The 72,089-nt window shown below is 33.2% G+C and overlaps 3 protein-coding genes across 4 annotated transcripts; 1 reads left to right on the forward strand and 2 right to left on the reverse strand.

Moving 5' to 3' along the window:
• The first annotated feature begins 15,777 nt into the window (after positions 1–15,777).
• On the forward strand, positions 15,778–19,662 carry LOC112802049 (glutathione hydrolase 3). Of its 2 annotated transcripts, none has more exons than XM_025845043.3 (7): positions 15,778–16,231; positions 16,907–17,244; positions 17,420–17,938; positions 18,175–18,410; positions 18,531–18,795; positions 19,037–19,174; positions 19,267–19,662. In XM_025845043.3, the coding sequence occupies exons 1-7, from the start codon at positions 16,123–16,125 to the stop codon at positions 19,513–19,515; spliced, it is 1,854 nt and encodes a 617-aa protein (XP_025700828.1). In that variant the 5' UTR covers positions 15,778–16,122; the 3' UTR covers positions 19,516–19,662. The 2 variants fall into 2 exon arrangements, with proteins under 2 accessions (XP_025700828.1, XP_025700829.1); XM_025845044.2 differs by having other exon boundaries at positions 15,963–16,231; positions 17,397–17,938.
• A 551-nt stretch (positions 19,663–20,213) lies between these two features.
• LOC112802050 (AP-4 complex subunit sigma) lies at positions 20,214–23,030 on the reverse strand. Its single transcript, XM_025845045.2, has 4 exons — positions 22,644–23,030; positions 21,042–21,128; positions 20,683–20,751; positions 20,214–20,524 (listed from the first exon to the last, which is right to left on the reverse strand). The coding sequence occupies exons 1-4, from the start codon at positions 22,782–22,784 to the stop codon at positions 20,390–20,392; spliced, it is 432 nt and encodes a 143-aa protein (XP_025700830.1). The 5' UTR covers positions 22,785–23,030; the 3' UTR covers positions 20,214–20,389.
• A 1,564-nt stretch (positions 23,031–24,594) lies between these two features.
• LOC112802051 (ATP-dependent 6-phosphofructokinase 3) lies at positions 24,595–29,822 on the reverse strand. Its single transcript, XM_025845048.3, has 13 exons — positions 29,110–29,822; positions 28,615–28,661; positions 28,458–28,497; positions 27,789–27,851; positions 27,555–27,692; positions 27,126–27,284; positions 26,990–27,043; positions 26,768–26,836; positions 26,521–26,650; positions 26,158–26,423; positions 25,685–25,733; positions 25,442–25,596; positions 24,595–25,190 (listed from the first exon to the last, which is right to left on the reverse strand). Exons 1-13 carry the CDS (start codon positions 29,362–29,364, stop codon positions 24,987–24,989), a joined length of 1,629 nt encoding a protein of 542 aa, XP_025700833.1. The 5' UTR covers positions 29,365–29,822; the 3' UTR covers positions 24,595–24,986.
• Between the last annotated feature and the right edge of the window lie 42,267 nt (positions 29,823–72,089).

Raw genomic sequence — 72,089 nt, forward strand, 5'->3', positions numbered from 1 at the left:
CTAGCAACAGTGTCTATAAGCTCTTGAGCCTCTTCAATTGTCTTCCTCATGTGTATAGATCCACCAGCTGAGTGGTCTAAAGACATCTGAGCTTTTTCTGTAAGCCCATAGTAAAAGATGTCTAACTGTACCCATTCTGAAAACATTTCAGAGGGGCATTTTCTCAGCATACCTCTATACCTCTCCCAGGCATTATAAAGGGATTCATTATCCTCTTGTTTAAAGCCTTGGATGTCCAGCCTTAGCTGTGTCATCCTCTTTGGAGGGTAAAAGTGATTCAGGAATTTGTCTGATAACTGTTTCCATGTCTTTATGCTTGCTGTAGGTTGGTTATTCAACCACTTCTTAGCTTGATCTTTTACAGCAAACGGAAACAGTAATAGTCTGTAGACATCCTGATCCACCTCTTTATCATGTACTGTGTCAGCAATTTGTAAGAACTGTGCCAGAAACTCAGTAGGCTCTTCCTGTGGAAGACCGGAATACTGGCAATTTTGCTGCACTATGATAATGAGTTGAGGATTTAGCTCAAAGCTGCTTGCTTTGATGGGAGGTGTACAGATGCTACTCCCATATGCAGCTGTAATGGGGTTAGCATATGACCCCAGAGTCCTTCTGGACTGCTCAATTCCACTTAGGTCCATGATGGATAAAGGGAAATGATATGAATTGCAAGTAGATAAAAATATATTATATATTTTTTTTGAATTAATCAAAAAATAAAATAAAAACAAAGGGAAAATAAAAAAAATTCGAAAATTAAAAGAAAGTAGGATCAAATCAAATTGAAAACTGAATCAATTAGTTAATTAAAAAGATTTTGAGATTAGCAATTAGAAAGATATGATTGACAAATTTTTATGAAAAAGATTTGATTTTTGAAATGAGGAAAGAGAAAGACAACAAAATGACACCAAACTTAAAATTTTTAGAAAATCAAACACTAATTTTTCGAAAATTTTAAAGGAAAAACACAAAGAGGACACCAAACTTAGAATTTTTACGGATCAAAAAGGGACTAAAGACATGCAAACTCGAAAATTAGAAGAAAAACAAAAGCATGCAATTGACACCAAACTTAAAATATGAAACTAGACTCAACTAAAAGACTCTAAACCAACAAAATTAAAACAGTCCTAATCTAAGCAACAAGATAAGCCGTCAGTTGTCCAAACTCGAACAATCCCCGGCAACGGCGCCAAAACATTGGTGCACGAAATTGCAATCACACTTTTGCAACCCCGCACAACTAACCAGCAAGTGCACTGGGTCGTCCAAGTAATACCTTACGTGAGTAAGGGTCGATCCCACGGAGATTGTCGGCTTGAAGCAAGCTATGGTTATCTTGTAAATCTTAGTCAGGATATCAATAATTATCAAGGTTAATTGTGAAAAGTAAAAGAACATGAAATAAGTACTTGTTTTGCAGTAATGGGGAACATGTTGAGGTTTTGGAGATGCTCCATCTTCTGAATCTCTGCTTTCCTACTGTCTTCTTCTTCAAGCACGCAAGGCTCCTTCCATGGCAAGCTGTATGCAAGGGTTTCACTGTTGTCAGTGGCTACCTCCCATCCTCTCAGTGGAAATGTTCAACGCACCCTGTCACGGCACGGCTATCCATCTGTCGGTTCTCAATCAGGCCGGAATAGAATCCAGTGATTCTTTTGCGTCTGTCACTAACGCCCCGCCTTCAGGAGTTTGAAGCTCATCACAGTCATTCAATCATTGAATCCTACTCAGAATACCACAGACAAGGATTAGACCTTCCAGATTCTCTTGAATGCCGCCATCAGTTCTAGCTTATACCACGAAGATTCTGATTAAAGAATCCAAGAGATATCTACTTAATCTAAGGTAGAACGGAGGTGGTTGTCAGGCACACGTTCATAGTTGAGAATGATGATGAATGTCACGGATCATCACATTCATCCGGTTTAAGAACAAGTAATATCTTAGAATGGAAGCAAGCATGATTGAATGAAAAATAGTAGTAATTGCATTAATCCATCAAGACACAGCAGAGCTCCTCACCCCCAACCATGGGGTTTAGAGACTCATGCCGTGGAAGGTACACAAAGAAACGTGTAAAGTGTCATGAGGTTTAGATACAATGTCAAAAGATCCTATTAATAGTAAACTAGTAACCTAGGGTATACAGAAATGAGTAAATGACGTAAAAATCCACTTCTGGGTCCATTTAGTGTGTGCTTGGGCTGAGCATTGAAGCTTTCATGTGTAGAGACTTTTTCTGGAGTTAAACGCCAGCTTTCATGCCAGTTTGGGCGTTTAACTCCAAGTTTTATGCCAGTTCCAGCGTTAAACGTTGGAAATTCTGAGGCTGATTTGCCACGCCGGTTTGGGCCATCAAATCTCGGGAAAAGTATGGACTATTATACATTGCTGGAAAGCCCAGGATGTCTACTTTCCAACGCCATTGAGAGCGCGCCAATTGGGCTTCTGTAGCTCCAGAAAATCCACTTCGAGTGCAGGGAGGTCAGAATCCAACAGCATCTGCAGTCCTTTTCAGTCTCTGAATCAGATTTTTGCTCAGGACCCTCAATTTCAGTCAGAAAATACCTGAAATCACAGAAAAACACACAAACTCATAGTAAAGTCTAGAAAAGTGAATTTTAACTAAAAACTAATAAAAATATACTAAAAACTAACTAGATCATACTAAAAACATAATAAAAATAATGCCAAAAAGTGTATAAATTATCCGCTCATCAGCGGACAGATCCCACGAAGAAGGCCATGTGGAGACAGACTCTAAGCAAGAGAATCTGGACACAGGCAATACGATGCGGACCTCACCCTCCACCAGGAAATTGACAATCAGCACAGAGAAGGCACCTCCGGAGTAAAAAACCCGAAGGTAAACTCCTCAGAAGGGCGCGAGTCAGAAAAAGAAGGACCATCCCATGTAAGTGAACTCATGGGATTAGTCCACAGCCGCCTGGAACAGTTAGAACAGGAGCGAGAGCGGCAAAAGGAAACTGAAAAGAACCTAAAAGAGGAGATGAAATGACGAAAAGAGTTAGAAAGAAAACTCTTAAAGTTGGAATCCTCCCTCAAAAGTCGCAACTCCCGTGACGAACAAGAAGAGCCGCCCTTGGGTGAAAAGGATCCTTTCAGCGAGGACATAATGAGGGCAAAAGTTCCGAGGAACTTTAAAAGCCCTGATATGGACCTCTACGATGGAACCACGGATCCAAAGCATCATCTGAGCAACTTCAAAAGTCGGATGTACCTAGCTGATGCTTCCGACGCTACGCGATGTAAAGCCTTCCCGACCACTCTATCGAAAGCAGCGATGAAGTGGTTCGATAGCCTCCCCCCGAGGTCGGTTACTAGTTTTGAAGACCTCTCAAGGAAGTTTTTGATGAGGTTCTCAATCCAGAAAGACAAAGTGAAACATGCACCGAGCCTCCTGGGAATAAAATATGAGGCCGGAGAATCTTTATGAGCCTATATGGAAAGATTCAACAAAGCATGTTTGGAGATTCAAGACCTGCCCACAGAGGCAGTCATAATGGGATTAGTCAATGGACTCAGAGAAGGTCCCTTCTCGCAGTCTATATCTAAAAGACATCCCGTTTCTCTAAGTGATGTACAGGAAAGAGCTGAAAAGTACATCAATATGGAGGAAAATGCCAAATTAAGAGACCTGAGTTGGCGACCTGGGCTCCCTTCCTCAACAAAAGAGAGAGAAAGGGAAACCAAGAAAAAGGAAGAACTCGGTCTTGAAAGGCCAAGAAAATATCACTCTTATACTCCTCTGAAAGTTTCTATAGTGGACGTATACAGAGAGATTTGTAACACCGAGAGATTGCCACCCCCTAGACCCATTAAAAATAAAAAAGGGGGGAGCCGCAGCGATTACTGCGAGTACCATAAAATATATGGTCACTCCACAAACGACTGTTACGACCTTAAAAATGTGATAGAAAAGCTGGCCAGAGAAGGCCGGCTTGATAGATATCTCATAGAAAGGTCGGACGGTCATAGAAAGAGAAAATTAGACGACATGGATAGAAGAGATCCACCACCGCAGACACCAGAGAGACATATCTATATGATCTCAGGAGGGTTCGCGGGAGGAGGACTTACCAAATCCTCTCGCAAAAGACATCTCAAAAGAGTCTACCAGGTCGGGGAAGAATCACCCGACCTCCCTACCATTTCATTCACAAAAGAAGATGGGCAAGGAATAATCCCTGAACACGACGATCCAGTAGTAATAACTATGAACCTAGCAAATGCCCATCTCCACAGAACCCTAGTAGGCCAAGGAAGCTCGACGGACATCCTTTTTAAGCCCGCTTTCGACAAGCTAGGGTTAGATGAGAAAGAATTAAGAGCCTACCCCGACACCCTATATGGATTAGGGGACACGCCAATAAAACCACTAGGATTTTTGCCCCTTTACACCACTTTTGGAAAAGGGGAAAAATCAAAGACTCTGAATATAGACTTCATAGTCATTGATGTGGGGTCAGCATATAATGCTTTAATCGGCAGAGCTACTCTTAATCGGCTCGGAGCAGTGGTATCCACTCCCCACCTCTGCATGAAATTCCTGACCTCAGCAGGAATAGCAACGGTAAGGGGAGACCAAAAATTGGCAAGGAAATGCTATAATGAAAGCCTAAATCTGAGAGGTAAGGGCAGAGAAGTTCACACAATAGAGCTTGGTGGCGCAAGGGCCAGAGAGGAGCTGCGACCACAACCGGGCGGAAAAACCGAGGAGATACAGGTCGGCAAAGAGGAAGGAAAAAATACTCATATAGGAGCTAACCTAGGGGAAACCCTAAAACAAGAATTGACCAAGCTCCTAAGAGATAATTCCGACCTCTTCGCCTGGAAGGCCTCTGACATGCCTGGGATAAACCCGGAGCTCATGTCCCACAAGCTCTCGGTTTATCCAGGATCCCGACCTGTACAACAAAGAAGATGCAAGCTCGGCCCAGAACGAGCCCTAATAGTAGAAGAGCAAGTACAGGCGCTCCTGGAAGCCGGCTTTATCAGAGAAGTCAAGTACCCAACATGGCTAGCCAATGTAGTGCTAGTCAAAAAATAGAATGGCAAATGGAGAATGTGTGTCGACTATACCGACTTAAATAAGGCATGTCCCAAGGACCCTTATCCCCTACCAAGTATTGATACCCTAGTGGATTCCAGCTCGGGGTACCAATACTTATCGTTCATGGACGCCTACTCGGGATATAATCAAATCCCGATGTATGAGCCAGACCAGGAGAAAACATCATTCATCACACCCAGAGCTAATTTCTGCTACGTGGTCATGCCATTCGGATTGAAGAATGCAAGAGCCACATATCAAAGGTTGATGAATAAAGTGTTTTCCCCTCACCTAGGGACCCTAATGGAAGTATACGTCGACGACATGCTGGTAAAAACCAAGAAGGAAGTCGACCTCCTGTCAGACCTCTCGCAAGTCTTTGATACCATAAGGCTACACGAGATGAGATTAAATCCCGCAAAATGTGCCTTCGCGGTAGAGGCAGGGAAGTTTCTAGGGTTTATGCTAACACAAAGAGGGATTGAAGCCAATCCCGATAAGTGTAGAGCCATCCTAGAAATGAAAAGTCCGACTTATTTGAGAGAAGTCCAGCAGCTCAATGGCCGACTTGCAGCCCTCTCCAGATTTTTGGCAGGATCGGCACTAAAGTCCATTCCTCTGTTCTCCTTATTGAGAAAGGGATGCCAGTTTGAATGGACTCCGGAATGCGAGGAGGCGTTCCAAGAGTTCAAAAAGTTTCTAAGCCAACCTCCTATTCTGACTCGACTAGTATCTGGAAAAGACCTCGTCATGTACTTATCCGTAGCGGACAAAGCTGTTTCATCAGCCCTAATCAAAGAAGACGAGGTCGGGCAACATCCAGTATACTTCATCAGTAAAGTCCTACAGGGCCCTGAGTTAAGGTACCACAAACTAGAGAAGTTTGCATACTCTTTAGTAATAGCCTCACGAAGGCTACGACCTTACTTTCAGGCTCACACAATAAGAGTCCGTACGAACCAACCCATGAAGCAAATCCTCCAAAAAATGGATGTTGCAGGGAGAATGGTTCAATGGGCAATAGAGCTCTCTGAGTTCGACTTAAGATATGAAACTCGGACAGCAATCAAAGCCCAGTGCCTCGCCGACTTCGTTGCAGAATACGCAGGGGATCAGGAGGAAAAACCGACTACATGGGAACTCTATGTAGACGGATCCTCCAATAAAACAGGAAGCGGCGCAGGCATAATATTGGTAGATGAAAGAGGAACCCAGATAGAGGTTTCCCTAAAATTTGAATTCCCAGCTTCAAATAATCAGGCAGAATATGAAGCCTTAATTGCCGGATTGAAATTGGCAGAAGAAGTCGGTGCTACAAAGGTGATGATATACAGCGACTCACAGGTGGTGACCTCCCAGATAAGCGGAGAGTACCAGGCAAAAGATCCAAACATGAAGAAATACTTGGATAAAACTCTGGAGCACCTTGGGCACTTTGCAGAAACCGAGGTTAAACACATAACTCGGGATTTAAACAGCAGAGCAGATGCCCTGTCCAAGTTAGCAAGTACCAAACCGGGAGGGAACAACAGAAGCCTGATTCAAGAGACCCTCCAGGAACCCTCAGTAGCAAAAATAGAAGACAAACAAGAAGTACTTGAGGTAATCGGTCTAAACCTCGGATGGATGAATCCCTTAGTCGAATACATGAAATTCGACATCCTCCCTAAGGAGGAGAAAGAAGCTAAAAAGATCCGAAGGGAAGCACAACACTACACCTTGGTGAGAAATGTCCTCTACAGAAGACGGATATCGACACCATTGTTGAAGTGCGTACCGACCTCAAGGACCCCCGAAGTATTGGAAGAAGTACATAGTGGGATCTGCGGAAACCATCTCGGAGCAAGGTCACTAGCCAGAAAAATAATCTGAGCTGGATTCTACTGGCCGATCTTGTAGAAAGATGCTACAGAATTTGTAAAAAAGTGTCAACCATGTCAGATGCATGCAAATTTCCACGTGGCTCCACCAGAAGAGCTCATCAGTATCACTTCTCCATGGCCTTTTGCAAAATGGGGAATGGATTTGTTAGGTCCTTTTCTCCAAGCGTCAGGACAAGTCAAATACCTGATTGTGGGAATAGATTACTTCACAAAATGGATAGAAGCAGAACCATTGGCCACCATCACCGCTCAAATAAGTCACAGGTTCCTCTACAAGAATATCATCACAAGATATGGGATACCTTACTCCATTACTACAGATAATGGAACCTAATTCACCGACGCTACTTTCAGAAGCTTAGTAGCCAGTATGAAAATCAAACATCAGTTCACCTCGGTGGAGCACCCACAAGCCAATGGACAAGCCGAGGCAGCCAACAAAGTCATACTGGCAGGGCTAAAGAAGAGATTGCAGGAAGCAAAAGGAGCTTGGGCTGAAGAGCTCCCTCAGGTGCTATGGGCTTATAGGACAACCCCCCAATCCGCCACGGGAGAAACACCTTTCCGACTAGTCTATGGCGTAGAAACCATGATACCAATAGAAATCAATGAGCAAAGCCCAAGGGTAATTCTCCATGACAAGGTCGGAAACGTACGGGGACACAAAGAGGAGCTCGACTTGCTCCCTGAAGTCCGAGAAGATGCCCAGATAAGAGAAGCAGCATTGAAACAAAGGATGACTACAAGGTACAACAAAAAAGTCATTCGAAGAACATTTGCCCCGGATGACTTGGTCTTAATCAGAAACGACATTGGAGTCAACAGATCAGGAGAAGGAAAGCTCGCCGCAAATTGGAAGGGACCATACAAAGTCAATGAAGTTTTAGGAAAAGGTTATTATAAAGTAACAGACCTGAACGGCACTGAGTTACCAAGGTCGTGGCATGCTTGTAATATGAAAAGGTACTACAGTTAAAAGCGAACTCTACTCTCTGATGTACTCTTTTCCCAACTTCATGATTTTTTTCCCAAAATTAAAGGGTTTTTTCTGAAGAAGGGTTTTTAACGAGGCATCATAGTAGAGGCTAAGGGAAATAGACTGTTAAAACCCTTAGTAGCAAGAAGGTACCTCCCCAATTAATAAAGATCTTTTTTCATCTATAACATCTCTTATAAACTCCTTTTTATTTTTCTAAGTCTTTCTACGAAACGCGATGACTTAAGCTCGACAAAACGTGAAAATCTCATGAACCGACCTAGATGGTCGTCAGGATAAAACGACGAGGTACAATTCGGCGTAAAGAGGTTATATAAGCCGATCATAAACAACTCGGAAACAACTCGACTCGAAAAGTCGAAACATGACTCCGAGTAGAAAAGCTTGAAAACACTTCGACTCAGAAGTCGGAGTGAAAAACCGAGCAGAATAAAAACGCATCGCAAAAATAACCTAAGTCATGAGAACCCAATAAAACATGGTTGGGCGTAAGGAATAACAAAAAAGAGAGATTGAAAAACCTAGGGAAAAGTTTAAAGGCTCCCTAAAAGTCCCTAAACAAAAAGGCTCGGAAAAGCAGACGAGCCAATGGGAAAGGTTTTCGAAAAAGATCAAGGGGACTTTGAAAAATCAGAAAAGCATACACATAAGGTAACTTAAACCCTTATCCAAAAAAGGGTATTTATTATGTTAATTTAAAAACCCTTATTCAAAAAAGGGCACTTGCTAAAATATTTTGTTTGCGGCCTTAAAAGGCCGAAAGAAATTGTTCAAACGTCACCAAACAGCATATAAAGAGTTTAAAAAAGGGGGGACTCACAGGCCGAGCCCCCATATAGCCATAAAAAATCATTTCTGCAGAGGAGTAGACGGATCACCACTACCAGAATCAGGAGGAGCGCCACCGGGACAGGGAAGAGAAGCACCCACAGGAGATGAAGAGGAAGTCGGAGGAATAACTGAAGAACTCAGAGCGTCTTTAGAACGAGGAGGGGACTCAATGATCCTCTGCCCCCGAGTCTTCAATTCTGACTCGGAAACAATTACGGGGACAGGAGGATCCACGATAGCACCATCAATGACAACTTTATCAGGATGTAAAGGAGAAAGATCCAAGTCGGGAGCGATAACTCTGACTTGCTCCAGGAAAATCCTCCAAGACTCCTCGGCACCATCAGCGATAGAGTCCTCCAACTCGGCGTACGCATTCCGAGAATTCAGCAAATCCTTCTTCACAGACACAAGATCTTGAAATAAACTCTGATAACTCTCCTGTGCTGTTTTCCTCAAACTCGCCTCCATATTGCATTGGGCCCGCAGCTTGCTCTCCTTCTCCCGAAGGCTATCTCTCTCCGCCCTCAGCTTAGCTACCTCCTCCTTCAACTCCCTCTCATGGTCCTGGTAAGAAAGAAGCCTCCCCTCCAACTTCTCAACCTTCGAGGTTACCCCCAAAGAGCTGAGAGGAGTCTTCTCAAAGATATCCAAAAGTTTGCCGCAAACACCCGCCGCCCTAAAACTCTCCTCAGCCAGAATGGTGAGGTGGTTTCGAACAGAAACATCATCCATACTTATATGAGGATACATGTTCTTTTGGACGAATGCAAGAGCATCTGCCTTAACCCCACCATCAAAAGAAGAGCCAGACTCTAAAGTCTTGCGCTTCTTCTTCTCTGGCTCAGGAAGAAGTCGGGCGGAAGGGAGTGGCCGAGACAAGGTTGAAGAAGAAATCACAATGGGCTAAGAGAGAGTCCCCATGTTCTGAGGAGGAGGAGGAGGATGAGGAGGAGGAGAGATGATCGCCCTGGCACCGCCAGCCCTGGCCCGGGATTTTGCTTTAGCCTCCTGAACTCTCTGGTAAGATTCCTGAGCATTCTTCCTTGCCATGTCTGCAAAAGAAACAAATAGAAAAAATTATAAGTCGACAAACCTTAAAGTCGGCAAATGCAAGTCGGAAATAAGAAATGCATATACTACCTAGTTGCGACTGAACAAAGGTCGGCGATCCCTGGAGGAATTTCCTAGTGTCCAAGTATGGGGCCCTCCCCCACACTTCTCGGAAAAACCCCACAATGGCCGCCTCCACCTCGTCCAGGTCGTCTAGACCGTACTTTTCACAAGGGGAGGCCTCCAACCAATAAAGGGGAAAGCGAGGGGAAGAATTCTCATCCAGGAAAAAGGGGTGGTGACCCTCTACGGCTTGCACTTTGAAAAAATAATTTTTGAAGTCATGGAAGGATTCGTCAAAAAGGGTGAAAATTCTCCGACCTTGTATGGCTCGGAATGACACCCATTGCTGCTTATTATTTAGCCCACTAAAGGGCTTAGTCATGTGAAAAAGAAAGAAGAAAATCCTCAAAGAGGTCGGAAAGTCCAAAGCATGACTAATAAATTGATAAATTTTCAGAAAACCCCAAGAATTGGGGTGAAGTTGGGTAGGGGCAACTCGACAGTGGTGCAAAACAGATATTTCAAAATCCGAAAAAGGAAGAAAAACACCCAGACGGGTGATCATACATTCATACATAAAGAAAAAATGGGGGGCCGCCTCATTGGCCCTCCCAAAACAAACCCGGTCTTCCGGACCCGGGATTACCAACTCATATTTTGGCTCGTCCTCCTCCGAAGTACAAATCCTGTGGTGAGTACGAAGATGAGTAATAAACTCAACGTCGACCAAGGGTTCCTCCCCTAGGACCGTGACATCAACCCACTGAGAAAGAACATCTACGGAAGCCATTTTCTTTTTTCTTATGAAAGGTGACAGAAACCTACAAAAAGAAAAAAGAAAAGAAAAATCAAAAAACACGGTCTCTAAAGGGAGGAGATACGAAGCCAAAATCTACAGACCAACCTATCTACCCACAAAACAAAAGCATGCAAACACAAGGCATGTCGTGAAAGAAGAAAAGCTAACCTTTATCCGAAAGTGAAGGTTGGAAGAAGCAGAAGTCTCCAAACGCAAGAATGCAGCACGAACAAAGAAAGAAGAAATTTGAAAAATTGCAGAAACGGAAAAATGAAAGAGAGGAAAAGTATTTATAAACATGCTAAGGGGCATAATGGTAAAAACGGAGCAGTCATTAATGAGGGCGCACCGTTACCAAAGCCATCAATCCCTAAGTGCATCCCTAACGGACACAACGCTTGAATAGACGTAACTGTCAGAAACAAAAGGTCGCGAAAATCACGTCGGTTTAAAAACCCGTGTTTCCTCCAAGAAAGTCGGCTACGAACCCGAGTTAAATACTTGAACCCAAGCCCTAAAGAGATCTTGGGCTCAAGTAGGGGCACTGTTCATACCCCGGCCCAATAATAAAGGCACAGGTCCAAAAGAAAGGCTTAGTCCAGAAGATTGAGCCTTACTACGCACCGACCTGGTGTCAAGAAGTCGGTGTTGACTACGATTTGTCTTAAAGAAGTCGGGCACGAGATTAGCTAGCAGATAAACATTCATTCAAATGAGTAACCGCCCCTAAAATCTCTCTAACCGCTTCATCAAGCCATATCTTAACCTCCCTAAGATAATGGGACGGTTAACACCCTAAAGATATGGCACTACTCCAACGGTGGTTATTGGCTCACCACTATAAATACACTGACACCCCTCAGGTATCTCTAAGTCCAATACTCTCTAGACCTGCTCACACTCTCGCTAACTTAGGCATCGGAGTGTCTTTGCAGGTACCACCCCCCTCTCCTCACGCAAACAAGTGGGACGGAGTCTCCCGAGTTGCAGATCCATTCGGAGCCCTCCTCCTTCATACATTTGGACCACCCAACGTCATACATCCTATTTATCTCCGGTTACCACCGTAATAGTTACTATTGTTAACTTTTCAAACTCAATATAATATATTTGAAGTGAAGTTTGCTGGAGATAAAGCAAACTTCAAAAAATTTATAGAGTTCGTGGAGGGTAAGGTGAATTCTATAATTTTTAAAGAGTTTGTTGGGTGCGGTAAATTTGTCCAAATACTAAAAAAAATTATATTTAAGAAATTAAATTTTAACAATTATATTTAAAAAATAATAATTTTTTATTTTATTTTAGTAAAAAAATCGAAAGATCTATATATATATATATATATATATATATATATATATATATATATATATATATATATATATATATATATATATATATATCATGGGAACTCCCAAAGCAGGAGTAGGAGGAGTAGGTCATACCAGCTAATTTACAATGTATTTTATATGATTAGCAACATTCTAACCTTTAGTTTGGTAAATAATTTTAGAGAAATGCTTAGGTATTTTGTTTTGTGTTTGGTTATATAGATGTTCTATTTTTTTTAAAGAGTATCTTTTAAAAATTAACTTTGATAAATTATTTAAAAAAAAAGTAAAAATCTTATTAAATCTGTGGTAACTGGTAACTCATGTTTCTAATATAAATTTCATTAGGGAGTCAATGAGTTATTTGTATAATATGTACAATGGACTATTTATTTGGTCTAATATGAGTTAAAAAATAAATATACAGGATAAAATACTACTAATTTTTTAAACACAATACACTCATACTATCCAAAATAAATATCCGAATACCAAAAATAATAAACATATTCTATTGAATCAAACATTCCTATACCCCATTATACACATGGTATAGATACTCCATTACCTTTCTATACTTTTTCTTCTAACAATGGTAATAGAATAGCATGACCATGACATATATATAAGCCTGACATAATATCCTATCTTTAATTTTATTTTTTAATAAGTGATATGACATATGAGCATACATCTAGTAACATTTTATGTTAACATACACTAATATTCCATCAAAATTAAACGTGAAGAACACGTTTATTTTTTAAAAATGGGGTAGTGACACGAAAGTTTGTCTAGTAGGCCATTTCGTACATTATTTACCAATTCATAGAACCAACTTCTTGCTTCTTTTGGAAAAGTAACTATATTCAAATTGTATATTGCATTAGATATGCAATGATGTATTGAAAAGCTCTTAAAGTAAATATTCAAAAAATTTTAATCGGTTTCTGATCACTTAAGTAATTAGTTTAGTCAATCTTTAATTATTTAAGTAATAAGTCTAAACATTTTTTTATAAATAGTGACTTACTAATATGTCAAAACTATTTAGATCAATTACTTGAATAATTAAGGATCGAATAAAAATTTTTAAATTGTAAAAAATTATTGTCTTTCAAATAATTTGTGAAAATCCAGAAAGAATGTTTACTCAAAATGGTATTTCTTTTTCAGATTCAGCACGATAAGAATGTGCAATTTTTGAATATCATCCAAAATCAAAGGTAAATACACTATTAGATTATTATTATTATTATTATCAAAATGGGAAAAGTTTGGCATAGACAGGGACAGGTCAAGCTAAGGATGCTGCACATCACAAATTTGATTTCTCAGCAAACTGAAACGGAAACTTATTCTTTAATTTCCTCTAAATTATGGTTAAACAAGTTTCACATGTAAAATCCGGTTTTTGACTAAGAAAGACAGAAAGTGTACTTTCTAAAACAAACTATTGTAGATATTTCTAAATTAGGTATTTTATTTATTTTTTTTATTTGTCACTTTTTTGAATTCATAATTACCATAAAAATTTGAAGTTAAGAATAATTTAAGAATAATATTACTGAACAAAGTCTCACAATTATATGCAAGAATTTCTCCTAATCCTTTTTTTTCTATATTCCCTCTTTTTAAAAATAAGTGTCTATTTTATCCTATATATATTTAAACAAATACTTGTTTAGATATAATTTTTTTAATGAATTCAGAATATAAGAGATATTTAATTTAAAATAATGAAAGAAAATAATGAACAATAAAGAAGCATCTACTATTTTGGTTGTAATCCAATTTTGAAGGAAGATTTTAATAGATACCTATTATTAATTTAAAAGGGGGTAAATTACTAAAAATAGACCTCTAATTTTATCGTTGGCAAAATGCATTCGAATTTTATTATTAACAAAAATATTTTTAGATTTAAAAATATTTTTTATAAGTGATAAATAACTTTTGTATTTGACAAACTGCTTATGCATTTGATCCAAAATTTTATAAAAATTTTCAAATAACTGTTTAAAAAATATACACAAAAAATAGGATAAAAATATATTTTATTTTATTTTTAAAAATATTATTCGTTGTTAAGAAAAAATCTCAAAAAAATTATATACTTAGCAAAAAATCACCGAATTTTAAAAATAAAAATATATTTTTTAATCATTTTTGTAAAAAATTATTTAAAAATTTAATTTCTAAAATATTTTTCAAGAACACATATTTAATATTAAACATTTTTATCATATTTTAAAATTATTTAAGAATATTTTTGTTAATAAAAAGATTAATTATCGAATTTATTTTTTCGTCAAAAAATTTGACGGTAATAAATGACGCAAAACAACAATTAAAATGGCGCATATCTTATCGCCAATTTTTGCCTTAAAAAATCTAATGATAAAACAACAATTGTAAAACGATGTGTTTCATTTTAAAAAAAAAAAAATCTAATTTATCGTCGAATTTTGCTGCCGAAAAAATATGCTCATCTCCTCCCTCGATCTGTTCAAGTCCTTTCCCGGAACCGCCGTTGAGCTTCCACCATCAACCATTCTCTCTTCCCCAATCACGTCTCTGTTGCGTCGGTGTATTTTCCAACGAGACCACTATCTGCCACCACTCTCCTCCTTCGGGTAACCCACATTTATAGAAATTATTTGACAATATGACAAAAATAAAGATTCACTAACTCTCTTCCACAAATAAACACGAACGAAGGTAAGAAAAAAAGTTATTGTCTCACGAAATACTACCGAATCCTCGTTATATATAAATTTATAATATAATTGTTCATTCTATTTATATAAAAACATAAAATTAAAATTTTAATTATTATTAATTTTGTTAACATGAATCTAGGTTACAATATCATAAAAATGCGATAAACAATACAAAAAATTTTATATTTTAAAATGATTGGCCTTGAATAATAGAGAGAAATGAGCGAATAGTAACTATTAAAAGATCTGAATTCTGAGGTGCTTACCAACCAATAATAGAAAAGAATCTTCAATAAGAAAAGGAAACGAAATATGACAATGACAACCAGCCACAAAAGAGAAAAGTAGAAAACAAACAAGCCCATATTTTATTATTTTTATTGTTTTTTAGGCACACACGAAACTATGCGATTTTTCACTCAAATAAAATAAAAAAATTTATTATTTTTTAAAATCTTATTTTTTAGTTTTAATTTTTAAATATAAAACTCAAATTTTTAAGTTATTATCATTATATCCAAGAGTACATATAAGTACATAGAAATCCAGAAATAACAAACATGACTTTTTTAATGGTGGCAATAACAATCATTTTCATAGTCTTCAAAAATACACATAAGTACAAAAATAAGTCATATTTAATAAAAAAAATTTTTATTATAAATAAAAAATTTACTTTTCAATAAAAATATAACTTATTTTTTGAGCCGATAATAATAGCTGTCATTATTCATTGTGAAGTTTAAAAATTTGAGTTAGCAACTTTTTTTTTTAAATTTAAAATGGAGTTAGCCAGAAATTAAGCGAACTCTATAAAAAAGTTATAGAGTTTGCTAGTAAATACGACAAACTTGTTTTAAATAAAAAAAAATTCGTATTTAAAAAATTAAAATTAACAAATAGATTTTTAAAAATAATAATTTTTTATTTTATTTTATTTTAAAAAAAATCTCAAAACTATGTGACATTGACCCCTTCTACGCATATAGAATATTTTCGTAGTTTTTACGAAAATATAAACTAATAAATCACCACTGGAATCTTTTTAAACCTTCATTAAACATAATGATGCAGCATCCAATTATATATTCAAGCTAAATATAAAGATATTTAAGAGTTTTAACTTTTAAAGCAATTGATATTTTAAATTTTAAAATATCCGTGACTTTAAAATTAAATGTATTTAGACGTAATTTATTTTTAGATTCATGAAATTTTAAATATACGAAAGAGTTGTAAGATAGTTAGATAGCATGATCAGCTGGGAATTGTGATTTTGAGTTTTTCCAAATCCAACCAACAACCACTGGAGTGTGATATATATAAGCTCTTGTTTTGTTGACCTTTGTTTGCAGTAACAGCATGATGGATTCTTCCCCTTTCTTGGGAACCGATTCTTTCCCCAGTAACAATCTTAGAAAATGCAAGATTCTTCTCACCTTCCTTCTAACCCTTGTGGTCGCTCTCAGCTGTTAGTTCTCTCTCTCTCCCTCTCTCATTTTCCCTATTTTGTTGGAACTTCCACTCTCAGATTGTTGTTGTTGTTTATGTTGTGAATCAATTCTATGGATAAAAAGTTTGATTCTATCATCTGTTTGAAAAAAAGTGTGTGCTGAGTACCCAAATTATATGCAACCGTTCAAAATTCTTTCTTGAATTTCTCATTTTCACTGCTCAGTGCTCACCATATTCATTCATGCCAGGGAAACTCAAAGCAGAATGCTTTTCAAATTGGATTAGATTTTATGAATATTCAGATTAATGATTACTTGCAATCTAGCATAAAATTTAGTTTAGATACCAGAGACAAAAATAACCCTTAGTTTGTAAAAATTAAGATTCTATGAGATATATTATGAGTTTAATTTTGTTACATAGTGGGTCCATCACATCCACTTTTTTGGATGACTATTCATGCGATCTGAAAAGTAGTTACAACAATAGGGCATCAAAATTAAATCCATGTTATATACCTAGAAATGTAGTTTTCTCATGCTGCCACCAAAATGACTAAGAATCACAAATAGAAGAGAAGCAGAATCTAGAAAAATGATGCAGATTTGAAAGTGACTAGTATTTTGAACTCTATGCCCTTTGACCAGCTTCAAACTTACTATATTTGCCTAATCACACTATTCTTCTTCAGTTGTTGGGTTTGCATTTAGAGGCAGCATAAATTTTGAGGTTGTACCAAGGTTTGAAAGTTCTAATGAAGGTGCATTAAGAAATCAGGCAGACATTGTTGAATCAGAACATGGAGTTGTTGCAGCCGATGATGCGCGGTGTTCAGAGATTGGTGCTTCAATGCTTAGGCAGGGTGGCCATGCTGTTGATGCAGCAGTGGCAACTGCATTATGCCTTGGTGTTGTTTTCACAGCTTCAAGTGGCATTGGAGGCGGCGCTTTCATGGTTGTCCGGTCTTCTTCAACCTCTCAAGCCCAAGCTTTTGACATGAGAGAAACCGCTCCTTCACATGCTTCAAAGGTTTGAGTTAACTTTTCATGTTAAATAAAATGATTTAGGATACAAAATTGATAAGAATGAAGCAATTGTAGGTTTGCACCTAACCGATGTGCTTCGATTTTGATAATTTTTCTTGCTTATAAATCTGAAAATAGCAACTAATGTTTGTTTAGATATATTAATGTCAACAAAACAGAACATGTATCAGAATAATCCTAAAGCTAAGAGCTCAGGTGCCTTAGCAATGGGAGTTCCTGGCGAGATAGCTGGTCTTCACGCAGCATGGTTAAAGTACGGACGATTGCCATGGAAGACCTTATTCGAACCGGCTATAAAACTCTCTAAAGATGGTTTTCTGGTATCTCCAACTCTTGAAGATTACCTTGCTGATGATTCAGATAAAATATTCAATGATCCTGGTTTAAAAAGCATATATGCACCTAATGGAGTTTTGTTAAAAGAAGGGGAATTGTGTTCTAATGTGGAACTTGGCCGCACCTTAGAGGCAGTCGCAGAACAAGGGCCACAAGCATTCTACAATGGGACTATTGGTAAGAAGTTAGTGAAGGATGTAAGAGAAGGTGGTGGAATTTTAACAATGGAGGATTTAAGAAATTATAAGGTGAAAATAACAGATGCCGTAACTTTGAATATGATGGGATACACAATATATGGAATGCCACCTCCTTCAAGTGGAACACTAGGCCTAGCTTTGGTGAGTACATTACATTCTATCCCTTCATTTGTTTTTAAATGACATTATCCTTTCTTGAATGATTATGGTATAAAACATATGGAAAGAGGCATATATGTTGTATCGGTTCAAGGAACTATTGTTTCTTTTATCTGATTCATATAGCCGACTCCAACTAGTAATACCAGACTTAATTGTTGTTGTTATTGTCATTTTCCACTGTATGATGTTTTATTTTGATTATTGGTATGTTTCAGGTTCTAAACATCTTCAACAGTTATAGAGATCCTGAAGCTGCAAAGGGCGATCTAGGCCTTCATCGATTAATAGAAGCGTTGAAACACATGTATGCTGTCCGAATGAACTTGGGCGATCCGGACTTCGTAGACATCAGTTACACTGAATCTGAAATGCTTTCCCCATCCTTTGCACAAAAAATTCAGCGCAGGATATTTGACAACGCTACTTTCCCCCCAGAGTACTACTTGAACAGGTATGAATGTATCCACTTGCCATAGTAATTTGATTGAAAAAAAAAACTCTCTTTGCTTGGCATGTTGCATAGTAATGTTGTTGATATGAACAAGGTTTAATCTATAACCATGTCCTGCAGGTGGAGTCCACTTAGAGATCATGGTACAAGCCATTTCTGCATTGTGGATTCTGATAGAAATGCTGTATCAATGACAACAACGGTGAACTCTCACTTTGGAGCTGGAGTTCTTTCTACTTCTACTGGCATTGTGCTCAACAATGAGATGGATGACTTCTCTATACCAACTGATATATCCCCTGATAAACTTCCCCCAGCTCCAACAAATTTTATTGAACCTAAGAAAAGACCTCTGTCTTCCATGACTCCTATTATCATCACAAAGGTATTGCATGCAGCTTGCTTGTGATGATTTCTTTTAACAAATGTCTGGATTCTGAAAGAAATGGTTTTCTTTTGCAACATAATGATCTTTGCTATACACATATTTTGATATAAATTGTAGCCAGATATGTGGAATCGTTGATATACTAAATTTTCATAAGTAGCAGATATTTTGGAACAGAGAGAGAACACCTTTTCTTCCGGAGTAATGCATTAAGCTTCTTGTTGCTATTCTATGTCAGGATGATCATTTGATTGGGGTAATTGGAGCCAGTGGTGGAATTAACATTATTCCAGCAGTGATTCAAGTGTTCATGAATCACTTCATATTGGGAATGGAACCTTTGGATGCAGTTCAAAGTCCAAGGATCTATCACAAGGTTCCAACTAATAACTAGTCTTTGTTCAAGCATTTCCCTTAACTTCTATGCTCCTTAAGTACAATCTAAATGAATGTTTCATTTTCATGCAGCTAATACCAAATGTAGTTAGGTATGAGAACTTGACTGCTAATGATGGTGATCACATTGAGCTTTTAAAATCAAGTAGGATTTTCCTACAAGAGAGAGGCCATCAATTGAGTGAATCTGGAGCCCTAGCTATTACTCAGCTTATTGTTCAAACTACTAAGAGTGAAGACATAAAAAATGTACATAAAAAGAATGGCATTCTAACAGGTGTTAGTGACCCCAGAAAAGGTGGACGTCCTGCAGCTGTTTAATATTTTGATTTTTATCAATTGAGATTGGAACTTTTAAAACAAAAAGAAAGATTTTTAGCCATGTATAAAATACTTTGTACATATTCAATTTCTCGTTTTAATTGTTTATTGTGGAAAGGTAGATAACTAGAAAAATTTTCTGTCAAATCTAGCACCACTATAAGCCTTTGTATTTTGTTTCTTTTTTGGTTTCTCACGGTGTTTTCCAGTTCAATAAGTCATTGCAGATCAAAACTCCATTTAAGAGTCTACTACTGGCCAATAAATAGCTGTATACATAAAACAAAACTCGAATTCTTGACATTTGTTTAAACAGACAAATGAGCTAACCTAATGAACAAGCTTGAGGACCCACTGCATTTGATGTAACTTCTACAAGTTCTTAATTTCTGATATTCAAAATCATTAAGAGGTAGTTGAATACTAAAGTTCATGCCAATCCCACACTAACACATCTTTTATTCTCTGCAAATTCAAAATTATTGCAACTAGATGTCCACTTTGTTCAGTTATGAATTGTGTCATAACTGACCTAATGTCATTGTAACTTCCTTGGTATGGTAGTTCCTACTTAATGATCAAAGAGTGGTTAACTATACTTTCAGAGCATCTAAATCTCCATTAAAGAAGAATTGCCAAAGAATGGTACGCGTGGCATCTCGATAAGAATGAAAGAAACATATACATGTGAAGCAAAATTCCAAACAAAATGTTCTTCAGTATGTGTAGTTCTTATTGGTACAAAATCATTCATACAAGAAGGAAAAGAACTAAAACAAACAGAAATATTAATGATGATATTGTACACAGAACAATGACTTTGAAAGTCAATAATCATACAGAAATCATCGGCCACTCTTCTTATTTTTCTACTTCAAGATGCTTTGTCCATCAGCTGAATTGGAGTCAGAATATTTGATTTGCTTGTCTCCACAAGGCAACCATTCATGACCATTTCCTCCAACATAAAATGCGCTTTTTCTAAATGGAACATGATATCTAGTTCACACTGTAAGAAGAAAAGAGACATAGCAACATATTTATTTAATGGGAAATCTACTTTCAGAAAATGGACGAAAATGGCAGAACAATGATTTGTAATGTAGGTTTCAAAGATAAAACTAGGAAACTAAATAACTATAAAAACCCATAGACTCCTATTCTTACCACATTGCCAAAATGACGGTCCATGGTTTCAACTAATAGATGTATGAATTCCAAAATAGCAAGCTCGTTCTGCAACAGTATCCATAGAAGAAGAATATGTAATCAAGCATACTTTCAAACTACAGTCTATAACTATGTTTTACAGAAAACGTTGGATATTTTCACAAGATTAATAATTTCCACGTTTTCTTATTTTATTGAAATGCCCTCTCCTCTTCTTTTGGACAAGCAAAATCTTCCTTTATGTTTTGGATGCAGATGACAAAGCAGTGAGTAGTTAGTATTACATGATTTGTTGTTTTCAAATTCATTCATTCCTCAAACCAAATAAAACAAGACATGGAGAAAAATTTATTTACCTCATCGTCATCAACTCCAACTAAGAAAAACAAAGATGCATAGCGCCTATATACAATTTTGTAGTTGCGGTGCTCAACAAATGAACACTGTCATCAAGAAAATGCATCAATTATACTTTGAACAGCATCAACAGTAAGGTAAGTCAGATATTTGCAATAGACTAAATGCTTGTCAAGACAAATGTAAGCGTGTTAGGAGACAGATATTAGTTGTGGAATGCTGTCATATTAGTTAGACCAATAACCAATTAGAGAGTTTATACCCCTTTAGGAAATTGGTTACTTTTAGTAATGACTGATTCCTATATATAGTAGGTTTTTTTGACAGTATAAGTAGTTGATTCTATTATTAGTATTGTCTGTAATTCGTATTAGGTTTCTGATATTCAATCAATAATTTAAGGTTATTCAGTGTAATATGAATTCTTTCTTCCTCCATCTGCTCTTATTGACCGCTTCTATCCACAGTTTTGGCTTGTACTCGTTACACATAGAAGGCACACTTACACTAGCATGAATTATGTAATAAGTAATTTCAAAACAAAAATATAACAATTTCTAAGATTGATATACTTCAGCTAAAAGTTAAAAGAATAAAATAGAAGTATAACACATTGCAGAAAATAAGAGGTAGAAAAATATACATACATACTCCTACACTCCTGGGCATCCTGGTAACCCAGGCAACTCAATTTAAGCTAATAATTGAAATGGCTTCACCAACTCACAGGAACTTTGTAATGCCTAAATCAGAAATTGCTAAGAAAAATAGCCAAGTGCTTAATTCCTTAGGCATATGATAAGACTCCTCAATGCAGTTGGAGTATGCTAACCACAAAAGTATTAACAATGGTGTATATAATCACAACAAGCTAAGCAAATGCTTCTATGCATAATAGTAATCTAGGCTTCAGAGGCTTGAATATGTCCACATTGGATAGAAATCCTTGCGATATTCGCATATGATGGCAACCGATCTCGGGACAAAATACCTATTAACACACCCTTTGGAACATACAGACTGAAACTGGAGTTTAACTCCTCCACAAAGTCAGAAAGTAAGGATTAACCACTCTCAGATTATTTAGTGGGACCCATACACATTAAAACTTATTGATCAAAACATTAATCTCTCTCACTTTCTTGCTTTACAAACCTTTTCAGTCCTCACTTTAGATGATCAAAATTCAAATCCCAAAAACTACATTTTGATAAGGTTCCATGCTGATACAGATATAACAATGAACTTAACTACATATACCAGAGCACAAATTCTAAAATTTACAACATGCAATTAACACAATGTGTCACAAACAGGCCTTTAAAATCTTATAATGTCAATCCAAATCATCATTATCAATTAATTGAATTTCTTCTTCAAGCATCAGGAAAATCCTATCATAACGAGGCTTAGGCTAGGTTAGATTTCCCTAATCCAATTCCTATACAACCCAGCACCTGAATCTAAAAAATTATGAAAACCAACGTAGATCTAAATCAATTATGATCGTGTGTTCTGAGAACTAGATATCGAATTGCTCAGAATGCGATTAAAGTCGGTAAATTTCGATGAGCATGTGAAAGGGGGATTAGGGTTAGTACCTGGTGTTCGTTACGAGCGAGGCATTTGCGAACGATTTCACCTTCAAGGGCTCGTCTTTCTTCGAGAGTGAGGTATTCGTAGTATTGGGCAAGTCGCGTTTGCCCTTGTTTGTTCACCATCAGCACGAATCGGATCCCCATTTTTGTGCACTCTACCTCCTCCTCCTTTCTTCTAAGTTCTTACATACCCTCACTCACCTGACATTTTTTTTTGTTAATACTTTTTATTAACAATTTCTTAAAAAAAAATGTGTGTAGAGCAACAGGGAAGGAACTCAAATTCTTATTTTTTATCGAACTTTATCATCAATATAATTAAATTAAATTAAATTTATATTTATCATTTATATAATTAAATTTATTCATAGTTATAATTAAATTATATTCATCTTTATAATAAAATCATATTCATCTTTATAATTACACCAATTAGGTTTCTAAAATTGACAAAAATGCACTACGTTAGTTTCTAACCCATTTTTTGTTAACAGCATAATGACATAGTCGTGAACTGTTAGTAACATATGTCACTCTATAATTTAGCCACGTGTAATAATATGATGATGTGTTGACCAATGACACGTGTCAAACTGATATAGACAATTGTGCCATGTGTCACAATACTATTTGGCTACATGTCAGTTTGTATCACATGTCACTTATCATTATAGATGTACCAAATTAGTAAGTGATTCATTTTAGTCTTTAGTCTCTAAAATTGAATATCATACGTCAAACTAGTCCTTCACCCATTTTTTTCTCATTTTATTTTTAAAACTCAAAATTCTCAATTTAGATGCACTAATTTCAATTCTATGTTTTCACGTATCGTTTAAATACAAGTGATTTTATAAAAAAAAAAATTTAAGATTTTAGTTTTAATTATATAATTTTTTTATAATAATTTAACGTTGATAAATTTTGTAATATATAAGTATGTTATTATAAAAAAATTATATGATTGATTAGACACATTTTTTCCATTCAAAAGTGCGTGTTTTCAATCGATTGTGTATCAATTCCAATCGATTGAATTTTGAGAAAACCAGAAATTCAATCGATTATTTTGTGCATCCAATCGATTGATTATCTAACAAACACGATTTCACAAATCTATACGGATCAAAATAAAATTATAATTGATTAGAATTGCTAAAATATTTATTACGATTAATAGAAGATGTAATTTATTATTATTTTTATTTTTATTATCAATAAATATGATAGTTGAATGATAAAATAATTTATAAAATAAAAAATAAATTTTATAATTAAATAATATATAAAAAAATTAATTTATAATTAAAATTAAATAAAGATTATTTAACGTTTATTAAAAAATTTAAAAAATATATTGTTACAAGACTATTTAATGGTTTAAAACATATTGCGCCACCTAATCCGGTGCCGCCGGGTATCATCATGTCATGTGCAAGTTTTACAAGTTTCCCATGCGATGGTGCACAAGGATGGGGGATCATTATCATACACGTTTTCTATTTTCTAGAACTCTCAAACTTCCAAAGCTAGACCTTTCTGCAAACATCATCAGTTGAATTCAAACAGCAATAATCACGTTCACGTATCATATCTATTCATCATGATCCTTTTTTCTTTTCTTGTTCCCCTTTCTTCCACGAGTTTGCCAACCACCTTTGCAGCATGTGATGTTCACCTGTTAGATCATGGAAACACTGAATGCCACCAATATCATATGGAAAAGTATAGGTGAACAATGAAAATATTAAACAATATAAACAATAGATATATCGGATGTTCATTTTATTAGTGTACGGATGGTTATTTTAATATTAAAATTTAGAAGGTTAATTTGGAGGTGTAGTGTGTTTTTATTTAATTAGTGATTGTTCATATTGTTCAATAAAGTCATTGTCCCCCTAACACTCCCCCCGTATCATATACGTCTAATAATATAATTCAAACTCCAAAGTATCCAATCCCACACAAATCACATATATTATTTATTTATTAACATTGTCCTCAACATTGACGCAATTTTCTAATATATTGCCTACATTATTATAGATATTTGAATTGCCTAATGCCGATAGTGAGCACATAACAACATAATCAAAGCCACTAATATTCGTTTGTGGATACAGCAGACACTCCAATTATTGGCTCACAAGGTACAAGACAGAACCATATAAAGAAAAAAACTGAAATCTTGTTCATGTGAGGCTGATTTTTCCACAGCCATCTTATGGAGTGGAGGGGGCCAAAAAAGAGAAGAAAAAGCTCATATATACTACTACAAATTAAATGCATATAGCAGGGTGAAGGGGTGTGAAGGAATGGTAATATCATCTGGAAAGCATATTGTTAAATACTGCTGATTTCTTTCTTAACCTTCAAGGTATCATCTGAAAGATCTCCATTTGGCAACTGGTTTAATGGTTCTTCTTCTTCAACGTTGTCTTTGTTGTGACACTTGTCGCCCAAAAAGCTGGGTTGATTCGTCGAAGATAACAGCCTAGCCCACATTCTATCAGTTATCACTACATGATTCCGGTTCTCATTGATTCTCTGCATAAAAATGAACCCAACAGAGAGTTAGGCCAAAAGACTTCCACAACTTTTGCAACCCAAAAAATGTAATACTCTTTAGTCTGCTACTATTACTTCCTGAGCAAAAGTTAACTTGCTTTATTTTTCTGTTAGAATGAGAAAACAAATGCAAAGGAGAGAGGGGGAAACAAGCAGCTTCATAAAAATATGAACATATATAAAACATTGAAAATGAAAATGGAGAACCAAACGTTCAACGATGGACTTACATAGAAGGGTATATAAGTTTGTCTTCCATTGACAAGTCCACTTGTATAGCCAGTGTAACCTGCCATTGCTCCATGAACAGCACTTTGAGCGAGAAGTGTGCAGTACACATTATCAGAAGCATTGCTTGGAATGGCTCGAATCATGTAAGTTGGATCTGTAAAACAGAAAAGGGAAGGCAATACTCTCACATCATTATCTGTAGTGTGTCAATACATAGAATTCTAAGTTCAATCTTCACAAACCTATATATTTGAGAGTTATGGCCATCGTCTTCTCTCTTGCAAAATGATCCTGGAAGAACACAATGCGGAAAATAAGCAGCAGAAAATATATTCACAAAATGTTTCTTGATAGTTAAAGGAAATGGTGAAGAAAGAAATAGACTCTATTTTTTCATGGTCTACCATAAACTAATGAAAGGACATTCTCAGACACTTAAGTTCAAAGTAAATTCTTTCGTTTCTTCTACAAAAGATGGACATAGAAATCATCAATTGGAAACTTGAGACAACAGAAAACATTTCCAATTCAGCATGACAGACAAAGAATGTTCTGTTACAACTCCTAGAGAATTCAACCATGCAGACAAATTTATGAATGTGTGAAATAAACAAGGCAATCCACATCTGACAATGTAATTAAGAGGATAATACTTCCAAAGGTCTCATAGAAGAGAAAATACATCTACTACAGACAAAGCGTATAAAAATCCAACCTTAATCTCTTGGGATATCCACAACCCAACATCTTGAAGAAGCTTGTTTCCTGAAGCATCCTGTTTGTTCATGGTTTGCATTTTCTCAGACATAAGTTCCTGTCCTGCACCTTCGGCAATAACAATAACCATGTGCCCATTTTCTTTAAGTCGTTTCTCTATATATTCAAAAAGTCCACCAGGACCCTCAAGGTAGAATGGTGACTCTGGAATCAAGCAGCAGTCAACATCTCTACTCGCAAGAGTAGCATACATTGCGATAAATCCTGAAACGAGGAAGCAATGTCAAGTTCTTGTGATCATGTTTAATTAGTTGATGAGTGAAGCCATTATCATAACAAACAGGGAAACATAGTAACTTACCACTATAGCGACCCATCAGCTTGACAACCCCTATACCGTTCTCAACACTCTCAGCTTCCACATGTGCCGCATTTATAGCTCGTTGAGCCTCTTCAACGGCAGTGTCGAAGCCAAAGGACTTGTCAATAACCTATTAAGCAGAAGAGAGACATTAGGAAAACAAAGAAATTGCAATTCATATCCTCATCGAAATAATAATTGCATTTTAATCATTTGATATGGAAAATAGAATGTGCAAGATATGTACCGGGATATCATTATCTATAGTCTTGGGGATTCCTACAACTGCAACTTTGAGACCACGCCTTCTAACTTCCTGCATGGATGATCAAAGTTGAATTATTAGAGAATTGCTACTTTATCTTAATACAATTAGCCTCCTAAATCTTTGATCAATATAATCTAAGTAAAAGAACAGTTACATCCCTAAACCCAAATTCAACAGTCTCATTTTTGAAACCGTATATACCTCAAAAATTGCAGCTGCACCCCTCTGAGTTCCATCTCCTCCAATAATGTAAACCTGAAATTTAGAGAGATATTATTAGTCTGAAGAACAAACAACATATGCACTAGTAAATATAAAGAAATGCAGAGTCATATACCTGATTGATTCCACGATCTTGTATACTGTCAACTATCTTATTGGTATCATGTCCGCCACGGGATGTACCAAGAACAGTTCCACCACGCTTGTGTATATCATTAACACATTTAGGAGTTAAATTAATTGTATTGCGAGCATAGAAACCCCTGTATCCTCCCTACAAAACACAATATTTTTGCTCAGTTAGGACAGATTAAAATAACCAAGTATGAAAGCTATTGCTTGTTAGGCAACAAAGAAAGGAGAAAGCAAGGTAATGAAGCATTATACACCCAAATACAGCACACAGGAGGGATCTAAAGAAAAACCATATTACAATTTAAGGGGATTTTAACAATTTCACATTTATTATACAAGTTAATAAAGAAAAGGGAAGAGAGCCAACTATTTAGGAAGGCTGTAAGTAATGCCATAAACATAAACTTACTTCAATTCCAAGTACACTCTTCACACCATACATATGGTGTAAGCCACACACTAGCTCTCTAATGACAGTGTTGAGACCAGGGCATAGTCCCCCGCAAGTGACAATAGCGGCCTTGACTTCATCCGACTCGAAATACACCTGAAAATTTCGATTTTAAAAGGCCATTAGCAATAAGAAAGTACCATACATACCAATCATTATTCCACAAATAAAGCCACACAGCTGAAGATATACCTTTTGCCTAGGTCCGGCACGCCTAAAATGCACTCCTCGTTCACTATCTTTGTGAACAACAACCTGTTTAGGATTCAAAAACAGAAATGGAAATGAACAACATGATTTTAGGGATGTCTAAGTTGCAACCAACATTTTAGGCCAGCTTTTCCACAAGAAGGGGGAGTCTTGGAGCCACTGCTGCATTATCTCCTATGACCTCAAGGTCACGGGTTTAAGTAGTAGAAACAGCCACTGATTTAATTATCAGATTAGGCTGCATACATTACACACCCTTTGGATGCAGTCCTTCCCGGACACTGCGTCAACGCGGGATGCTAGTAAATCGGGATTTTTTTTGCAGACACCCCCCCCCCCCAAAAAAAAAAAAATAAATAAATTGACCTTGATAACATGATTTTGGACCACAGTCTTAAACATGCTTCCAACTTAGTCATCGTTTCCATTATTTGGACTGGGGGGGTCCATATCTGGCATAGGGGGTAACGGTACCGCCACCTTAATATACAAATCAGTATTCAGTTTATTATATTAATGTTCATAGATTCATAGGTGGATTAATTAGGCCAGCGGGTGTTTCGGGTATATGATTAGAACACAATACATGAATTGAAATACATTAAAAAGAGCTGAAAATAATGATGATAATAATTAATAATAATCACAAACCTTCTGCGGAACACTGTCATCGACATGCACGAAATATTGCCTGCAAAAAACAAGCTCAAGACATCAATCATAAAAGAAAGTATATAATCACAAACAAGAGGTAGCAAAGTAAACGGAAAATTACTCAACACGAACAGAAAAAAAAAATAACACTTACTTAACTACAGAGTAAGCAGGGTTGTCTTGCAAAGGATTCGGGTATGTCTGCAAAAATTAACACCAAAATAGGAAAAATATACCGCTTATCAGCCGCAGGTTTTGAGTTTTGACCCAATTATCGAAGCAGGAAAAAACAATTATTTCACTAAAATTGATACCAAAATAATAAATAATTCGCAAAAGTATAATTATTAAATTAACACACCAAAAAATAAATAAATAATTGTGGGACCATTAATACATAACTGCAATAAACCACCGAGGCACCGACTGATGCATGAACCAAAAGATTAGTAATAGAGAAATATAATTTTTTCCAAAAAAAATATATTTATTTATTTATTTAATAACGACAAAAAAAACTTTGCGAGAAAAGAGCACAAAAAAGGTGAAACAGAGCGGAAAAAAGAAAGCTAAGACACGATGAGTGATCAGCGTAAGAGAAAAGCAGAGTAGAATAGTTCCGAAGAAGAAGAAGAAAACGACGACGTACTGGAAGATCAGAAATATAATCAGTGAAATGCGGAACGTCTTCGAGGATGTAACCTGCGGTGCCGTACACTATCTTAGGCTTGGGATTGGGAGCTGACGTCATCGCTGATGCTCCCTCGCCACCGATCCACCCGTTACAGTTATTATTGGTCGTAACAGATTCTGTTTTGTTCGCGACGGGAGCGGTTGCGAGGTTGTTATAGTTGTTGAGCGAAGTTGTTTGAGACTTTTTGTTACTAACGGTAACTGAACCCATTCGAAGAAAGGAAGGTAGTTATATCAACGATCGGAGAAGCAGATCAAAGTAAACATATTTATAGTAAACGGAGTTGACCGAAGAAAAAAAAAAACAGAGGGAGTTGAATGTTTTTTTTTTTTTTTTTGTGGGAAGGTTGAGGGGTAGTTGAAGTTTTAAGAAGTAAAGAAAAGGGGGTTTGAAGGAGAAACAGGTGGCTGGAACAATGGGGCGAATTCGTGTGGTATTTGAAGGTCTTTCAGGGTCTCTTGTTATGCTTTGGGATCCATGAACAACCTTTTTTCTTTTTATTTTTATTTCAAAATTTGATTTTTCATACACAATATTTTATTCGGTCGATCAATTAGATGATTTGTTAGTTAGGATAATTATTTACACTATCAATATAGATATAAAAAGATAATTATTTTTATTATGTGATGATATATAATTAGATATACTTAAATTAAATTTGTGTTACGTAATTTTAAAAAGACTTATTAAATAAATATCAAGAATTAGATTTATAGATTTGAATTATTTAATAATAAATTAAAAAATTAATCATTTTTATTAAGATAATAATATATCTATCATAAAAATTAAATTCATAAACATTTGAGTAAAAGGATAAGTATGTTTAAGAAATTAGGCAAGTTTTTAGGAAGAAAAGAACAAGTAAATCTCTAAAATATTTATATTAAGCATGTTTCATGGTATGGCTAATCTTTCATCGATTTCAGTTTAATCAACGAATAAATGTGATGGTATAGTAAGCGAACATGTCGTTTGCAAATATAGCCATGTGTACGATTATTTAAAGAAATTAGACAAAAGAAATGAGAGAGCTACTCACTCAAAACGTTTTTTATAAAGATATTTTTTAATAATTAAAATTTAACATAAATAATCGATTAAATCATATTATTTTTATCAAAATTAGGTTAGATAAATTGATTTGATAAAAAAATGGTAAATTAAATTTTAAATTAGTTTAAATTAATATTATTTTTTATAAAAAATAATTACAATATTTTATTATAAAAAATGACTAAAACACTTATATTATATATATTAATTTTGAGAATTCTAAATTTTAATTATTTATTTTTTTATAGTAGGGTTAGGATTTAGAATTTTTAATATATATATATATATATATAATAAGAGTATTTTAATCATTTTCTATAATAAGGGTATTGTAGTTATTTTTTATAAAAAATAATATTAATTTAGACGAGTTCAAGATTCGATTAACCATTTTTTCGGTTAAATCAAACTGTCTAGCCTAATTTTGACAAAAATAACATTATTTAATAATTATATATGTTAAATTTTAATTACTGAAAAACATCTTAAAAAAAACGTTTTAGACGTCTTTATCTAAGTGACTCCCAAAAAATAAACAATAAAAAATGGCATATTTAGTAATTATTTTCTCTTTAACAATTATAAGTTCTTGTAAATTTTTTCAGAAGATACAAATTTCCATATAATTGTTTTTTATGTAAAATTGATTATTAAAAATATTAGATAATTTAATAAGTTTAACTAAATTATTATCTAATAATTTTTAATTATTAACTTCATATAAAATTAATTATATATAAATTTTTATTTTTTTATCTTTTGTTTTTATCTTTTTTTATTTTTTATAATTTTTTTGTTTTACTTTCTTAAAAAAATAAAATAAAAAAATAATACCGTAAAATTATTAAGAAGAAAAGGAAAAAAGCAGTAACAACAACAGTAGTAATAAAAAGAACGACAATCGATAGAAAACACATAAAACAGAAGAAAGAACGTAAAAAAAAAGAAAGAATGCAAAAAAAAAAGTAAATATTTTTACTGATAAAATTAATTTTTGTTAGACTTGAACTAATTTGATTAAATTTAATAATAAAAAAATTTAAATATATAACAAAATTGTTACTTAAATCAACAAAATTGTTTAAAGAGACAAATAACTTAATTTAACTAAATTATTTTAGATATTAAAGATATTGGTGCTTCACATTTTTTTTTTAATTTCTGCCGATTTAAACTAAACGAGTAGAAAAACAATAATATAATATTTTGTTTAATAATACAGTAACCATCTTTGGGTGCACGACACGAAGGGGTGGACTAGTTGCCACTTTCTAGAATAAACCTTGGAGATACTTTGATAATATTCTGTGTTGAATTTTCATACACGGTTAAGTGCTAACTCCTCTGTTTTGGGAAAACAGAGCATCCTTTGTCCAATGTTTTACGATGTCTATATAATAAACACAAATTGCCTTTTGAATTTCCGTCAACCATTTGAAGATGTAATACATTAGTTTGTAGATTAAATACCAATCCCGCTTTTGATAATTTTTTTTAAAGATTACGAAGTCTTTAAATAAAAAAATATATATTCTTTTTAATTTTTGATATTTAATTTTATAAAATCGGTTAATTTCTCTATTAATATTAATATAAGAGCTAATTACTCTTATAAAAATAAAAATTAAGAACCAAAAATAATTTTTTTATTAAAGATCTTGTTATTTTTTAAAATAATTATCAATAACTATTTAAATTTTTTTTTTAATTTTTTGTATTAATATAAGTAGATAGGCAACACGACTCGTATCTACAGGTGTCTAATTGGCTCCAACTTAATTGAAGCAAGTTGACAATTCGATTTGCTGCAAATAAGATCAAATTCAAGTATTAAATCAATTTTATTTATTTAATTCACATTCTTAATATATATGAATATTCATAAAAATATATATATATGTATGATGAGTGAGCAAAAATTTGAACCCAACATTTTTATTTTTTTATACAAATTATTATTGTCATTAAGTAATTCACTTTGTTAACCGTACATAAATAATATTTGATCTTACAAAATATAGAAGGGCTGAATATTTTATTTTCACATATCAGTTAAATAAGGTCAACCTTAGAAATTTAATGTGTATGTAAGATTTGAATTTAAGAATTTAAATCTACAAATAAAGTTAAAATGGAACTCAAAATATATTATTATATACAAAATTCAAACTTTTAACCAACTAACTAAGCTTGGTAATGAACAAAGAGTCTGACCCCATAATGAAAAAATTTAGGTTGGGTTTGTTTATAAAGATAAAATATTGAGATAAAGACATAAAAATATAAAATTGTGTTTAATAAAAAAGATATAAATAGAAATAATATGTTTAAAGAGATTAAATTAGTATATTTTGTGTTCATAAGAATACGAAGATATTTACAAAAAATATAATTTATTTTTTATTTTTCTTTTATTATTTTTATTAATTTATTATAATTATATTTTTTATTATTATATTTTTTGTCTCAAATATTTTAAATAAAAAAATAAAAATAAATTAATTTTTTATAATTTATTTTAATTTATCTATTATTCACATTATTTAGTATTTTTATTATCTACATGTACTTTTTCTTATAACTATTATTCCCTCCTAAAGAAGAAGTTATGATAGTGATTATATATAGATATAAGAGAATTGAACTTAGAAGATAAGAAAAATGTACAATTCATTATCTTAAAATCAGATAAACCTAAAGACAATTTATAATTTTAAAATCGCGTATGAAAATAAGTTTATAATATAACTTCATGATATATGTATTATTTTAAATGCATAAATTTAGTATAATTTCTAACGTAATATTTTTTTACCATTCATGCTAACTCGAGAGATAAAATTCTTGTAAATACACTCTCAAAAAAAATAATAAACATAAAACATTTAAAATTTGGAATAAAAAAAACATGACAATTTTGTGTTTCCAATTTGTTTTATCTATAAATTTTATTCAGATGATTATGTAACTCAAAAAAACATAAAATACTTATGAGTAATTATATTCTTTATTTTATATTTTGATAAACCCATAAATATAAAATATATTCATATATTAGGATGAAAAAACTGAAGTATCTGACAAGATTCTAATCGGACTAATCGGTTCGATCCGATTAATCAAAAATTGGTTAATTAGTTGGTTCGGTTAACGTCTAAAACCAGTCTATAAAAAATTGGTGAAAAAATAGTCGAATCGGTGGTTAATTGATGAACTAGATGAACTGTCCAGTTTTTTTAAAGGTCCCGTTCTTCCATTCAACATAAACACGGTGTCGTTTTGTTTAAAAAAAAAAACGCTTGAAGACCCCAAATGCGCTAATCCCCTCTCCCTTATCCCTTCTCACTCACTCTCATAAGTCTCACTCACCAAAATGGCACAAAATCCCTAATTTTAAAGATGGCAGCTTTGGAGAGCAGCGGAAGAATGAGCGGCGCCCTTGTCACAGCACGGCAGCGGTAGAGGAAGGAGGCAGTGGAACTGTGTTTGAGGATGATGTGCATGGCTTCTTCTCATTGTTGCAGTGTCTCTCACTCTCCGTCTCAGCCGCCGCCACTATTCTTCTCACCGTCTCTGTGCTCGTCGTGAAGCCTGCCTCTGTCCTCGCTGTCGTCGGCCGCCTCTTTCTCGTCGTCAAAAATGCCTCTCTCTCTCTCTCTCTCTCTCTCTCTCTCTCTCTCTCTCTGTGTGCGAAGTGTGAACGTACCCGTGCCACCGTGGACTCTTCACCGTCGCCATGAGATCTTCAATTTTCACCATCCTTCAACATCTTCTTGGTGGTCTTCTTTATTTTTACTGATTTTCTCCCTATTTCACTTTAGTTTTTGATTTGTTTCCTCTATTGTGGAGTCATTGATTATTTGGTAACTTTATTTATTCTGATTTCTGAGTTGCTTCACTTGCTTGTTGCTGATTTTTTTTATTATCAGTTGATAGTGCTATGATGCATTGCTTCACTACATTGTTTATAAAAATTAGTAATCTTCTCCATGTTTCTGTTAATGGAATATAGTGGTAACAGAGTATAAAGAATAGATATTGAAAACTAGTGATCACATATTGTGGAATTCTATATTCTGTAATGTATTCTTCTAATAATCCTCCTAATTTTGATATAATTTCGGATTCTGAATTTTGAATGTTGAATTGAATTTTGGTATAATTTTATAATGCTGAACAGAATTGATATAATTTTGGATTTTGAATGGTTGTAATGGCTGAGATTTTATTTTAGTATAATTGCTATAATGGCTGAAACATGAAGTTGGGTTTTTCGGGGGCAGGACATGGTTTGTATTGCACATTTTGAAAAAATATTACTATTGAGATTAGTTCATAGCTATATCTAATTATTAGTAATTTGGCATTAATTGAGTGAATTTTGTCTAATTAAGTAATTATTGATGTTGGTGATTGTTGATTGAATGTGCCATGATCTTTTAGTTATACATTTTGATGTTTGAATTCGAATGTAGAATTTTAATGATGAGATGAGATATAGCTTAGTTAGTGGATAGATTATGAAATTTTAAATTTTATTATTATATGAATGATTGAATTTAAATTTTAAAAGATTTATATTGTATTTTTAATAATTTTATTTTATATTTAACAAAATCGGTTCGACCACGATTCGACTACGGTTGAATCATTGAACTATTGAACCAGTTACTCGACCGGTTTAATGATCGGTTCGATTTATTAGCACTCTTATTAAAATTTAGTCAATATTTAATAAAAAAATTAATTTTACATTATTAAAACTATTTTTATTAAAATTTGATCGAAACTTAATTAATTAATGGCTATAAATCACATGCAAAACGCTTTTTTGAGGGTTGGTGTCCTCGCAGCCGCAATAGTCTTCCTCTACCCTCTCCCTTCTAAGCTCCTTCTTTTTCACCATCTGCCCATCATAGCCTTCGTTGGCTTAGTTTTCGCCACCGCCGCCTTTCCACCACTTCCCCACCCACGCCCCTCCAGTTCTTCCACATTCTTCTTCGTCTGTCTGCTATTGTCTCACTCCACCGCCACCCTTAAAACCTTCTGCCCCCAATGGATGCTCTTCCCACCTCCTTTCACCTCAAATTGTAGATCCCACCATTGCCTATCTAACTGCCTCTTCTTCATAAACCTCTTCTTCTGTTTCTGTTTGCTTGTTTATTTTCAATTTGTGTTATATGTGTTTGTTTTGGATCTCATTTTTGTTTTTTCTTTTCTTTTTTGGATTTCTATTTTAATTTAAAATAACTCTTATTGGAATATTTATCTCCTTTGTGTGGTGACATTAGTTTTTTTTATGAGGATTATAACTTTTGTAATATTGTGATAAGATCAAATTGGATGCCCAAAATGGGCGATTGATTTTTATTTTTAATACTAAATGAAGTTGAAAATGCAAACTTTATATGCCTATAAATAGAGAAGCAATACGAGGAATATTACACACAGTAATAAAATCTTCTCTCTCTTTTATATTACTAATACAACTCTATCTCTTTCGTTATTTTACAAGTATTTTTTAATATTCTTCTCTCTCACTCTTTAATATAATATTAGTAAATATATTAATCATCTTTATTATATTGAGATAGTAATTGTGGTACTAGAGTCTTCTACTTATACTTTTATTTTATATTTATTTTACAACACGTTATCAGCACAAGACTCTGATCAAATTTTTAGGAAGACTCAGGTAACAAATTTTCATTATGTCGAAACTCTCTCATCTTGAATTCAATGCTCTTGATATATCTGGAAACAATTATTTATCATGGATATTAGATGCTGAAATCTATCTTGATTTAATGGATCTTGAAGATATCATTAAGGCTAAAAATAATGCATCCCAGAAGGATAAAGCTAAAGTCATGATTTTTCTTCGTCGTCATCTTGACGAGGGATTGAAAAATGAATATCTCACATTAAAAGATCCTGCTGATCTTTGAAAAGACTTTGAAGAAAGGTATAATCATCAAAAGATGGTGATACTTCCTCAAGCCCGATATGAATGGACGCACTTGCGTCTACAGGATTTTAAATCCATAAATGAATATAATTCGGCAATGTTTCGAATAACCTCACAAATGAAATTATGTAGGAAAAATATATCTGATAATGATATGTTAGAGAAAACTTTCTCAACCTTCCATGCCTCGAATGTGCTCCTGCAGCAGCAGTATCGAGAAAAAGGATTTAAAAAATATTCTGAGTTAATTTCTTACATTCTTGTTGCTGAACGCAATAATGAGTTGCTATTAAAGAATTACGAAGCGCGCCCAGCTGGTGTAGCCCCATTTTTTGAAGTAAATGCGACAAATCATTACTCCATAAGAGGTAAATGGCAGGCAACAAGAAAAATTATGGAAAAAAAAGGAATTATTTTCAAAAGAGAGGATCTCACCAGAAGTGGGATAAAGAAAGAAATATTGGGCAAAATAAATCAACAGAGAATAAGTATTTCCGTTGTGGTGGAAAGGGCCATTAGTCACGTACCTGTCGTACACCAAGGCATCTAGTCGATCTTTATCAAGCATCTTTGAAAAAGGACGACAAAGGAAAGGAAACGAATTTTGTTTCAAATGATGCTGAAAATTCCACCACTCATTATGATGTATCTGATTTCTTTGAGGATTCTGAAGGAAATATTGGTCATTTGATCAATGATGGAATAGTTTAATATGGGGGATTGTTAAGTATCCATGTAAATAAATAATGTAAAGAACTTATTTTTAAGTTTTATTTTCTATATATTTAAATTTCAAATGTGATGTATATAAATAATAAAATATTAATGTTTATGAATTTTAAAATAATTAAATGTGTCAAGTTTTAAAATAAAATTTTAGTATATGACATTATTTTTATGTACATTGTTTCTTACAAAAATAATTCCAATCAAGTATTCAATTTAACTGTGCATACTACTCATTTTATTATTATTATTTGTCTTTGAAGAAAATGGCAAGGATATATAATGAAGATGTATGCCTTGCGGATAGTGCAAGTTCGCACATCATTCTCAAAAGTGATATATATTTTACCCATCTTGTGCCAAAAAAAAGAATATGTTAATACTATTATTGGCTCAGGCAATGTGATTAAAGGCTCCGGAAGAGCTATAATTTTATTTCCCAGAGGAACAAAATTCATAATAAATAATGCACTATTGTCTACCAAGTCTCTAAGAAACTTGTTGAGATTTAAAGATATTCGCCGAAATGGATATCACATTGAGACTATGAATGAGGGAAGTCGTGATTACTTATGTATCACAACTTATGATTCTAATAAAAAGGTTATATTAGAAAAGTTGCCCTCACTTTCATATGGGTTATATTATACCAAGATTAGTACAATTGAATCACATGCCACTGTAAACCAAAAGTTTACTACCCCAAATGAATTCATAACTTGGCATGACCGATTGGGTCATCCGGGAACAACCATGATGCGAATAATTATTGAAAACTCCCATGGATATTCACTAAAGAACCAGAAGATTTTTAAATCTAGTGAATTTTGTTGTGCTGCATGTTCTCAAGGGAAGTTAATTTTAAGGCCACCACCAGTAAAGATTGGATTTGAGTCCCCTGAATTTCTAGAAAAGATTCAAGGCGATATATGTGGACCTACTCATCCACCATGTGGATCTTTTAGATATTTTATAATACTGATAGACGCATCTTCGAGATGGTCACATGTGTGCTTATTGTCTTCTCGCAACCTAGAGTTTGCGAGATTACTGGCTCAAATTATTCGATTAAAAGCATAATTTCTAGAAAATTCAATCAAAATAATTCGTCTTGATAATGCTGGTGAATTTACTTCTCAAGCCTTTGATGCTTATTTTATGGCTAATGGAATAAGTGTTGAACATCCAGTAACTTATGTTCACACACAAAATGGGTTAGTAGAATCACTTATTAAACGCCTCCAATTAATTGCTAGACCCTTACTTATGAGAACAAATCTCCCAACCTCGGTTTGGGGGCATACTATTTTACATGCCGCAGTACTTATTCGTTTAAGGCCAACGAGTTACCATAAATTCTCTCCTATGCAATTAGCTTTTGGCCAGCAGCCAAATGTTTTCCATTTAAAAATATTTGGGTGTGCGATATATGTTCCCATTGCACCACCTAATCACACCAAAATGGGACCCCAAAGAAAATTGGGGATATATGTTGGATATGATTCTCCCTCTATAGTAAGGAATCTTGAGATACAAATTGGGAATGTATTTAAAGCCCGATTTACGGATTGTCATTTTGATGAATCAAAATTTTCAACATTAGGGGGAGAGAATAAGCTTCTTGAAAAGGAACTTAATTGGAATGCATCATTGTTGATGTATTTAGATCATCGATCAAGGCAATGTGAACTAGAAGTTCAAAAGATTATACATTTGCAAAGAATAGCAAATGAATTGCCTGATGCATTTTCCGATACAAAGAGGATAACCAAGTCTTATATACCAGCAAAAAATGCCCGAATTCAAATTGATGTCCCAGTCGGACAAATAGCCACTGAAGCAAATTCACGCCAGAAGCATGGCAGGTCTGTCGGTTCTAAAGACAAAAATTTTCGAAAGAGAAAAGAGGTAAATATTATTCCTGTTGGAAAGGACATAGTAAAGACACCTACAGTTGTCCGAAATTCTGATATAGTTTTAACGTCAGAAGACGTTCAGGTACCTAAAAATTGTAAAAATGATGAGATCTTGATAAATTATGTCTTTATAGGAAAAAAATGGGACCGAAATAAGACAATTATCAATGAAATATTTGCATATAATGTGGCATTAAATATCATGCATGAAAGTAAGGATTTTGAGCCAAGATTAGTCGAAGAATGTCGACAAAGGAATGATTGGCCAAAATAGAAAGAAGCCATGAAGGCTGAGTTAGACTCACTAGCAAAACATGATGTCTTTGAACCTATAGTCCGTACACCAGAGATGTGAAACCTGTTGGATACCGATGGGTATTTGTGAGAAAACTAAATGAGAGAAATGAAGTTGTACACTACAAAGCTCGACTTGTAGCACAAGGTTTTTCACAGAGGCTCGGGATAGATTATGAAGAAATGTATTCTGCTATAGTGGATGCGATAACATTGCGTTATTTGGTCAGTTATCTGTATATTATAAACTGCATATGCATTTAATGGATGTGGTAACAGCCTATTTATACGGCTCATTAAATCGGGATATCTATATGAAAGTCCCTGAAGGACTAAAGATATCTAAACCATCAAATGAATATTCACAGGGGTTATACTCAGTCAAATTGCAAAGATCTTTATACGGTCTAAAGCAATCTGGACGAATGTGATATAATCGTCTTACTGAGTATCTGGCCAAAAATGGATTCAAGAATGATAATATATGTCCATGTGTTTTCATAAAAAAAAAACTGCATCTGGATTTATTATAGTTGTTGTATACGTTGATGATTTAAATATCATTGGAACTCGTGAAGAGATTCCAACAATTATAAAAACTCTAAAAGAAGAATTTGAAATGAAAGATCTTGGAAGAACTAAATTTTGTCTCGGCCTTCAGATCGAGCATACAAAAAATAGGATCTTTATTCATCAAACAATATACACAGACAAGATCTTAAAGAGATTTTATATGGATAAGTCACATTCATTAAGTACCCCAATGATTGTAAAATCTTTGGATGTGAAAAAGGATCAATTCCGTCTTAAAGAAGAAAATGAAGATATCCTTGGTCCTGAAATACCATATCTTAGTGCCATTGGAGTACCAATGTATCTTGCTAATAATACAGCTATATCATGGAGGTCCACAAAATAGACGATTGCAGCAACATCCTCTAATCATGCTGAAATACTAGCGATACATGAAGCTAGTCGCGAGTGTTTTTGGCTCAGGGGTTTGATCCAATATATTCTGTCATCATGTGGACTGATTGATCATAAGATAGCTCCAACTATCCTGTTTGAATATAATACAGCATGCATTGCTCAATTTAAAGGCGGATACATCAAAGGCGATAGAACAAAGCATATTTCTCCCAAATTCTTCTTCACTCATGATCTTCAAAATTAAGGGACAAATGATATCCAACAAATCCGCTCAAGTGACAATCTGGTAGATGTATTCACAAAGTTACTCCCAAAATCCTTCTTTAAAATACTAGTACATGAGATTGGGATGCGCCGATTTTGAGATATTAAATGATGTCGACAAGAGGGGGAGACTGTATTCTTTTTCCCTTGGTAAGGTTTTTTCCATTAGATTTTTCTTGATAAGGTTTTTAATGAGACAGTTCCCATCAAAGAATATTGTACTCTTTTTCTTTCACTAAAATTTTTTTTCATTGGATTTTTCTTTAGTAAAGTTTTAATGAGGTATAATCCTAAATGGCATTCAAGGGGGAGTGTTGTGATAAGATCAAATTGGATGCCCATTAATATGGGCGGCTTTTTATTTTTAATACTAAATGAAGTTGAAAATGCAAACTTTACATGCCTATAAATAGAGAAGTAATATGAGAAATATTACACACAGCAATAAAATTTTTTTTCTCTTTTATATTACTAATACAACTCTCTCTCTCTTTCGTTATTTTACAAGTATTTTTGAATATTCTTCTCTCTCATTCTTTATATATAATATTAGTAAATATATTAATCATCTTTATTATATTAAAATAGTAATTGTGATACTATAATTTTCTACTTATATTTTTATTTTATATTTATTTTACAACATGTAATTCAATTTTCACAAGTTTTGGAGGGACATCTATAAAAAAAAATCTGTTGTTCATAAAAGTTTCTAAGGATTGAAAAAGTATTTAGATATGTTCAAAAAAAAGAGAAACAACATTCTATTATTAATGTATGGATTTAGAAACGCAAAAGATTTAGATTTATTTTTATTTTTTTATATTAAGATTCTTTAGAATCGAATATTATGTCTTCTATTAAATAATAGTTCATCATAAAAAATATTTATCTTTTTTACTAGATATAAATCTTATATTTTTTCTGTAATCTATAAGTGTAGTTTAATTTTTTTTTAATAAAAAAATAGTTTCATATATTGCCATTTTTTTCGGTAGAACAAATATATATATTGTCAATGTCAAACTAATTTTAGGATTTAAAGTATTGGATAATCAAAGTCTAATAATTTTTGTTAAAGTGGCCATGCACATAACTAAATATTTATATAAAAATTGTACAACAATAATGCATTGGAATTCATTTTTCTATATATTGTTTTATTTTTATAAGTCAGTTGACTATTTTTAACATATATATGAAATTATTGTACTTCTATTTAATTATTGAATTGTGTTGCCAATATGTCATTAAGAAGGAATTAAGCTACGATTTAACCAATAAGAATCTCCATTATAAACGTCGTCCAATAGATGTGAATTTTCTCTTTATTATTTTTGAAGTTGGTCAAAGAAAATTAATAAAAACTTGACGCATTATGTTTTGTATTTTAGTTTCTAGTGGAACTTGACGCACTGTGTACGTTTTTCCTTTTTTATTTTTCAACGTGGAGCTTGATGCATTTCGTTATTGTTAATTAAATAAGAAATAATTATATATAATATTATTTATTTATTTTTTTAATGATCATGTAGGGCAAGTATTATAGAAAAATGCCCTCTATTCAAGATATGTGGTGGGGTCTATAGTTGTATTATTTACCTGCCTTTCATCATCACAAAATGTGATTAACAGTGATGATAATGATGTTATAGTAAAAATGTAAAATACACATACATATTTTTTAGTGGTGGTGTATGCGTTAGTTGACTCATCAATAATTATTAATTTTTAAAAATGAATCAACGTAATGTTTCTTTTATTGGGATATAATTATGGACCTGCTTATCTGATAAGATGGCATGTTTATACTAAGTAGAAAGAGAAAGAAATTTTGATATTTATATATAAATATATGTCTATATATAATTTAATTTATTTTTAATATATATTTTATATTTTAATGTGTATTTTACCTCGATAATTAATTTTAATATATATTTAAGGCGATTGTTTTATATAACAAGACACTCTAATATTCTAGTTTTGCACCTATCAAACAAGAGAAAGAACAAAACATCATACATTAGTATGTTTTAAGCAGAAAATTTAGGATCCATGATTTTAACGCTTAGGATTATATATATAATATACAATAATTAGAATCTTGAAGGCTTAAGTGGTTAACAAAAATAAAAAGACAAAAAGACTTAAGGCTGGTTAGGTATTATCATAATATATAATTGGCAGTGTGATGTGTTCTTTGGGCATTAGCAAGGCACTTAGACGTATTTTGTTAGGATAATATATATATATATATATATATATATATATATATATATTTGGGTTAACAAAAATATTATTTGTATAATGAGCCAATTATTAAAATTAGTCATTATATATTTTTATATAATTTAATTTATTTTTAATATATTTTATATTTTATAATAATATTTGATTTTAATGATTAATTTTAATATAATTATTATGTTAAACATATGTTTTCTTTCGTGGTACAGGAATTGGAATCTTTCTTCAGTTGACGTCTGAAATTTTGGGGGATCAATGAGAACGACCCATCATCATTCCTTTAATTGTTCTGTTCCTCTTTGAGATGCCAATACTTTTGTTTAATGGACTTGGCCTTTACCATATATACATACTCTTCATATTTTTTTTTCACCTTTTTATATATATTAATAACGAATCACATTAAATATACATAAAAAAATTAGCTAACAAATTAATTATGTATATAAAACATATATTGATATATGAAATATACGTATAAAATAATATATATAAATACAAAAATTAAGTGATTAATATTTTTTATTTACCTTATATTTAAGATAACATTAACCAATTTTTTAATTTTCACTAAAACATTAGTTTCTTAGTTTTTTATATATAGATAATAACTAAGTTTATTGTGCATCAAGCATTTTTTATTAACTAACGAAAAATACGATGAATTGAAGTAGGTGACATATTTAGTTAGTTACTTACTTATTTTTAACCACTTTCTACTTTCTAGTTTCTGCGTCTTCTACTCTTCTTTATCCATAATGCACTTTGGCAACAATATTAACATTAATAAATTAGTAATTAAGTTTCGTAATTTTGTATCATCTCTTTAATATTATATGCACTAGAGAGTAGAGACTAGACGATCGATGGCTTTAACTTTCTACTATATACACGGAATTCACCTTATTTAATTTTTTTCATTCATTAATTATGGAAGCTAGCTAGTTTACTTCATTATCTTCTGGTGGCTTCTTCCTTCCAGAATAATAATTAATAATAGGACATGAATACTACAATATGGTAAATTACTTATATGCCCTGCATGCAAAGTCGCATTCTAGTAGAAATTCAAAAGCACACCATAATTGAATCACTAAAAGAATTTGAATTACATATAGATAATTTTAATATGAAATATAAAAATATTTAATTATTTTAGTATTTTACACTATTATAATAACAACACAAAATATAAGTAGTAAATTTTTTTTTTAATTATAAAAAGATAGAATATCATTGATATTTTGTATTAATTTTTTAATTATAAAAAACCAAAACATTATTGATGTTTTATAAAAGTCCATAACAACATATAACATATACTTTGAATTATTTTTGAGAAATTCACTCTTAATAATTTAATATAAAAAAAATCACAAAAACTTAGCTTTGACTACGTTGAAAAGAAAAAAAGCAATTATGCTACAGTAATCTAGAGTACTAAGACTAAGGAATAGTAGAAAGAAAATATGAGGAATGATTGAGATCCAAGCAGTTGTCAGAACCTGGTTCCTGCTCACGGGGATGTTGACAACGTGGTCCAATCAGAAAAACATAAAAACACTAAAACACTTTTTTATTTATTTTTGTCAAATATGGTCCAAGAAAAATTACAAATTAAATGAGTGGCTGCTAGCCACCCTAACATGAATCATGCCACCGCCAAGTCGCCAAGCCCCAAAAGGTTTTAGGTTCGCCATTTTTATATCACTCCTTTTTCTTTTTTTTTTAATTGTTATGAATATGAAATTTCATAAAAAAATTTCATATTTTACATGACCCAATCGAATGCAACGTATTGCGAGAATCAAGGACGGTGATTCCGAGAATCTACGCTGATAAAAAATGAGCTTTGCATAAACTATTAAAAAATCATTTATTCAATCTATTGGCTCTTTTTTTTTATTATTGTCCTATTGGCTTTGATTTGTAGGTAGGATTTTACAACGATAATTATTAAAAAATGAATAAAATATTTTAATTTGTTTTCTTTGGTTAAACTTTGTATATTAGTCTTATTCCATATAGGTGTTAATCAAAAGTAAGATGGGCCACACTCTTATATATGGTAGATAGAAAGAAGCATATTTTGGAAGAACAATAATGATAGAGGTACCACTTAAATAAAGATTCCAAAAATAATTTTTTCTAAAGATACTTATATATCAAAATTTAAATTATATAACGATGAATTTAAAAAATTTTGATAGTAGGGACGAAATATATATAATATAATAATAATTTTTATAATAAAAATATTATATTTACATAAAAAATTAGTTATCAAATTATTTACTATAAATTTGTGTACAAATATATATATTATTTAATTTATTTTTAATCTGTATTTTGTATTTTAAAATTTGTATTTTAAAATTTATTTTATATAAGTAATTATTTTATGTATACATAGCATAATTGTTATAATTATATTTTGTTATTGTAAAATATGATTAGGTTTCAAAATATCTAATTACAAATTAAAATACTAAAATAGTAATTTAAATAATAACATATAATTTAAAATTTAATTTTTTACATTTCATATTTTAAAACATTGGCTATATAATTAAAATGTCTTTTTTTTGTATATGTTGTTAAACAATCATTTAAAACTCAACTTTCATACAGTTAGCTCTTGATGATATTTATAGTTGAAAAAATTCATTTAATTAGTGTAGTTATTATGAAAAAAACTAAAGTTATTTTTAAAAGAAGAAATACAAATAGATAGATAATATTCTTTCGAGTCGATTTCTAAAAAAAAATCAATCTTATTTAAATTTAAAACTTGATCATTATAATGGACATCTAATATGAAGTTCTCAAATTGGATATCAAGTGTCAAAAATTGAATAAAAAATTATTATGGGGTCAAATTTAATAATTTAGTGGGGGCAAATAAATATTATTATTATATACTACTCAATAAAATTTCAAATTATAGTGGGGGCGCTTGCCCCACACCCTAAAGAATGAATCCGTCCCTGAAACCATACATTCTAAAAGCCACACTTTTAGCTACATAACACTTAAAACCATAGCATTTCATGAGAAAAGCGTCACCTAATGGAAAAAAGTAAATTAGAAGATTTAAGAGAAGAAATAATTAAATCATCAAAATTAATAGATCAAAAACTAATGATTTTAACTAATGTTAATTGTAATGACACTGAATTCTTAAAATCAATACAAAATGATTTTTCTCAAAATCTTTATTTTTCTATAAGTTTTATTGAATGACTTCAAAAACCTGAAAAAAACTTATATTTCACATGAAATTTCTAAAAAATGCTACCATGGAAATGATTCCCCACATCTCTATCATACTTTTAACCCACAATTAAATTCTATAGTAGATATACTTGAAGAAATATTAGTATCCATAAAATTTCAAAGAAATAAGAAAAAAGAGGAACCTAATATAAACAAAATTAAACAAATATTAAATAAATATTTTTAGAAAGAGAATCCCAAAGAAGAAAAAATTCAAAATATAGCCAACATAACAAAACTAAAAGTAAAACCAGCATTGAAATTATGAATATTGAAGAAAAATTAGAAGAAGTTACAATGCTTTTTAAACAATTAAAAATGGCTCAAGAAAATAATATTATGGAACAAGAATTTCAAATAGAAGAAGAATCAGTAAATTCTGAAAATATAGAAAATGAAGAACACATTCTAAATTATTCAAGTGATGAAGAACCAGCAATTCCAATACAAGTAAAAAATGAAGCTGGAATATCTAAGGATAATCAATCTCAATTTAAATGGGAAACAGGTTTTGAAAATTATGCTTTTAAAAAGGGATTTATAAATAAAAATTCAAAGTATACAAAAATACCATCAAAGTACATTCCTAAAATCCAGGAAACGGAAGGAGAAAGAATGCTCGATTTAGATTGTAAAAAGAATGAAAAGAAATCTTCGAGAACTGGTTAAATTCCTTCTTATTAGAAGCCTTTACTAATCCAAAACTTAGTGAATTGTCTGGAGGAGATATCTGGAATTATATAGAGTTTCATACTAAAGGAACTGTAAGAGATTATATGACATCAATAGAAAACCAAATAATAGAAGAATTAGCAATAAAAACAACAGTTTACGATAAGATATTACATATAATGATGATTCTGTATAAAGAATTTTTTGGAAAAAATATTATAGATCATAGACAAGAAGTCTATAATAAAGAATATCAAGAAGCAAAAAACCATTTAGCTAATATTCAAATATATAATTTATGTAATGTGGAATCTTATATATGTGAATATAGAATATATTATTATAAACTAAAAGAGGAAGATAAAAACCATTATCTTAGTATGTATATAATAAAACTTTCATACCCTGCTAATAAATTTATAATGGGAAGATTTATAAGAGAAATAAATAGAGGAACAATTGAAAATAGTTTTGGCAGAGCAACCTCTGCAATAAGAGAGGAAATAAAAGAACGTTGTATGCAAGAAGCAACTCAAAAAAGATTTGAAAATATAATTAGAATTTGCTGTCAGGATAATGAAGAAATACCTAAAAAATATGGTCTTAATAAAAATTTTCAAAGAAAATATCAATTTAGAAAAAGAAAATACTATCCAAACTGGAAAAAAAGTATTTTAGAAAAAGAAATAACAATAAAAACAAAAAACAAAAAAATGACTATTGCCCAAATTAAAAAGAAAATTGTAAGTGTTGGTATTGCCAAGAAGAATGACACTATGCAAATGAATGTCCAAAAAAGAAGAATAAAAAAGACCTTACCAAACAATTAGAAATTGCTAAGTCTTGTTTCATGGAACCATTAGAAGAATCAGATGATAACTTAGACTATATTTTTGAATATGTTTCAGAAATTGAGCAATAATGCCACATTTATTACAATAAAAATAACAGAAAAGTTTATAAATGCTTTCATAGATACTGGAGCAACATAATGCTTTGCTAGTACAAATATAAAACTTGATTGGAAAAAATTAAAGAAACCATTAAGAGTTAGAATAGCTGTCAAATCAATACATAAAATTGACCAAAAAGCAGAAATGGTTGAAATATTTATTCAAAATTATAGGTTTATTGTTCCATCCATATATATGATAGATTCTGGGATGGATTTTATCATAGGAAATAACTTCTTAAAGTTATATCATCCATTCATTCAAGAATTAACATATATAGTTTTAAAAGCTCCACACGATTCTTCAATAAATCAAAAATTAAAACGTATAAAGATACCAACTACTACCATAGATAAGATTTTAAAATTTAAAATATTTTCTATATTAGAAACATGTTATTTAAATTTATATTTTCAGATAAATATCCCAAAAAATAATCTTGAAATAAAAATAGAAGAACTTTTGAATGAAACTTGCGCTGAAAATCCTTTAGATATTAAAAATACAAATAAAGAATTAGTAAGCATTAAATTAAAAGATCCTACAAAAGAAATAAATGTTCCAAATAAAATTCCTTATTCTGCAAGAGATAGAGAAGAGTTCTCATTAGAATGTAAGATCTTTTGAAAAAAGGAATTATAAGAGCAAAAGTCCTCATGCGGCTCCAGCCTTTTATGTCGAAAACAATAATGAAATTAAAAGGGGAAAATGAAGAATGGTAATTAATTATAAGAAAATGAATGAAGCAATTGTTGGTGATGCTCATAAACTTCCAAGAAAAGATTCTATTTTAGAAAAAATCAAAGGAGCAACTTGGTTTTCATCTCTTGATGCAAAATCAGGATATTGGCAACTTCGTTTAGACGAAGAAACAAAGAAATTAACTGTTTTTACTTGCCCAACAAAAGAATCAACAAGTGTGTTACTCTATGAATAGAATGTTTTACCATTCGGATTAAAACAAGCCCCAGGTATCTATCAAATATTTATGGAAGAAAATCTAAAAGAGTTAAATGAATTTATTTTAGTTTACATTGATGATATATTAATTTTTACAAAACAGGATAAAGAAGATCATGCACAAACAAAGATTGAATGTGCCCCTTTATCATTCTGTACAAATAGAATAAACCATTTGTACAGAATGGTAAAGGGGCCCTCTTATGATCGTTGATCATAAAAATGAATAAAACATTGAAGAGAAATTTTCAACCTACCCTTACCAACTCGATCTTGTTGCACCAGGCAACAAAGATGCATTAACCATTTCACGAAGTATGTGTTTAGATAACCCAAAATCCCGATAATTTGCTCTTGGTCTTCCGGTCAAAAAACAACGTCGATGAAGACGTGTAGGTGCACTATTACGCGGTAGTGATTCTAACTTTCCATGAATTTCCCATTTTTGACTTAACGACGGAACTTTGCTTATTTCTTTTTTGAGGATCGGCGAATCAAATAATATTTTTGTTCCAATTTTTTTCTCTTCTTCTCCCTCTCAATCAAACTTTTCCTTGCCATAATGGTTAATTTCCTATTAGTATCAATCAATCATACAAGTCGGATCCTAGATGTAGAAATATAAGTAGAAATTGAATATAGAAGAGGTCTGTAAACCACCTTCTTCATAGAAGGAAAGGATGCGGTCGACAAAATACCCACACCCAAGTTCCATAGCTTTGGGTCCGCTAGCCCGATCATGATTTTCTTACCCCCAGAGGTAAGGGTCCTTACCTTTTTGGCCGGTTGTGGGCGAGGAGGGATTCGAACCCCCGACACCGTGGTTCGTAGCCACGTACTCTAATCCTCTGAGCTACAGGCCCCATCCCGTCTCCACTGGATCTGTTTCCCGGAGTACCCTAAAACTAAAAAAAGGGAACCTTCCCTCTCCCCAGCCATTTCATTTCGGCTTAAGAAGATGTGAAAGCGCCTCTCTCTCTCTATAAGAACGGTGCGTTCCGAGGTGTGAAGTGGGCGAGAAGGGATTTCATAATTGGGGGTTTGAATAAGACGACCTTTTTCATTGGTCGTGATCTTGCTCGTGAGGGTAATGAAATCATCCGTGAGGCGAGCAAATGGAGTCCTGAATTAGCTGCTGCTTGTGAAGTATGGAAGGCGATCAAATTTGAATTCCCAGCAATGGATACTTTGTAATCCGGTGGTTACTGTTCGTTCTAGATAATTGCAATTAAACTCGGCTCAATCTTCAAAAAAGGATTGAGCCGAAGACAAAGATACTTAATTTATTGCATAAACATAATATATCTTATTTTTCTTTTTATTATATCCATAAAGTTCTATATTCTAATCGATTAGATATATCTTATCTATTAGATATATATTAGAGTCTAGAAATGTAGAGTATATAAATAAATGGATATGGAATAGTTAAATTGGAGTATTTCAATAAAGAGAAATAGAAAAAATTGAATTAATAATTTAATAATTTTTCTAAAAAATTAGAAAGAATATTGACAAATATCAACTAGAATATATTTACTAAAAGAAAAAAGAGTAAGGGTATTACTGGCATAATATCTACAATTGGATTCAAAAAAGCATAGGCTTCGGGTAATTTTGCCAACAGAAAACTACTTGAATAAAGAGCGGAGTTAATATGAATACAGACCAAACTAAAGATATTAAGCATAACAAACATTTTGTTCTTTAAAATTTGTACAATCTTTATTTATTGTCAAAATCTTTATTGTATATTTTTGTACATATAAAATATATATATTCTAATATATTAATAAAATATAATATTAGAATTATTAAAATAGAAAATATTGCTTTTTATGAATATATATAATATTTTATATATTCAATCTAAAAGAGTTAAATGAATTTATTTTAGTTTACATTGATGATATATTAATTTTTACAAAACAGGATAAAGAAGATCATCTTCAAAAATTATTAATAGTTTTAGAAAGATGTAAAGAAAAAGGATTAGTTCTTAGCAAAAAGAAAGTAAAAATTGCAAGACAAGAAATAGAGTTTCTTGGGTTAATTTTATCCACTCAAGGAAAACTAAAACTTCAACCAAATATTTTAGAAAAGGTAAGTTTATTCCCTAATAAAATAGAAGATAGAAAAAAATTACAAAGATTTTAGGGTGTATAAATTATATTTCTGATCAAGAATTTTTAAAGAATATAATAGAATACACTAAAAACTTATTTCCAAAAATAAGTACTAAAAAAGAATGAAAATGGGAAGAAAAAGATAGTATGCAAATTCAAAGAATTAAAGTATTATGTGAAAAGCTTCTGGAACTTTATATTCCAGTAGAAAACGACTACTTAATAGTAGAAACAGATGCTTCAGACATAACCTGGTCAGGATGTCTAAAAGCTAAGAAAGCTATAAAAAGTTTGGAACAAGAAAAAGAATCACTAGATTCTAAATATTCTCCAAAGAAATTACTTTGCAGGTATATTTTAGGGACTTTTACTCCAACAGAACAGAGATACACTACTCATGAAAAGAAAACTCTAGCAGCAATTAAATCTCTTAAAAAATGAAAAATTGATTTACTACCCAAAGAATTTATATTAAGGACAGATTCAAGTTATCTAATAGGTTTCATTCGATACAATTTAAAAGTTGATTATAATCATGGGCGATTGGTAAGATGGCAATTATTTTTGTTACAATATCCAATAAAAATTGAATATATTAAGGGTGACAAAAATATTATTGCAGATACATTAACAAGAGAATGGAGTTCGTGTACAACGCATTAAATCAAGAAATTCAAAAATATCAGCAAGAACTCGAAGAATGCAAGCATTGTCAGCAAATAAGGACACAGATCCAATCCCTCAAGAAGGCCATTGAAATAATGAAATCAACACAACAAGCAAAACCATCAGAGTTCAGCCAGCTAAGCATGGTGGACAAACCAGGTGAAGAAAAAATTTTAGAAAATAAAATAATTGCTAAAATTATTAAAAAATTCACGCAAGACAAAAAATATTATGTGATTTATAATGACCTCATGAAAGGAGTATATGATGCTTGGGAAAAAGTAGCACCATTCACACATCAATCAAAGATAGTTCATAAAGGAGGATTTTCAATACTAGAAGAGGCAAAGGAATCCTTCAGGGAATATGAAGCTCTTCATCTAGAACAAACCCTAAAAAGAGCAGATAAAGCTCCGATTCAAGCCCAGAGAACATGAATAATGAGAAACATTCCTACAAGGACTGAAATCAAGGAAAAGAAAAAGGTCTGTAGATCAAATCTCAGAGAAACCCTTAATATAGTCCTGAATTGGACTGAAGAAAAAAGGGCAAGTTTGGGATACTATCCTATTACCAAAGAACAGCTAATAAAGCTGGTTATTTTTCCAGAGGCTTCTCCATCTGACACTTATCAATTTTTTCAGTATGGATTAATTGATACAATTTTAATTTTTAATGATCTAAAAATTATTAGTGAGTTTGCTGCAGGATTCGTTGATGCAGTAAAGAGATTTAAAAATATGATTGACAATGTAAATCCAAGGGATATATCCCTAAAATTTACAAATACTCAACCTATTTTTAATGAAGAAGAAGAATGCTTAGTTCTAGCACACCAAGTAATATTCATGTCCGTCTTCCCAGGAAACTTTCAACCAATTGATCAAATTCAAGATTTAACAATCTACAGTCATGAAGGAAGACTAGCCAGCACATTAGTAAGGGTTTTTGAAAGAACTCAAAAAATAACAAGGGAATCTCACACAAGAATTAATTATAAAAGCAGAAATACTCTGCTTGTGTCTAGTAAAAGAAATGAAATTGAAGAAAGAGAGATGAGACTCTTGGTGAAATTTGAATCTGCATTCTATAATCTATCCGGACTCTTAGAAAAGCTCCCTGAAGGGATAAAAAGAAATCTCTGCTATTTGATAAAAGACAGAGAAGACCATAAGTGCCAGCTATGTGTCTCAGAAATATCTGAAGGAAGCAATAATGAAATGGAATCCACCCACATGATAAAAGAAGAGGACAGTGCATCCACCCACATGATAAAAGAAGAGGACAATGCATCTGAAGCATCCCTCAACATTATTGCATAATGACGTAAGCGCTTAGGTCATAGAGCACCAACAATGTAGCTAGTGCAAGATAATAAACAATGACGTAAGCAATGACGTCATAAGAAGGGTAAGGATGGGAATTGTCCATCAGACCCAACCATTATAAATAGATTGCTTAGGCAATTGTAGAAGGCATCAGAAAACAGAAAGCAGAAGGCTAAGAGTACTCATATGCTAGGAGAGCAAGGAGGAAGCTGTCGAGGCGATTCTGTAGTCTAACAAAAGAATTCCCTTAGGAAAAAATAGTTTTAAACTCCCCTCTGGAGTTAATATCTACAATCTCCCATCTGGAGATAAAAACACCTTATGTAAAATATAATAAATAAAGGAAGTTTTTCTCCAGAAAGGTATGTCTTTGTCCTAATCTCTTAGTTATGAATTATTTAGAAAGCTTAGAATTAACGGAAGAATTTGATTATTATAGATTAACTGTTTTATTAGATAATGAAAAACAGGATGTTCTAAAAACAGAACTAAATCTCAAATCAAATGAAAATTTTAATAAACAAAGTCTTTTAAAAGAAGTTTTTAATAGAAAAAATATAATATACTATGAAAAAATTCAACTTGAAGCCCCTGTAGAAATAAAATCTGCTAATGGAGAACTTGAAATAGCTTTGATAAATGATGAAGAATTAAGTAAACAGATTGAGAAAATTAAGGATCAACAGAAAAGATATAAAATTGGATGGATTCATATTAGTACCATACAAGTTTTAATCAAATCTACATATATGAAAGGAATTAATTCACCAATAAGTTTAGCAATATGTGACAAAAGAATTACTGATGACCCAATAGATCAAATAATTGGAATTGTTCATGGAAACTTGGCAAATGTAAATGTTAAATTTAACGTCCATCTTGGATATGCCATACCTTTATCAACTGAAAATCTTGGTAGATCTATAAGTTTAGCTTATAAATTTCATAGAAAAAGTTTAATAGAACAAGATGATGAACCATTTTCAATTACATATGCAATAAATTATGCGTTAACAAATAGCCATCATAGTATAATATTTAAAAATAGAGAAAGAATTTATGTTGATGAATTATTTCAGAAAATTGTAAAAACAGAAATACCAAAATATAAAGCTATTAAAAACTCAATTCTATTATTAAAAGAATCATAAAAAAGATCGGTTTCATCAAATTTTCAAATAAGAGAATCTAAAATCAATAGTCCTTTAAGTTTATCTAAATTAAAAATTAAAGAAGAAAACTCTGAAATAAAAGAATTAACAAAAAAGGTCAAAAAATTAAATGAAACCCTAAATACTAAATTATGACAATAAATAAGGAAGAAATATATGTAACTTATCAAGATAAGAAACAAGAGCTCTTTGAAAGAGAAAATCGTTTGAATTATTTGCAGTTTTCTGAAATAAATCAAAGAGCATTTAAAGCTCTAAAAATAATCTATAACAAGTTAAAAAGAGAAGTTGAAGAGCTAGAAAAATTAATAGAATCTCTGAAAAATAGTGATGAATCAATGGCAGAGTTTGCGGAAATTCTAAAATAAATAATGATAAACAAAACTATTTTAGAAATTATAATTACCTAATGAGGCATAAAAAGATTGAAAAATCAGAAAATAAAATAAAAAGGAAAAGAGCGAAAAAATTAAAAAAATAAAATAGAAGAGTATAAAAGAGAATTAAACAATCTTCAGATCGAAATTGATGATATTATAATAAAAAGAATAGAAATGAGAATAAATATAAACAAGTTAGAATTAAATCTAAGAAATTTATAAATATCTGAAAAACTATATTACAAACTGTTAGAAATAAGAAAAAGTGTAGAAATAATTTTTTTTTAAGGATTTAAGAAATTATAAACTTATTCAAAGCAAAATATGAAGAGTTAGTAGAAATTTCAAAAGAAGAATTAAAAGAAAAGTCGAAATTGAAAAAATTGGTATCAGAGCCAAGTTAACGATTAAGGGTAACACTTTCTCTTTAAACAACACTTTTAATAATACGTTTTTAAATCAATAACAACCACAAAATAAAAAACGTCTTTACAAAAAGATGAAATTGGCAACTTTATCGTAGCATCCCCTAATTATAGACAAGATCCGTTCTAGGTGAAAACAAATTAAAGATCAAGAACAGTCTTAATGTCTTATCATCAAGATCAGAACTACTGCCTTGGCAGCTTGAAGTAAAACTCATTCTCGAAATTTTATTAACCTCATGCTCGAAATTGAGTTTAGGTTAGATTGAGATTCCTAGAGATTTTTCATTCTTAAAATTTAAATCAGAACTATTGAATTTAAAATTGACTATTTTAATTTATGTCATTAATTTGTTCTATTAAATACTATCTTAGCAAGTTAAATGAACATTTTATAAAGTTAAAATTAAAAAAAGTATTGTTTAGAAATGTTTAGTTTAAATCTTAATTTCGTTATACATTAAACGTCTTTTTTTATTCGAAATATTTTATTTTGTTATATTTTAAGTCTTTAGTCAAAATTAAAATTTTTTTTCTAAAAGTATTTTTTTATCCTTATTTTTTTCTTTTTATTCTATCTTATCTAGAAGAAAACTAAAATAGAAGAAAGGGTATGTTTTGGAAAAAAATAATTTGGCTAAAAGATTAACATAGGATGAAATAAAATGTTTGAGATAAAAATAAAACATTTTAAATATTAAAGACGAAAATAAGACTTTACTCAAGAATTTATTAAATAAAATTCATCTATCTAAAAAAATTATTCTTGTCAATGTTTTGAAAACCGGTTCGAACCGGCCGGTCGAACTATGAACCGGACTAAAAAACGAATTGGTCAATCATCAAAACCGCAAAATCTAAAAATCAGAATTGAACCGACGAATCGGCCAGTAACCGGTCGGTTGAACCGAACTGTGACTCGACCGGTTTTTTTGGATGGCAACAAAACACTGCCATTTTTTTCACTCTGAATCCCTAAATGTCCAAAATCCTGAGATCCCTAATTGCCTTCCCTTCTCTGCTTCAGTGCTTCTCAGTTCTCATTCATCGAGCAGGCTTCACTGAAGTTGCTTCCAACGCCTCACTCAGTCATTGTCACATCGTCTCACGGGTCGAACCACCGCCGTCGAGCCACCGCAGAGCCATCGAGAACTGAGAAGTGAGAACGTCTCACTCTCACACGGGTCGAGCCACCGCCGTCGAGCCACCGCAGCAGCCGTCGTGAACTGAGAAAGTGCATTCTCTGTCTCCCACCGCCTCACTCTCACTTTTCCTGTTGCATGTTCTGTTGAAGCCTTGAAGGTGCCTTCGCTGTCTCTCGCTCTCCCTATTTTATTTTTCTTTGAACTGTGTATTGTGAAACTGTGAACTGATTCAAGATTCAACTGATTGGAGGGAGCTAAACTGTACTGTGATTATTGATTAGTGATTACTAAAACTAAACTGTGATTCAACATGATGAACTATGATTCAGCATGATAAACTGTCTTCCTGTTTTATTTTTCTTTGAACTGTGTAGTGTGAAACTGTGAACTAATTCTAATCTTGCTAAAATGAACTGTGATTACTGATTAGTGATTACTGAAACTGAACTGTGATTCAACATGGTGAACACCGAAACTGTGAACTTTGGTTAACTGATTACTGAAGCTGAACTGATTTTGGTTTTTTTACTAAACTGGATTTGGTTGTTTGTTGAATAATTGTGAATAATTTTGGATGTTGTTTGTTGTGAACTTGAGAGTTGAGATTATTGGGTTGGATTGCTGGTAATGTTTCTTACCTTATAATAGTTAGATTTATAATTATACACTCTTTAAAAAAAATGATAGTTGCATTTAACTATTATGTTTAATCTAAGTGTTGTCTATTACTCCATCTTCAGGCTTTGCTGCAGGCTCTTGGTGATAGGAAAGGTATTAATCGGTTTGGTGACTTCTTTGCACCACTTGATGAAGCATTAATACACGTTTCACTGGTAATTCGCATACCAATTGCAGAAATGATCATTAGGCATTAGTCAAAGTTTAAATTTAAATGGTGTGAATAGGATTTCATTATAGAACATATTGATGTTAATCCATGTATCGATCCCATATAGTGGGACAATGCTTAGTTGTTTCTTATTATTAGGGGAGAAGGTGTGATTTTTTCTTTGCTTAGGCATATGATAATTGGAGTAGGTTTGGTATTACATTTGCAAATTCAACGATCCGATATTATCATGCTGATTAATGTACATAAAAATAATTTGGGACTATTGAAGTTCAGTTAGTTTTTGTATTGAGGCTCATGCATTCTCAAGCAATAAATGCATACAAGGCTACTGAATTGTAATTAGAAATTTCAAGTGTAAATTATGTTCCCATTTGTTGTAAGCTTATTTTTCTCAAAAAAATTTTGCTTGTTCTTAATACTTACATCCTTCTTCCTAACCTTGTCCAGGATTTATCTAGCCGGCCACATTTAAGTTATAATTTGGATATCCCTACCCAGAGGGTTGGGACATATGATGATCAGGTAGTGCACTTTCATTTGATTATTTCATCATTGAGCTTAGAATTTTATTGAATAAGCTTTAGACTGTTGAGCCCCTAATTTTTCCAGCATAGATTTATTTTAATGTGACACTCTTATTGTATTTGCTAGTAATGTTTAGCTAATGTTTAGTACATTTTATGCTGCACCACTTGCTTTTGCTTTTTCTGGTCCAAGTAGTGGAAATGAAGGTGATGATATCAATAACGCAAATATGCAACAAGTTGTGGAGGATTTTGATGATTGATGACAAACTTGGATCATTTTGATGTTGCTATATTATGTTTGATTGGTTGTTTTATTGTTTTACTTTTGAATTTGTATTTGAATGAGATTATAATATTCTAGTTTATGTAGTACTTTTAATTTGAATGATATTTTAAAGTTTACATTAGACTATAATTATATTTTCATATGTTTATTTATATTTTATTTATTATTTTATTATAAAACGGTTTTTTTGGTTCAACCACGGTCGAACCGGTTGAACCTATGAACCAGTGAACCAGTGAACCAGTAGGAGCAGTTCAATGACCGGTTCGATTTTCAGAACCTTGATTCTTGTACCTTTTTCTCTTTCTCTTCTTTTCTCTCACCATCATAATTTCAACATACCACTTGCCACTACTGCTAACTGATGATTAGATTTTTTGATGGTTTAGAATTTCACAAATGAATTCTCGTTGCAAGTATAGTTCCTAAACCAAACAATAATCTTCTCATACAAAAAGTTGTTTGTCACTAGTACAAACCCCTAAAATTTATAAACCGAAGTATTGGACCTCGGGTCGTTCTCCCTAGGACTTGTAATGAAGTGTTTTGTTATTGGTCGAGTTATTTTGGGGTTTTGGATAAGAAGCATGAAAAGTAAATGGCAATGAAAATAAACTAACAACTATAAAAGCTCTTGGCAAGATATGAGAATTAGAAATCCTATCCTAGTTATTCTCCTCAATTGTGATGAGAATTGTTCATTGCTACCACTTAGTTAACCTCTAACCATGGAGGAAAGTCAAGTGGATGAATCAATTTAATTCCTCAAGTCTTAATCAACTCCTAAAAGAAAGACTAGCTTTAGAGGCATTCAAATCAATTAGCAACTTCTAAGTATCAATCAACAAAGGAATTAGATAACTCAAGAGTCACTAATTACTCTACCTAGGCCAAGAGGAACAAAGCCTACACTAAAATCCAACCAAGCATTTTATCAAACACTTGGAAGGCACATAAGAAAAGCATAGTAAATTGAGAACAAAAATAGAATCTAACAACAATTATTGCAAAGAATTAACAACAACAATCAAGGAAATCACAATTATCATGAATTACCTCAAATTGCATTATTGAATGAAAATAAAAGAACAACAATCTATCCAAAACAAAATGAAGAATTATAATTATTAAAGCACATAACTAGAAAGAGGGAGAGGAGAAGATTAAGAATTGACAAAGGAAAAGTGAATCAAAGTATGAATTAAACCTAGATCTAAGAAGAGAGATTAACCTAAACCTAATCCTAATTCTAGAGAGAAGTGAGAGCTTCTCTCTCTAAAACTAACTCTAAACTAATCCTAATTATGCTATATGATCCCCCCATGCCTTCCCCTTAATCCTTCATCCTTTTATTCCTTTCTCCTAGCAATTGGCGCCAAAAATGGATTCAGAAACCCTCTCAAATCGCCAGGCACGTGTTGCTTTAATGAAGTCATGTGCGGTCATCGACGCGTGCGCGCACGGTACGTGTGCGCGTCCCTGGCCGATTCTGCAATGTGCGCGCGAGCGCCTTGTGCGCGTGTGCGTGCTTGGCTGAGATCAATTCTTTTGTCTTTTGTGCTTCTCTCCATTTGCATGCTTCCTTCCTTGCTCCTTTGATCCATGTCTAGCCTATTTCAATCCTGGAATTACTAGCAAACACATCAAGGCATCTTATGGAATCAAGGATAAATTAGAATTCATCAAAATAAGGCTTAAAAAGCATGTTTTTACACTTAAGCACAAATATGGGAGAGATAACAAAACCATACTAATTCATAGGCTAAATGTGACAAAAGGTTATCAAAATACTCTAAATTCAATACAAGATAAACCCTGAAAATGGGGTTTATCACTAACCACCAATAGTGGTTACTTAGGCTGGCTCTGCCGCCACCTCTGACTATCTTATATTCTAAATCCTAAACTCATAATCTACCTAATTTGTCATGGTAATTTTATAGTTTGGGGATGCATACATGTGACATGGATATAAGGTTATAGGAAAACTACTCACGTTTTAAGATCACTTTTTAGTTTTGTTATTGGCGTAACAGTGGTATTTTTCACCAATATCGGAGGTTAGTGTGTTTCATCAGGGTGTGGATAACGACAGCAAACAAATAGGAAGGTCAGATTTAGCTAAACACAAATCAGATTGTAAGTTTTTAAAGAAAATAGAACCCTCGGATTTGCGATTGACCAAAATGCGTGTGCAAGAATAATCGAACAACTATATTTAAATCGATGGAGATTAGACGAATACACTCAAAAACCCTTAAATCTAAGCCTCAAATTTGTTTCCATCGCAAATCAAACGACCAAGGTTGAATGCATTGAAATTGGACAGTGAGGATCGGTTCCGCAAATTTGAACCTCAGATTTTCTCACCGCAGACACACATCGTGCATGCGTGTGGTGCGCATCTGGTGCGAGACTCCAGCTCCTTTCTTCTCTCTTCGCTGGTCCCTCTCACTACTATTACTACCTTCATTCTGTCACTCTCAACTTTCAACAATATCACTCTGAAATCATAAACCATTGAAATGTAACTTAACAACAATGTCTAAGAGGCAAAAAATTAAAGAAATTGATCATCTTGAATTTTAAATTATTAACTATTTTAGTTAACCTAATTATGTAAGTAATTGTTTTGTAATTTTTTTCAGTGTTAACGTAAAAATGTTAATATTGTAGATTATTAATGTTGTTTATAATGATTAAATGGTAGTATTATAATATATTGTGTGTAGATAAGTATTAGTTATATATGTAGTTAGTCTATTTTAATGATTAGTATGAAATAAAAACTAGAGATACATTAATTATGTCTTAATGAAAATTAGATTTATTTCATAGGTTTATTAATTGTATTTGTTGATGGAAATTAGAATTTAATTTGTTGGTTAATTTTAATGATAATATTTGGTATTGGAATCTTTGGTGGTTTTTGTTTAGTGTCAGTGTCATGACAATTTAAATTGGTAATTTTAATAATTAAATTAATGAAATTTAATTTAGGATTTGTGGATAATACTAGTAACACAAGTTGTGTTCACGTTCTGTCGTAAATATAACACCTTGAATTTTTTTTAAGAAGTTAGATTCTATATGCCTGATACAAAATATATGAAAATTTTTTGAAAGAAACCAATTAAGTTTTATTACTGCGAGCAACGACTGATCTAATAGAATCGTGTTGATCAGAGATAAGGCCCACACGACCCTGTATCATCACATGTTATCGTAAATTATTGAGAAAAAAGTGTCAGACATCAGAAGTCTCTCCCTCCATAATGACAAATGCAATAGGCATAATATTATTATTATGATTCTGTGAAACTGCAATTAACAAACAATCTTTATATTTTTCATACAAATAAGTCTCGTCAACCTATACAACTAGTTTGCAATGTCTGAATACTCTAATGTAAGGATAAAAACTCTAAAAGACCCTATGTAACACCCGAATATTAGGAACTAGGTCATTCCCTTGGTATGCAGGTATGGTTTTAAAATGGACGGATGCTGATGACTGATGCAAAATTTTGCAAAAATCATAACTCAACAAGTGCACCGAATCGTATCTAAGTAATATCACAGTAAGTGAGTTATCATTCCCACGAGGATTAAATAGAGGAATAAGAATGATGAATCAAACATATAAACAGAGAACAATAAGAATAGCAAACAGTGAATGTGAATACAATAATGGTGAGAATGTTAAGGTTTTATATATGCTCATTCTCTAGAAAAATAATCCTTATGTTCATTTATTTGAGGCATGCAGAGATCAATCACAAAAAATCATAAATAATTAAATCTCAATTTATTGGCAATTTAATTTCTCTTTAACCTAATTAATCGCTAATTTCTTAGTCAATTATTTAAGAAAAGAGGTGAAGCACAAAACCGATTTAATTTCAAATAAGATTCAATATTATTCCTAAACGGTTGAAACTTACAAGAAGGAATGATTTCCAAATATTTTCTAATCCGAATTTTATGTCGCTTATTTAAACTAGAGCAATTGAAAATCAATACATGTCGCACACTCTTTGAAACTTTACTCCTAGTTAAATAAAAAAATAGTGAGAATGAGTTTTCAAGCTAATTCCAATATTACTTTTTCCAAAACAATATTTAGAATCTAAAGCATAAATATCAAATAAAGTAAAATACTTAGATTAATAATCCATAAAAAGATGAATAGAGCTCCCAACCTTAACAAAAGAGATTAGTTGCTCATGGTGCAAAAGAAAAATCTAGAATTATGAATTGAAAAACGACTGCGAGAAGAGAGAGGGAAGAGAAGAGCCGTGTGTGACTCTTTCCTTTTTTTTACTAACCCTAAAAAAACTAATTCAGAATTCAAACTAATCAAAATAGAATCAAATCTAATTTAAATAAAATTCTTTTCTTAATGACTCCTAATTAACTAGTGATATTTCTTGTAATTAAAATTCAAAATTTGGTGCCTTGTTTAGTTAAAATCATGGGATTGAAATTTCAATCTTGGACCAATAAACACTTGAAGTTGGAGAGATTAGTGAAGAATTAGGAAGGATTAGTGGGAGTGGCCCAATGTCATGTGTTATATGCAGGACTTCCCAAGTATAATGCATGGCTTCTACTGACAATTATTGGTCTCTGTTTGAATTCTCACGTTATACGCATGAATTCTCACGTATAACTTGGGAATTCTCAAATATAATGCAAGAATTTAACGCAGGAGGAGGCTGTGCAAGACGTATGTCCACTATAGACTATTATATATCGTTGAAAAGTCTGGATGTCAACTTTCTAATACCGCTAGAACCACTTCAATTGGACTTCTCTAGATCAAGTTATGCTCGTTGGAGTATAAAGAGGTCAGGTTTTGACAAGTAGCACGCAAGACTTCCCAAGTAGTACGCATGGCTTCATGCAAGCCGCTGGAGTGTGATTTTTGTGCGTCATATGCAGGACACCCTGAGTAGTATCCATGGACTTCTTTCAATACTCCAAGGGATTGAATTTTTGCATGCTTGATCCATGTTTGGTCTCTTTCTTCTTTGTTTGTGCTCCTTTCTCTTGCTTGTTTCTCTTCCTCCTAATTCTTACTCATTTTCAACATTTTCTTACACATAACAAAGCTCAAAGGAACTTCAAAAAACATTGATTAAAGTACTAAAAATCTCAATTATAACAAAAATTTTACTCCTAATTTTGAAAAAAAAACAAATAAGAATTTCACTAACTTTATTGAAAAAATACTAAAGAAAACAACTGAAAATGCTTATGCTTCAATGATTCCTTGTGACACATGGCTTCAAATCATGTAGACAAAGTTTCATAGGAAGCTTCCCAACTTTCGAAAATTTTTTCACTAACTTTTGCTTTGCTAACCATATTTTATAATCTTATGATGTAATTAAACTTTGACTGAACTTCAGTAATGACAAATTTTACCTTTATAGATGGTTCAACCTCCACCAAAGACTTAATTACTTCTGCAATTGTAATAAAATTCAGTTTGGAATGATCTTGAAAAATGATAGTTTTAGTACAAATGTAACTATCATTGTACTTCCTAACTACCCATCAATATTTCTTACAGATCATGCTAATTCTGATAAGCTAACCACAACTTGTACTGTACTATATACATTTGGCATAAAATTTTTAGAGTTCCAATTTATACACCCGATAATCTACAACTAACAGATGATATAATATTTCACCGTGGCAATGATAATCTCCATAAGATTAAATTTTATTCCCACGACAAATTTATCATCTGCCACAACAAAAAATTCTGCTACAAATTTTAAATTACATATAAAAATCATATAAACATTTAAATAATATTTAATTAAATGATTTGACTTATATACTTATGAATACTTAAATGATAAATATAATCTAGTTGACTTTTTTTATCTCATCTCAACTCAACACCGTAAATAATTAAACAATTATACAATTATATATAAAAGTAACAAATAATACATATATAATTCATAAATAAACATATAATATAAAATTTATAATTTATAAATATATATATATAATAAAAAATATATAATTTATAAATGAAAAAAATACTACACATAAATAAATAAATACAAATACAATAATATTATATTTATATTATATATTTGATAGGGCAATTCACATAAATAAAATGAATGAAAGAAACTCTTACGCAAATACAACATTGTGAAACTGCAAACGAAAATGCAACAATCCTAATTGTATGTAATCCGCGACACCCTAACACGGAATCCAAATACACGTAATCTGCTACACCCTGTCGCGAATTACGTTGAGAAGCTGACTGCTCATAAACTGCTACAGGTCATAAACTGCTACACCTGTAGCGGTTTATGAGCAGATGGGCCCAAAGTATATTCCGCTGCACCCTGTAGCGGATTATGTGGAGAGTGGCTAACTATAATAACTTTATCATATCATCAACTCTATTAACAAATTACTAGATGAGATAATATTGATATAATTTTAAAGGGAAACTTACATAAATAAAATGATTGAAGGAAACCTTTACGCAAATACAACATTGGCAAATTTCAGACGCAAATGCAACAAACGGAATTGGATGTAATCTGCTACACCCTGTAGCAGAACCTAATTGCACGTAATCCGCTACAGGCTATCGGGGATTACGTTGAGGACTGCATTACTCATAAACCGCTACACCCTGTAGCGGTTTATGCTCATATGGTGATATACTCATAATCCGCTACACCCTCTAGCGGATTATGAAGAGTGTGGAAGGTTGGAAAGATGCCTATATATACCAGTCTAATATTAACAACTCATGATGTAAAATGTACGAACTTATACAAATACAGTGTTCATAAACAATAAGCCGTAGAAATATAATAGGCACCAGGCATTAACACTAACATGGATTAAATTACTACATTAGTCGTAAGTCATAAGTCATACAAATAGGTCGGAACTAACACTAACACAAACACACCAAAGGCACTAACACTAACAACCAAAAACGTAAATTGCTACATGAGAAAATAAAATTAAAAAAAATAGAAGCACACAGACAAGAAGTCCTACGAACTACCGGCAACAGTGGAACCTCTCTGGGGGCAAGATCTACGCATGTGCCCATGCTGTCTGCAGAGCCCGCATTGTTTTGGTCGGTTAGGGTCGGCCTCATCCATGTTGTTCTGAATTCTGGTAGACCTCAGTCACCCATCACGACAACGCCTCAAGCTGGGGTCCGGAATAACGGTCGGACCGTCATAAGGTGGCCAAAGTCCCTCCAGTATTGGCGGCACAAAATCCATCTGGTACACTGTGAACACCTTCTGCATGGTGTAGACCTCGTCGACATAGATAGACCAGTCAAGTCGTGACTGGGCACAACATGCAATCGCATGACAACATGGATAATGGAGAGGCTGAAAGTATCCACAGTTCCATGTGCGATTGATAAACCACTATTTTATAGTTTATCTTGTGCTCAATTGAGTGGATTTTATCAACCTTTCATACACTTATTCATACTAATTGCATGAGTTTACGTTTTCCTTCCGGATTTTGTGCTATGATTGAAAACATGCTTTTTTGGCCTTATATTTGCTAATATTAATCCTCTCTTATTACCATTAGATGCCGTGATATGTGTGTCAAGTGATTTCAGGGATTACAGGGCATGAATGGCTCAGAGGATGGAAAGAAAGCATGCAAAAGTGGATGGAATACAAGAAGTTGAAGAAATTGCTAAGCTGTCCAGCCTGACCTCTTTGCACTCAAACAGTCATAACTTGAGCTACATAGGTCCAAATGAGATGGTTCTAGTTGCGTTGGAAAGCTAATATCCGGGGCTTCGCAAAAACATATAATTTACCATAACTGCTCCGAAGTTAGGCAATGCGAACGCGTGGATGACGCGCCCGCATTGCATCTGCAAAATCTCAATCCACGCAAACGCGTGGATGACGCCTCCGCGTCACTTTGCCGCGATCTGTACGAATCAGATTTCACAATCAGCGATTTCTGGGCTATTTCTAACCCAGTTTTCGGCCCAGAAAACACAGTTTATAGGCTATAAAGTGGGGGAATCCATTAATACAACATACATTCATTCATAATACACACCTTTTCACAATTTAGATGTAGTTTTTAGAGAGAGAGGTTCTCTCCTCTCTCTTAGGTTTTAGGATTAGGATTTTTTTTAGTCATTAGGATTGTTTCTTCATACCAGGTTCAATAATTTATGTTTCTCTTTTATTTTTGTTTACTCTGAAGCTTTTATTTGTATTTGATTTATGTTGCCCAATTGGCTTATGAACTTTTCCATGTTAGAATTGACATCTTCATTCAATATAATTTGAGATATTCCAGATATTTATGATTTAATTTAGCTTTCTATATTCTTGGTTCTGGTTGATTAATTGGTGACTCTTGAGTTGTCAAACTCATCGTGATTGATAATTGTTATCTTTGCTGATTAATTTAGATTCCTATAACTCTAGTCTTTCCTTAGGAGTTGACTAGGACTTTAGGTGTTAAATTAATTTGTCCACTTAACTGACCTTCATAGTTAGAGGTTGACTTAGTGGGGGCAAAAGTATAATACTCATCACCATTGATAAGGATAACTAGGATAGGACTTCCTGTTTTCATACCTTGCCAAGAGATTTCTTCGTCATTAATTTATTAATTTCTGTAATTTATTTCTCTTGTTCAAACCTTTTTCAAAACCCCGAATTATACCTTTGCATAACCAATAATAATTCACACCTCCCTGCAATTCCTTGATAAGATGACCTGAGGTTCGAATACTTCGGCTTATGAATTTTATTAGGTTTGTTACTTGTGACAACCAAACGTTTGTACGAAAGGATTTTCTGTTGGTTTAGAAGCTATACTTACAACGCGACTATTTTTATAAAATTCTTTACTAGCAAAAATTTGATCGTCAGCAATCCTAAAGGAAAACTCGGTACGTCCCAAGTGAAAAGCTCCCGATCGGTGTCATCTTGGCAACGGTGTACTCAGACTGGTGTCTATCGAACAGGGTGACAGTGAAGCATCTGGAGTCTTTCAAGTTGCACTCCATCGCCTTCATAAAAGACTGGCAGAACTTGGCACCGCTGGCAAATTGAGCCTCTGTCATCTGACCACGAATCACAAACAACTCTGCTAGCCGACCATATGTGGACTTCACTAGGGCAGTAATCGGAAGATTCCGTGTACTCTTCAAAATAGAATTAACACACTTAGATATATTGGTCATCATGTGACCGAATCATCTGCCACCATCCTGGTGCTGAGTCCACTTGTCGTATTCTATTATGTTCGCCCAATCACACATTGCCGGATTCTCAGTTCGTATTATATCAAACTAATAGTAAAACTCTACCTCAGTCTTCGCATAAGTAGCGTTCACAAGCAAACGTTTTGCTTCCGTACCCTTGAAACTGAGTGCGAAGTTAGCTGTAACATGTTGAATGCAAAATGCTCAATACACATGCGGGGGTAACCATCCACTGTTAGGTTCTCTAGTGCAGCCTTGATGCCGTTGTGCCTATCTGAGATTACCAGTATCCCCTGTTAGGAGTAACATGTTGCCGCAGGTTGGTTAGGAAGAAAGACCACGACTCGGCAATTTCCCCCTCCACAAGACTGAAATCAATAGGCAAGATGTTGGAGTTCCCATCTTGAGTGATGGCCAGGAGCAAAGTCCCTCCATACTTGCCATACAAATGATTATCGTCTATGTTGACCAATGGCTTGCAGTGTCAGAAAGCTTCAACACAAGGAGGAAACGTCTAGAAAAGACGATGAAAGTACACAGTTGAGTCATCGACGTCATCATCGAATTGAACGGAGACGTCTTCAACAAGGCAACCGTCCTCTCCATGGTAGACTGCACACCAAGGATCCAACGAGGTATCTCGGCGTACGACTCTTCCCAGTCCCCGTATATCTGTGCTTGACAATGGGATTTCTATCGGTAAAGAAATTCACAAATATATAATTGCGTTGTAAGTACAGCTTCTAAACTAACAGAAAATCCTTTTGTACAAATGTTTTGGTTGTCACAAGTAACAAACCCCTGATAAAATTGATAACCGAAGTATTTAAACCTCGAGTTGTCTTCTCAAGGAATTGTAGGGAAGTATGATTTATTATTGGTTATGCAAAGGTATATTTTGGGGTTTTGAAAAGGTTTGAACAAGTAATTTAATTGATAAGAAAAATAAATTAATAATTAATAAATCTCTTGGCAAGGTATGAAAATTGGAAGTCCTATCCTAGTTATCTTTATCAATGGTGATGAGAATTATATCTTGCTCCCACTAAGTCAACCTCTAACTATGAAGGTAAGTCACGTGGACAAATCAATTTAACACCTAAAATCCTAGTCAACTCCTAAGGAAAGACTAGAGTTATAGGAATCTAAATCAATCAACAAAGATAACAATTATCAATCACGATGAGTTTGATAACTCAAGAGTTACCAATTAACCAACTAGAACCAAGAATATAAGAAACTAAATAAAAGTCATATGTCTAAAATACCTCAAATATTAATAAAAGAAATCAAATCCAACATGGAAAAGTTCATAAGTCAAATTGGAAAAATAAAAGGAACATTAAACCTATGATGAAGAGAAGTAGTCTGAACATAATAGAAATCCTAAATTCTAATCCTAATTCCTAAGAGAGAGGAGAGAACCTCTCTCTCTAAAAACTACATCTAAATCCTAAAACTATGTATGAATGTATGTTGTATCATGTATCTTAATGAATGGATGGATTCCCCAATTTATAGCCTTTAATCTATGTTCTCTGGGCTTGGATCTGGACCAAAAAGGGTTCAGCAGTTGTTGGGGCCGACTTCTGTAATTTCTGCAGATCGCGCACGTCACGCATCTGCGTGGGTCATGCGTCTGCGTGGGTCACGCGGTTGCGTCATCTGGAGTGTTGCTCTTCCACGCGGTCGCGTCAGTCACGCATTCGCGTCATCTGTGTTTTGCATGAGCCACGCGTTCGCGCCATGCACGCGTTTGCGCAGATGCCACTTTTCGCAAAGCACGCGTTCGCGTCGTCCACGCGAACGCGTCGCTGGCAGTTTCTTCAATAACTCCATTTTGTGCTTTCCTTCCATTTTTGTATGTTTCCTTTCCATCCTTTAAGTCATTCCTGCCCTATAAAACCTGAAAGTACTCAACACACAAATCACGACATCGAATGGTAATAAAGGATAATTAAATTTAATATTTTTAAAGCATAGAAAACATGTTTTCTCATATGTCATATCATAAGGAAGGGATTGTAAAACCATGCAAATTCATATGAATAAGTGGGTGAAGAGTTGATAAAAACACTCAATTTAAGCACAAGATAAATCATAAAATAGGGGTTTATCAACCTCCCCACACTTAAACAATAGCATGTCCTCATGCTAAATCCAAGAGAAAAGAGTAAAGGTAAAATTGTGGAATCTTATGCAATGCAATCTATTCTAAATGCAAGCTACCTAAATGAGTCATGCAATTCTAGTTATTATTCACTTGTATATAAAGCTTACATGTAGTTAAATTAAGTCATATCTTCAAGGAATCATATATGTACAATTAAGGCCAAATCATATTAAAGCACAGTCACAATTGAGTTGAGTTAAGATAGTTTACAACTTGCAAGACAATTAATAATTAAATATGGATATATGAGAATGAGTTGTTGAACCCTCACTGGATTTTGTGTTTACTCTCTAATCACTTAGTGTTTGGGGGTTAATCACTCTCTTCTTTTCTAGTCATGCTTTCTAAAACTTTGTTTTTCATCTAACCAATCAACAAATATGGAATATAGACATACAAAAATCATGAGGTCTTTTCTCAGGTTGTAATGGGGTTAAGGTAAGGGTAATGGTGTACATATAAGGCTAAGTGAGCTAACAAAGTGAATCCTTGATTAGTCTAAGATCTCACTTAACATACATACTTTATAATTTCAAAGTTCTTTACCTAGCTACCCAAATTTTTCCACTTTTGTATTACATTCGTATGCACCATATTTAATTTTGATTTTTTTGTCCCATGTGCATTGATTCTTTATAATTGCATTGGGGTAATTTTTGTATCCCCTTATTTAAATACTATTTTTTTTCAATGCATATGGTAATTTAATTTATTTTGATTTCACATGAGCATGCTCCCAAATTTTTGAGATAACTTATTTAATTTAATTTCCTACTTTTTTTTTATTATCCCATGTTCCCATAAAGTTATCCACACTTAAATTATACACAATATCTATCTTAAACTAACCAAGGATTCAACTTGGAATTTTTATTTTATTTTTCTGCTTAAGGCTATAATGTGGTTATAAAATAGAAGGGGGTTAAAAGGCTCAAGGGGACTAACAAGAATGGCATAAAAGGTAGGTTTATTTGGGACAAGTGAGCACAAATACAAATAATGGCCTCAATCATGTCTTGGTATGTATCTATATTCTATAATTTGGACATACAGATTAAAACAAAATAAAGATTGTAAGCATAGAAAAGAAGTGCGAAACACACAGGAATGAAATTTATGGTTTGATGTAACCATACAATTAAGCTCAAAACTCACGGGCTGTGTGTTCTCAAGCTTAGAAATCATATATCAGTTATGTATGTCATGCAAGTAGAAATCAAGAGTTTCCATTCAACTCAATGTAAATCTTAAGGTGCCCCTTAAAATCTTAGTGTTCCTTCTTGAAGAAATGTTGTTAACTAACTAACATGTAATGCTATATATACAAGGTGTGTGGATTATTTTAATTTACTAAAGTTCCTAGTTTACTCTTTTATTTTCAATTAAACCAACTTATCATATGCTAAAAGGGCAAACTATACTAATTAATCCACTTAATATATAACTAGTAAACTAAAAAATGCAAATTAAGCTAAAATATCTAAGATATATACAGCCCAAAGTGAAGAATGCAAAAATACAGCAAAAGCAAAAGAAAAATGTGCAAATAAAATACAGAAATGAACACAATAAGATAGAAGAGTCTCATAGTGGTTCACCAAAAAATATGTCAGAGACGGCGACCTCCCCACACTTAAAATATAGCATCGTCCTCGATACTTACTCAAACTGGGTGTGATAAAGTGTCATCTTTGGAAGGATGGGCTGCCGGTGTCTCTGAGAGTGGAAGGGGGTCTGTCTGCTGAAGGAGAGGCTCAGTCTGTAGAGGGATCTCTGGGTCAGCTGGCTGTATCGGATGGGGCTCCTCATGGTGTGGTGCAGTGTGCTCAGGTCCTCCCTGCTCAGCCTGGGTATGTGCCTCCTCCTCATGATCACTCACCTCCTCCTCAGATGTATCTGAAGGTGTGTCGGGCTCGGAGGAGATGTCGCCACCGGATCAGATCATCAACTTAAGGTGCTCATAGCGCCGCTTGTGGTGACGCTCAGACCTCTCATAACGTCACCTGTTGCGACGCTTAGACCTCTCATATTGCTGCTGGTAGTGGCACTCCATCTGGTCTAAGCGGTCAAAGAGTCGGTGCACCAGAATATAAACGGGTTCAGGAGCAGGTGGGGGTGCAGTGGATGGAGCTGGGGCAGTGGATGCTGAAGGAGTAGCTGAAGATGTAGCTGCCTCAGCAGAGTCAGTGAGAAAATGAGGTTGGTAGCCAAGAGCCTGAAACTTCCTACTGTGAGGGATGATCTTTCTGCAGTCCGCGACGGATGGCTTTTCATCAGCAATTTCCCAAGGTACCTCAGCTCGACGATCCAACTAAGTAATCAGGAATGGAAATGGGAGGGTGCCTCTGACATGGAACCTGGCCATGTAATGCCGGATGAAGCGGGGCAGATATAGGTCCTTACCCTCCATCACACACTAGGTGAGGGTAATCATGGCAGCTGGCACCTCTGTCTCATGAGTGCTCGGCATTACATAGTTACTCATAATTTGTTGCCAAAGTCGAGCCTCATCATTTAGATATATCAGCCTAATTCCCTTAGGTACCACTGTGCTCTTTCCCATGACCCATGGAACAGTAGGATCAAGAGCTATTGCCCGTTTTACTGCATCCCAGTCAAATCTCAGGAATCTCATATCCTCCTCAGCCTTTTGGTAACCGTCTGGCTGATCTGATTTAGGTGGGAGTTGGAGAATGTCTTCAATTGCTTCCTCAGTAACCAGAATTTGCTTGCCTCTGAGCTGTACTGCATCCAGGGATATTTTAAAGTAGTTACAGTAGAATTCTCTGACCCAGGATGAGTTGATCTCAGTCAAGTTCCTCTCCAGGAAGAACCAGCCTCGCTGTTTAATTTGGTCTGAAGTGTATTGCTTTAGTTCTTCTGGAATTTTGAGTGTCCTTTCCAGGTATAGGTTTCTGGATGTGGCAAAACCTAGGTACCCCAGCTCACAGTATTTGTTTGCAAATTTTACTGGGTCAGCTGCAGGTACTAACTGATCAGCCTTTTCCTGCGGGGTAAAGTTCTTCTCCCGCCAGGAATCATCATGCAAGAAGCCAAGGATGGTCATAGAGGATTCCCTCTTTTCTTTTTGCCAGTGGTTGCTTTGCCCTTTCCTTTGCTTAGAGGGTCAGACATCCTGAAAAGCAGAAATTCAAGGATATAATGGAAGAATAAAAGCAGAAAAACAAGTAGGCAAATAAAATAATAGCAATATAAGCACAGAGTGGCAAAAGAGCAAGAGAAGCATGAAATGAGTTAAATATATGTGCATTTTGGATTGTATGCAAGTGGAAAAGTCTGAAAATAGAAATCACAATCCAA

This window comes from Arachis hypogaea, chromosome 5 (assembly GCF_003086295.3).
Source record: "Arachis hypogaea cultivar Tifrunner chromosome 5, arahy.Tifrunner.gnm2.J5K5, whole genome shotgun sequence".
Classification (NCBI taxonomy): domain Eukaryota; kingdom Viridiplantae; phylum Streptophyta; class Magnoliopsida; order Fabales; family Fabaceae; genus Arachis; species Arachis hypogaea.

Bases quoted from the DNA above. Each gene is read 5' to 3' on its own strand.
- LOC112802051 (XM_025845048.3), bottom strand. From the start codon at position 29,364: ATGGGTTCAGTTACCGTTAGTAACAAAAAGTCTCAAACAACTTCGCTC. The intron at 27,693-27,788 runs GTATATCTTCAG...CGAAATTTTCAG, and splicing joins GTGCCGGACCTAGGCAAAAG to GTGTATTTCGAGTCGGATGA. The intron at 25,734-26,157 runs GTTGGATTTTTA...GTGTTCTTCCAG, and splicing joins GGATATCCCAAGAGATTAAG to GATCATTTTGCAAGAGAGAA.
- LOC112802050 (XM_025845045.2), bottom strand. From the start codon at position 22,784: ATGGGGATCCGATTCGTGCTGATGGTGAACAAACAAGGGCAAACGCGA. The intron at 20,752-21,041 runs GTAAATAAATTT...ATACTGTTGCAG, and splicing joins TTGGAGTTGATGACGATGAG to AACGAGCTTGCTATTTTGGA. The intron at 20,525-20,682 runs GTAAGAATAGGA...TTCTTCTTACAG, and splicing joins ACCGTCATTTTGGCAATGTG to TGTGAACTAGATATCATGTT.
- LOC112802049 (XM_025845043.3), top strand. From the start codon at position 16,123: ATGATGGATTCTTCCCCTTTCTTGGGAACCGATTCTTTCCCCAGTAAC. The intron at 17,245-17,419 runs GTTTGAGTTAAC...TCAACAAAACAG, and splicing joins CTCCTTCACATGCTTCAAAG to AACATGTATCAGAATAATCC. The intron at 18,796-19,036 runs GTATTGCATGCA...ATTCTATGTCAG, and splicing joins CTCCTATTATCATCACAAAG to GATGATCATTTGATTGGGGT.